Raw genomic sequence first — 60,191 nt, 5'->3', positions numbered from 1 at the left:
TACAGTAATAGTAATGCTGTTTAGCCATATATGAGCTAGTTTAAAATTTAGTAAACTGATAGAGCTAGCAATGGTAAACCAGTCTGCTGTTGTCTTCAGTATGCTGAATTTCTAACTGTGAAATAAAATGATAAAATAACATGATGATAAAATCATCTATAAAATGATGTCAATACAGGAAGAAGAAAAGTTTAGTTTGTAAATCCTTGTCAGCAAGTGGAATAGATGAAATATCAATGTGGGGACTGCTAAGCTTTCTGTTCTTTGGATACTTAGTTTCCATATATTCAATGAGAATGGGTATCTTCAATTTCGCTTACAACTCTGAAAATATTGAATAACTGTTTCTTTATAACATAATGTTTCTTTAGCTTGTATTTGCCTATTTCCTTTAGATTGAAAAGGTTAGTTGTAAGCCTAGTTAATGTATTCAAGTGTTCTGTTTTGCATTTCTTATATACAACACCTAACCTCATCAAGCTGTGATGAATGCCAAGTCTCTCAAGTAAAATAATTTTGAAGAATCAAGTGGGTCTGGATGTTTCTAATCTTCTATTTACTAGGCACATCTTTATATATAATAATAATAGATGAGTTATATTTTATCTGCCACTATCTTGCTTATCCCCACATATACGCACGATTTTCTACCTTGGGTTTCTCCCAGATCACCATGATGTTCTGTAACAGAAATATCATGGTGTCACTGGGAAATGTCATCTACTTGCTGGCTGCTTCCTCTTCAAAATGGTTAACTGGATAGATACATGTTGTTCGCTACTTAAAAATATGTGACAGTTTTGAGGGATCACTCCTAAACTTTATTTCCAGTTGCTTAATTAGTTTACAAATCAAGATATTTGCCCCTTTAAAAAAAAAGTATAGTACACAATTGGTGACAAAGCTGAATAATATATTTGTGTAATTAAAAATACTCCTTTATGAAATATCTAATTACACTATTTTGAAAACTGAAGTTAATTAAGCCCACCTTCATCTATTTCCCCCACCTTTGTTTGCATGTGTGTATTTGAAAAGAGTAACTCTATTGGGTGAGATAAGTGACATTTCTATCCCACCCTCCCTTACAGGAGCCTTTCTGGCTTTAGCCTAACAAGTTATATTTATCTAATTGTTCTGCTATTCTATCTTAAATAACTGATAGAAAAGCTAATTACAGTAATGGGACAAATCTCACCAGGCTGTAAATTCTAGCTTTTTTTTCTTAGCAGCATTATTTAAGGATAGGTATTGCATTATTATTTTACATGCTATTCAACAGTTTGTTTGTAGGGACATTGTGCTCTCTCCTGGTGTTTGGTACTGCAATTTGTTCTCAGTCTTTTTCTGAGCATCACCAAGTACTTAACCCTCCCTTCCTGTAGAACAAAATTCTTTGATCATGTCACTGGCTTTAAACTAGTGATTGGAAGATGAGTATCATTTCTGGACATGCTTAGTCAAGTAGTCTTATTGGCTAGTCTGAAGTTCACATTGAAATGGACAGTTAGCATTGTATTGTAGGCACATTGTGGGTCTATACTCTGGAAAAATAGTTCAAAATAATTGTCGTCAGCAATTTCTCTCCTTTACTGGTCTTTGCACTTTATCGGTAATTGTGCACTTACAGTATGCATTCATTTGGAAAACTAAATGCAATGTGAATACATTCAAATAAAGATGAAATGGTGGGTAATTAGGTGCAAGGCCAAAATATCAATGCTCTGGTACAAAAGGAGCAGGGTAAATGACCTGACTTAACTACTTTAGTCATATATAGCTTCATTTGTGTGTGTAGTAGGAAAAAATATTTTAGATTGCCTCAGAAGAGCTTCTACACTAGTTACTTATATATAAAAAACTATATATGTGAAGTACATATGTAGTGTGTGTGTGTATATAAATATATATGTAAAGCGAGTTTGGCAAATTAACTCTTAAAGAAAACTTCCTGTTTGGGTGGGCAAGAAGTCAAATGGAGTGATTTTGGGGAGTTAGTATTTACTTCATTGTGTTTTCAACTGAAGTAATTCACCTGTCTCTCCCTCAAGCATCTCTTCACCAGCACTTGCATGCAAAAAATTAAGACTAAAACACAATATCTTGCTGGAAATAAGTACACTTTCTAACTTAATGTTTTTGTAGGTTCTTAAACTCCGTCTCAATCATATTTGACTTTTGCATATAAAGACATTAACATGGTCTGAGAGTACCTGAGTACTTCGACAAAGGAAATTAACTGCAACTAAAGAGATAATCTGAGGAATTAGTTCTTATACCTATATATTGATGAGAACTATTGAATTTTAGGATTATTGGTCATCAGAATATCTCTCTTCTGTTCTACAGGTCTGGAGGAAAAAGGGTGTTTTTTGGCTTGTAACCATGACCTGCATCTGAATGTCCATTTGTGGGTCTGGCAGACAGCCCAGGTCAACCCACCACTCAGCAGCTCTTGCACTGCCCCTCCTCAGCATGGCAGGGGGAAGTAAGGTGGAAAAGCTTGTGGGCTGAGATAGAGACAGGGATGGCACTTATCAGTTACTGTTATAGGCAAAATAGACTTGACTTGGAACAAACTAATTTACTGCCAATTAAAAATAGAGTAGAATAGTGGGGGGGGGGGGGGGGGGAGCTAAAACACCCTGCTGACTGTCCCTCTCCCCTCCATCACTGCCATCTGCCCAGAGGCCACAGGGGGGTCTCTGTTCCAGCACCTGGAGCCACTCTTGCCCTCCTCCTCCGCTCCCCCAGGTGTTGACAGGGCTGTTTTTCCCCCTTTCTTTCTGTCAGCTGCCGGGCAGCGCTGTGCCCTCCTTTCTTCCCCAGGCTGTCCCTGAGGCGAGGTGCCGCCATCTTGGCTGCTGGGCCCAGCTGTGCCCTGCGGTGGGCCTGTTGGGGCCAGCATGGGGCAGCCCCAGCATCGCCACACGCAGCAACAATGCAGACGCACCCACACCAGCTACATACACCACTTGATTTTCTTCTTGTCCTGTGCACTCAGTGTGAGATGGGTCACGTGTCTCATTTCCTTCCGAAGTTCGATTATCTCTGTATTATGCTGGAGACGTCATACCTCAGTGAGGGAGAAAGCAGTTGAGCTCTTCACCTGCATTACCACATTTTGACACCAATTCTGCTGGTTGCAAGCAACTAAAGAATGGGATTTGGTTTGCTGTGTTTGACTTCTGCCCCTTCAGAGTTTATTTTGTTTAACTCGGTTTATTTATTTTGGTCAATTCTTTTGACCTGATCAGTTTTAAAAACAACTCACACTACAATTATGCAGCTTTAAATTCAAGGTCTCTTAAATGAAAACAATATTCTTACTCGGTAGGTGATAAAGCTCTTTTCCTTTCTTACAAAACAATTTCAGTGCTAAAGAGCTTATATCAAATTGCAATTACAGAAGTAAAAACCTAGATGTAGCCTAATGAGTAAATGAAGAGTTGGATAATGGTGATCCCTTGTAAGGGGTTTTAATGAGGAAAATGCTCTTTAATCATCTGGTGATTATGGAAGAAGAACAGTAATCTGTGCCACTTTGGTGTCCTGGCAAGGTAATTTACTGTATTTTATCTTCTTGCTCTGGAGCTGAATAGCCTCACTCTGTGCCCACGCAGCAATCTGCAACATCTGGAGTCTGCTGTATGCACTATGTTTTTAAGTGTTCAGCCCAAATTGAGAGTTGAATTGAACGGAGAGTCAGCTTTCTACTGCTGACGCACAGAAACGCGTGAGGAGCTGTGGAATTGGTTAGGGAAAGGATTACTTGCGAGGTAAGTTTTGTAAGCACTTTTCAGATTTTCAGAGAATCTTTATACTCATGTCTGAAAACTGCTTTTTCTAAGGAGCTATATAAAATCTGCAACGGGTTGTCACAAAAAAAAAAAAAGCTGCTTATCTGCTGCAGAAGTGCATGAACATGCCTTGAAATAACTTCACATAGAGGAATGCCGGGGATTGTCAAGTTTGTAAGCTGTCCCTTCCTCATCTAGGTTATGTACCTGTAACTTAGTAACAAAACACTGTTGTCAAAACTTGCATAGTAATTCAAATGCTTTCAGTTGACTTGTAAGTACCTCGAAGTTTTTCCTGGGTTCATTTTTTGGAGCTGTTTTTCTTGCAGGATTCACTTTTGGTGTTGCCTAAGTGCTTGTCTTAAAGGGCTACATTCTTTCAGTGAAAAGGGACAAGTGTCACCCATTGGTAGCACATATTTTTGATGGTCTTTGTTGATATCCAGAGGCATACTGACCTCATGAGGGCAGGCAAAGCACTAGTCTAAATGTGCTTAACACTTTCCTTATGGAGAGAAGGAAAAAGAAATTTCTCCTTTGTTATTACTTACAGATTCTGTTCCACAGGGCTTGGGTAGAAGCAGCTTCCAGGACTGAACCTGAGAGCAGACTGCTGCTGAAGTTAACTTCCCAAACTTGTCTGGGACCACTTCTGTACTCTGGCATTTACATCCCTAAGAATTTACATTTTTGGGATGTAACGGGTATTATGGCAGTGAGTTAGGAACATCAAATCAATAGACTTCATTAATCTATGTAGTAAAATATTTTCATCAACTCTTATTTTTAAATTCTGATAGTATAAAACCTTCTTTTGATTGTTTAGTGACTTGTATCAGAAAAACACTGAACATAAATGAATATGTACAGGTACTACTGCCATAAACAATTTAGTGTCTGTAGTACTAAATGCTCACATGCTAACTGTTATTGTAGAATCCTTGTAATCACAGTAGAAAAATACTTCACCTTTCAGACAGCCTGATATATTCTTAAAACCTGTGAAGGATAGCTTTATTTTGCAGTGATGAGATCAAGTTAAGTAAGACTTGGCCTTTCAGAGCTGGATCACTTTTTCTGTAATGAAAGTGGAAGTAGATGGTGATACATGAGCAGTTACTGTATATGTCAAGTCAAAAGAAGTAATTTGATGCATTAACTGTGGTCAGAGAGAGCATGGAAGATGCAATGGAAAAAAACAGAATTGAATACTTTAAGTTTTACTGTTATGACAACTGCTAGTGCAGGATTTAGATGATGGATTTGTTGCAGCACTCTTTTTTCTATTTTTATATTGTAAAAATGGGCATACACAAAGCTATGGATGCAAATACCTGGGATTCTTTTTCATTTTGCCTCGTGCTTTAAGGAAAAGGAAGACATTGGCCATGCAGAGTTTGGGTTGAAAAAGCAAAAGCTATGTAATGTGATTACTGCAGCATCACGGTGTGATTCCATTGTACTGCTATGTCCATGTCCCACTTTTCCAACAAATCATAATAACCAGCTGACAATGCAAATATCACAGCATGCTGTCTGGGAATTATTTTGATTAGTTTGTTACTTGCAAAGGCTCCCCTTGCTGTCGAGCAATGAGTCCTTCTCCTGTGGCTGTTACTTCTTCCAGACACTGTTGTGAGAGAGGCTGAGATTGCAGTGGCCATAATTCTGGTTCAAAGGTGCTTGTATGAGCTTGCATTTGTTACCTTTCAGGGCTCTGGGCAGTATGCTGTTAATGGAAGAATGTTTTTTCCAATGCTGTCTTGCCAAATACCTATAACAAAATTTAAAACCCCCAACATAAAGCTTTGGTTTTAAATCTTGCACAAAGATGAACCACATTTAAACCAGTTTAGAAGCACAGAGTCTGCATGTGTTGTCAATAACACATCTGGAATGTAATAGTCTTTGTAGAGGCAAAAACATTCTCGAGCTATAATCATTGTATTTTTTTCCCCTCACAGAAATAACAAACCTGTTCTCAAAATCAGGTATTTAACCTGTAGTAATATTTTCTTGTCTCTTAATGTTGGCTGTGTCATAAATCATGGCTTTCTTTACAAGCTATTAATTATTCTAGTATTTGCCAAAAGTCTATTCGTATTCTGTGGTGTGATAAAAGTGGGATACTAACTCCAAAATGAAACTTGACAATATTCTGAACTTGTGGAAAACTCAATTGAGATAAAAGCATGTAAATGTTTGACTTTATTTTCATATTGTCACTAGCTTAAAGTTTAACAAGAATAAGTATATTTGAAGTCCTAAGTCCATCCTAAGGCTGTCTTACTGGGCTACCAAAATTAAGGACCTATTTCTAGCGTCCTTGCCTTTCGTGAAAAATAAGAGTTTTAAGATACAGTAGCTAGCTTTTGTTTATATAGTATTCATATTAAATTTCTGGCCTAATCCTACTTAAATATTTGCTATGACTATTGAAAGCACTGAAACACCAGAGTTTTCAAAACAGTTCGTTCATTTAAGCTTATACTTTTGAGGGTCTTGAGTATTTAGTTTTCAGTACATACTTTAATAGCTGGTGATCCAGCTTAAAAACTTAAACTCAGTGCTGTGCTTTGCCGCAAACTTCCCAAGTGGCCATAGGTAAGTCACCTAGCTTTCCTGTGTTTTGATTTGTAATCTACTTAATAGAGTGAATATTAGTCTTCCAACTGTGAGAATAGTGAGAGAATACTCGCCGTGGTTGTGGAAATAAATTCATAATAGATTCTGAAATGCTCATGAAGTGTGAGAAGAATCTATGTACCTAAAATGGATGTGGAAAGTAGTAGTTATTCCCCAGTGTGGTAAATGGAAACAACCTAACAGCATTGTCCTGGAGTGTTCTGGACATGTACAGACCTATGCTAGTTTACTAATGCTGCAAAGATCTTGCAGTTAATATGAAAGTTAGTTGTAGGGTTCAAGTAAAAAAAAAAAAAAAGCTAATTGGACTTTTCTCCAGTCAACTGTAGTATCACCTGTTATTTGCAAATAGCAATTTTAGCTAAGAGCACGTGCTTTGGAGTAGAGGGCAAACAAAGTTCCTTAAGACTATGGAAATTAAATAATGGGAAGCTGTGTTGAACTCATCACTATATTGCAAGTCATCATGATGTGTTCTGCTGGAAATCTGTTTGGTTTGCTAATGTGGACAAGGGACAGTTATTGAGTGGTTTATTAAAGCAAAAGTAAATGACTGTTTACCAGACAACAGGATTTTTCCTTCTCCTACTTTTCTCAAGGTACATCCTGCCAATATGTAGATAAATTTGTCTGAAAAATCTACAAAGAGCAAATGCTTCTCTATCAAAATATACAAAGAGGCTCAAGCAATTTAAATGAGAGAAAACTAGGGGAAAAAGGACTGGTAAGAAACCCCCATGCTTCAAGCCATGTTTCTGAAGGGCTACATATAGAAAAACCCTATTTTATAGAAAGCATTATGTGCATATCTGAAACCTTTAAGATAAATATTTTATTGGCTGAATTCCATTCCAGTGGTGCACGCTGGCAGCAGAGGTTATGATTGAACTACAGCACATGCCAAGATTCAGTTAACAACATTTCAGAATCACTGGGCTGGACTGTAATTACCTACTGTAAAAATAGGAAATTGTCATGCTTTAGTAACACTGGAAGTAGCATCAGCAGGAATTTGTCCCCTGAATGCAGCAGAGAATCAGGCTTGTGTATAGGCAGCCTTTGCTGCTGCTCCTCTCTGATAACACAGCATGCAGCCTTGTTGAAGGGCAGGCTCTTGTTCTAAAACAGGCCACTAGGAGCAAGGAAATACATTGGTACTTCTGTGTAGATAGTTATCATTGACTATTAGAAGGCTTCCTGGGTGATGGATGTCTTCTGCACATCTGAATCTTGTGTTTAATTTTTTTTGTCTGTTATAGTGCTAGATTTGTTGAGGCTAATATTAGGGTAGACATTTTGTATCTTATTTCATTTCCAGAGCACCTTCATCTGTCAGTCTGTGCATCAGTCCCTTGTTGGGTGCTGGGAATCCTGGTGGAAGGGTGAGGGGTAGGGACAGTACTCACCATCTTTCAGGGTGTTGAATCCTCAGCACCCACCTGTGTCTTAGCTGGTAATCCACTGAGCTGGGCAGGAGCCATAGCTTTTTTTTCAGTGTAGCCTCTCCATCCTGAAGACATGCATCTTTCATCTTAAGAGTCATCCTGAAGAAGTACCTGCTGTTGCTGCAGCTAAGAAATCAGTTCAAGACTACTTGAATTGCCTATTAGTTGCTGTTTAGCTGAACTCGAAGATGTCTTGGAAATTTCCTGACTTCTTAAAGAAAGTTACCTCCGCTGCTGAATTGAGAGAAGGGAGGCCAGGGAGACTGCTAAGTTTTAAGCCTGTTCTCACTGCTCTGGAGAAGAGGAGGCTGAGAGGTGACCCCATGGCTCTCTGCAACCTCCTGAGGAGGGGAAACAGAGAGGGAGGTGCTGGTCTCTGCTCCCTGGTCACCAATGGCAGGACAGGCAGGATCTGCAGAAAGCTGTGCTAAGGGAGGGTCAGACTGGACATAGAAAAATGTCTTTACCATGAGGGTGGTCAAACACTGGAACAGGCTTCCTAGCAAGGTGGTTGATGCCCCGTGCCTGTCAGTGTTCAAGAGAAATTTGGACAGTGCTATCAATAATATGCTTTAACTTTTGGTTAGCCATGAAGAAGTCAGGTAGTCAGACTAGATGTTATTTGAACGTCCCTTCCAACTGAACTATTCTATTTCTGATGACATAAGCCTATATATCAATAATAATAAAGTATTCTTATGTCTGTAGTACATTATTCAATAGCTAATAAAGTATTTGCTCACAACTGTCTACGTGATGATGCATAGCAAACCTTAACACAGTATAGATTTGTCCTTGATTCATGGGTAGAAAGTTGTATTTACTATTAACTTAACTTGAAAGTAGCAGAATAATCCCTGAAAAAATGGAACTCCTTTCAGCTGGGATGAAATAACTTCAGAGCTTGAATTGGAAGATTTAGAAATAAAAATTGGCAGCTGAAAGTTCAGATTTTTTGAGGCTTAATGTCTTTAGAAAGAAGTCCTCAAGCCACACCAGCATCTTGCTTCCATCATGCTGGATGGTGTTGTACATGAACACAGTAAAAGGTAGCTTTTGTGAAGTAGAACTTTTGGTTTTAGTTAGCAAACAAACAAACAAAAAAAAAAATTAAAGATAAAGGCTTGCTCTTCTAAACACTTTTCTGCTGAGCTACCCACTGTGTTATACTTTCTCAAATGAGAGCACATATGCAAAACCCAGGGAATCAAGTTGACATTGTGTATCATCTTACTAAGGGTGTTATGTATTCTTATGAAGCACAGCGTCTAGATGTCCTTAAAGCTAATTGGCTCTTCAAAGTAGAAGTGCATTGCCTTTTCACACTGGGCAAATATTAGAATAAATCTTAAGACTTGGGGATAGTTTCCTTCTTGCTCCTTGTCAGTCACGTTAGGATGGACTTCCTGTTGTAAATATTGCTGTGCTCTAGGATGTTAGATAATATAAAAACTTCCCAAAGTGGCTTGTTCTTTCATATTTTTGAACTGATGAAAACTTATTTGTATTTATATAGGATAATAGAATATCCTGAGTTTGAAAAGATCCGCAAGGATCATTGAGTCCAACTCCTTGGTCTGTACAGGACCACCTGAAAATAACTGAGATTTGTGTTGTTATTTAATACATCTATAGTATATTTATCAGCTTTATTTTACTAACAGCTATTACTTTCAAATGGAACTTCAGGAGATCTTCAGACAGAAAACAGGTGTCAGCGTGCTCTAATGTTGCCAGTATTAGTGTGTGGGTGAGTCCATTTGTGGTTAAGGAATGATGACATCCGTGATCTACAGTAGCCAAAAACAATGAGTGAAACAAAAGTTTCACATGTTACCAGCCAAACCTACACCTTCAGTAAGGCATGTACTGAACAGTGCTGCTCTTTTAGGGAGGAATTGTTCTCCAAGGAACATTATGATTACGATGTGTTCTTCCTGGAGATCATGTCACTTAACCAACCTTGGATATTAACACAAGTGCTCTACAGTGGTGTTAAATAGTATTTTTCTTCCCACTTCTAGATGTGACAGTTTGGCAAAGTACCCCTATCTCTATCGTGAACTTCATGAGGTGCTTAGTAATTCCGAAGGGAGCATCTGAGAGAGAACTGGTAGAGGAAGATGTATCATGCTACATTCAACTGCCTGCACAAAGTAAGGCTGCAGCTGCTGCCCTACAAGGGCAAGGCTGGAGCTGTATTCCCAGCAGGCGTGCACATCTGTGCACTGGTACAGCTGGACATGTGGGACACTCAGAGCACCTGCACAAAGAGGTGGTGCAAAGGGCCTCATCCCACTCCCCTTTCTGGCTGAGCAGGATGAATTTCACTGGTGAGAAGATCTGTAGGTGCATGTTCAAGGTGGATCCCTCCAGCAGCTGGGCTGAGGTACTCAGGCTGCTCAGTAGCTGCCTCTGGATCCCAGTCTCCCTGGATGCTGGACTGTGGACATCCAAGCCCCCAAGGCAGCAGCCCTGTTGCAGCTGTTGGTCAGGCAATGGCTTAGACATGTGCAGCTGGCCAGGAGACCCCTGGTCCCACAGCTGCCCCCTTTGCTCTCACAGTGGGAGCGGCCCCCAGGCCCTCACTCAACCACCAGCTGCTCCTGCTTGGCCTTGGATGGGGATCGTGCCCTCACTTGTGCACCCATGCCCAGGCAGGGGGGTTGTTCCTCGAGAGGTCTGCAATGGGAGTTCCCATGAGTCCCCATGGGTCCTGTGCTCCCCTGGGCTTGTGGAGATGGGATGCTGATGCTCCCTGGGGTGGAGCTGGGAGCAGCCAGGATGGGGATTATTTGGGCTCCCCCTGCTGCCATTGTCTCTCTGAGTTCCTTTGTGGGTGTGTGGATGGGCTTTGTCACGTAACCTGGCAGTAATAAATGCAGTATTCTGTCTCATGTATTCACAGGCTGCATTCACTGATTCTTAGTTGAAACTGAAAATACTAATTCCCAATTATAAGTACAATTATAAGTACAAGTCTTCAGAGAGAAGGTGATCTGACTTGAAATAGTTGGAATAGTTGCTCTTGGATTGCATTGTTGAGAATATTACAGGTATACCATGTTCACCTTTGCTTTGTCCTTAAAATACTCTTCATAACTGATCTTTCTGACTCCTCTTTTCAATAGATCATTCTTCAGAAGGCTCAGACTGCAGCAGGCTCACGTGAAACAGCTGACAGTGTCATAGACAAGCATGGAAGAGAGGAATTAAATTTACTTTGTTAAAGTTCTTTATTCCTCTCTCGCTATCTGTCGTGTTGGTTATTTACAAGGTTGTGCAGCGTTTCCTGAGTTGTTGAGTTATTTTGACATGACGGTATTGTTTTATAGAGAAGTTTTGCCTGGGATAATGTCAGCAGGAAAATGCATTTAGACAGCCCTGTGATTCAGAGCTTGCGAGGGATCAGTCTCCAGTGCGCAAAACTGCCTGTCACTGTCTGAGTAGGATGAAGCTGAACAGGCCGTGAGGGAGGGATGGATAGATGTTCTTTATCAGGGAATTTAGACCTTTCAGGAAGGTGTCAGCCAGATGGGGGAACCTGGCAGGAAGCCATCTGCCCAGGAGGTGGTGGGGCTCTTCTCGCTTTGTTGTGCATGGTCTCTGAGGTCAAGGACAGGCCAACAGTCACTGGAAAAGGAGCTCATTAGCCAAACACCCTTCTGGCGATTGCAATTTTTTTTTTTAATGGTGAGTCCAAATTCAGGAGAGCTCAAATAGCTGTTGTGCTAACACATTGTTTTAACTGTAATTGTTTATCTTTTTATATTCTCTCATCTCTTTGGGATGGGCTTAAGAATTTACCTGGTGGTTGAACATGTTACCCATGAGGCAGCACATGATTTATAAGTGTAAGCCAAACTAAGCCCTTGAGAAGTACTTGCTAGAAACCCTTTATGTGTTGAGGTTGAGTAATGGGATTTAGCTACTGGAGGGAAGCAGAGGCATGAAGTTTTTCCAGTGGGTTCTGGGTCTCTGGGATGTACGTTTCGGTAGCTCTGGTGCCAGTACCGCTGCCTTTGTTTGAGCGGCATCCACACTGCACTGTTGGTGGGAGGAGTCATGGTGAGAATGCTGAGGAAAAACAGCCTGCGTGTGAATGAAATCCCCTTATAATTGTGTTTCCTGGGTTTGGCTGAGGTCTCCTAGGAGGCATTCTGGAGTTTTTACAGAAGGAGGAAGAAAGTTTTTAGACTAGCTCCTGTTTATCCTATTTAAATCCTCCCAGATGATAAAAGTTCATACCGTTGTGATGTTATGAAGTCTCATGGAAACAACAACAAAACTGGAGTCTTGGTGTTAGTTTAAGCTGAGCAGCAAACAGAACATATGAAGTCTCCAGCTTAATAAGGAGCTACTTCTTAGCTGCCCTTTAACAGTTTGTCAACAAGCGGGGCTGAGAGTGCTGAGTGTTGCACAATGGGGATATGGGCAAAGACCGCAATGTTCAACTCAAAGGATTTTTATGGCCATGCTTTTTCTACAACTTTATGGAAACAAAATATATCTCTTTTAGGCTTAACTGACTGCAAATTAGCCATTATTCCAGCACCTTTATAGTTCGTCTTCGTAGTGTTTTAGCTCATAAATAGGCAATCAGTGCCTAACATACAGTATACAGGCCATCATTTTTCCTCAACTTGATGGCTGTTGTCTTCTTAAAAAGTTAGCAAACTGTGTTTAAGGTTGGTTTTAATTAACTGAGTTTAGCTGCACCAAAATGTCTTTCAAAGTTGGGTTGAAAGCTGTTTCTGCATGACTAGAGGAAATAATCCACCCAACAGAACACGCTTCCATATTCAAGTGTTAATGAACTTAAAACTGATCTGACAAATAATTCATTATATAATAGATATATATATCCAGAACCATTTATATAGGTACATCTGTTATATCTATTAGATAAGTTACAGTGTATCTATGGTTATAACTGCTATTAGTGGTTTTGTGTGCTGATGCTGGATTTTTGGGAATATAGCATATATACAGTGCTGCCGTCTTCAAGGCTTAAATGAGTAAGAAACTCTGTCATTCAACAACAGGGTTGAGAAAGGCTTAAAAACTTACATTCAGAATATATTCTAGCCACCAGAGGTTTTATTGAAATCAGGAGTTGTAAGACATGGCACTTAATTTTGCAGAGGATGTTATTATAATGTTTAAAAGATTTGTTAGAGTTTTCTGGAAATTATGGTTAAATCAGAACACATTATGCAATTTAGTACTGTATCCCCTAAAAATACCTTCTTTTTTGCTTCTTGCACTTCATTAATACTTTGAAAATGTTTTCAAAAAAATATTTTAAGAAGATATACATTTAATAATAAAAAGAGAAAGTGAACATTGTCAAAAGATGCCTTGAAGAGATCTCAGAAGGCCATACTTACAATCTCTGCTCAATCATTCAGCTCTGAGGCATATTACACTTAGATTTTCAAACAGCTGCTTGCAGCATATCTGTTTTGCAGTTAAAACCTTGGATTAGCTATGTGATATAGCACTCAAACTCCAATGATAACTGTTAATATTTGAAAGATAAGAGCATAGGCAAGTGTGTAGTACAAATGTAATTACAAGTTTTAGTGACAGGGCAAAAACATGTATGTGCTTTGTTGTTTTCTGCTTTTGATTTTTGTATGAGGGTTCTGATGAATTAAATGGTCTCCAGAGATTCCTGCCTGTCTTTGCTATTGGACCACACCTCATACCCAGTATGGGGTTTTCTGATTCTCCCAATATTTGCTGTCCCTTTGGTATGAGCTTTTCTCCTGTAAAAATGTATGCCTAACATCCTGAGAACAAACAGTTTTGGTTATTAACTGTTTTCCTGTGCATATTATGTGCTGTGCATAGCTTGTCTATCCAGCACTAGCACTTCTTTTCAGAAATAAGCCATGCTCTGGCTGTGAGGGATAGCTGCAGTTATGCCAGTGTTTGCTGCTTACAATGAGTGCTGGGGAAAAAGCATTTTTCCTGCCTTCCCAGAGGTAAACAGGCTGGCAAAGCGCTGTTGTGTTTGGATGCAAACTAGTCATGTGAGGCAGTCCTCTGCACACAGTAAGATTCACATTATCAGCCCATGAAAAGCTGTTGTATTAACTCTAGTTACTATACTGGCAAAAATGAAGTATACTTATCTGCTTCAGTGCTGGGGAATGTACAGAATTGGCCAGGATGATCTCTTAGGACTTGTCCAGCCTTTCATATCTGTAGTTATACGAACTTACCGCGACATCATTAGCAACAGAAACTCGTCTGCTGAGAAGGCTGGTGTCAAAGTCGCACAAAATACAAATATATATACTAAGTTCCTATGACATTGGCTTGAATTTAGAAACAAGGCAAGGGTATTAACGTAACACACAAGTAGTTAAAATGTGGATTTCTTATGCACAGTTTCTTTAGCAGCACTAATCCATTTCAAGGTTGTGGAGGATGCCAGACAAGAACTTATGCTTTCCTTAAAGGATTGGTCTAAAAAATGGAAGATCTTTCCACTGCAGTTCAGGAAACAATTGTTTTCCCAAGAACTCGTCAACAAAAACATAGTTTTTATCTTTTGTGTTCTCAGCCTTACTGAAGACTTGAGCAGCTACCTGTGGTGTACCTAGTTTTCCTCTAATGCTTTATAGAATTTCCAGTGAAAGACTAGCTTTTGGGAAGTGCATTGCTACTGTTGATTGCTTAGGTCATAAGTTACTACTTATTATAAGTTATTACTTTTATCCACAAGTACCAAAAAGAACAAGCGATTCTTGTAATGGGCTGCTAGAAATCTTCCAAAGCAAAGCTCAGGCAGCTTGTAAGTCGGATAAATCAGCTCACAAGGGTAGTTTTCAAAATGTATTGTCAACATGTCAGTATGTTGTAATGGGCTGTTTACTCTGTATTGCACTTAGGATACTTTTGGAAATAGTGGAGTAATCCAGAAAACTGATACCAAACTCTTGCAAACAAATACTTTGTCGACCAATTCTTCCAACAAACCAGTTGATACAGGGGGCAGCAGCAAACCATGATTTTTCAATTGCTTTTCTTTTGGGATTGCCTTTGTTTTGCAAGTTCTTATGACACTTTCATTAGAAATAATTCATGTAAGAATTGCTTTTCTGCTTTGCTGATATTATGTCTGCTTTCTGAAAGCTAGATACTAAACCTAAAAAGAAAAGCTTTTCTGGAGAATGTGGATTTTTTTATTTTTGCCTCTCACTTCCTTTCTGTGTTGCCATGCAACAGTCTATGGTCTGTAAACCTAATGAATGGCAAGCAAAGGAAACTAGTATGTGATAGGCTCTGAAATAACCCTAGCTGGCAAGATGAAATGAACAAACTAAAATATGATACGGGTCCATATTTTTTTTTTACTGTGTTTTCCGTTAGCATGGTCATATCTGTGCAGTAAGAAAACAGCCATAAGTTTCCAAGCTGAGGAAAGATCTGGAATAACAGCTGTATGCAGCTGAGAGAAAACTCTTGTGTAAAGAGATAAATATATGATAATGAAGAGTCTATGCCAAGCATATATGATAAATTATGTAAAGTAAGAATGGGAGCTCCATGGAAATGAGTGAGGACTATAAGTGGACATGTACCCAGAAAAGTACAGAAATAAATTTAAGATGGTACAAAGATGAGTTTATGCTAAATTAGAAAGAACCTCTTTTAAAGAAATTAGCAATTTTCTAGTGCTCACTTTGTACCTGATATAATATTGAGTTTTCTTTAATTTTTTTTACAGATATTATTTAGGACTTTTTTTTTTGCTATAGTGACTAGTGAGGCAAGATAGATGGGTCTGACTTCCTGACAAATCAGTGCTGCTTCTCACAAATCTGTTTTGTTGTTTCGTTGCTGAAATCTATGACATCTCTGTCTAGTTAGTGTCAGAATGAGGTGCTAGCAACAGCTTTAAGGAGATTTACTGTCAGCTGCTTTCTTGACTTATAACTTGCTCACAATACTTTATTCTGACTGTAAACGAGAATAAGGTAGCTCCTCAATTTCAACTCACACAATAGAAAATGGAAGAAATGAGATTTGGGGTTTCTTATATTTCTAGACTTAGATAAACCTGGCAATGATCCCTCATCATACAGCAGAGAAATCTTATGCTGTAAAAGAAAACAATGCAGTGTTGATGTCTTTCATCTGCCAGTAATAGTTTCTGTTATCACTTAAGTAGGCTTGATTGGACTACTTTATTCAGTGTCTTCTGTTGTCCTATAACAGGGACTTCTTTTGAACTGGCTAACTGAACTTCACAGAGCTCTTGTAGCATGTATCTTACCGTTTCACAATCAGGGTGGCAAATGGTCCAGTTTTTCTGCTGAGTGTCCCATCCTTGGTGTTGGTAAGGATGCTTACCAATGAAATAATAACTCAGTGCAAGTTAGTGTTCTTGCTCATAGTAGCATCCTTGTTGCTACTGTCCGCTGATGGCCCATTTCTATGGAGGATGAAATGTTGTATTTACCAGGACTTCAAAGGGAGTTAGATGACCTAAATAAGCTTGTATTTGTACTAAGGTATGCTTCCTATGAACTCCATTCTACATAAATGTCCAGTTTAACTACAGAATTTCCTATAACTTCTCATGAATCCAGAGCTGAAAGAACACCTGAACTAGTATTTATTCTATGGTATGAATATTATGTCTCGTGTACAAAAGTGTGTTTTTGTGAGTCTCGTGTTTGCAGCATAATCTGGAATTTGAGGCTGAAACAGATTGTATCAAAAGTATCCCAGGTCTCAGCTTTAGGGCTGAACGTCATCTCTTTAAAGCAAGCTGATGGGTTAAGCTTATATTAATGACAGTACTGCAAACAGACTGATGAAGTGACAGGTTCATCAATATGTTCATTCCTGTTAGTAAGGGAGAAATAGCACAGCTATGCTGCTCTGTCCCTGTTGTGGGTGATAATAGACTTGAACACATGCAATAGTGTGCATGTGCACGGGTATAAAGGAAACGGCCAAACTGAGAAACCCACAAAATCCACTGTAGTTCAGTAGTACTGCACAAGGAGTTGGTGGAGATTCCTGTCACACATGCTGCTTGCCCTGAAAAAGTTCTTCTGTTCTCTGTACTTCTTGAGTAGAGGGTGTACACGCGCTTCTTTGTCTGTTCAAGTGGATGTTCAGATTAGTTAAGATAACCACCAAAATACAAAAGGCACTATTTCTGTCAAAGTACATGCCTATAATTCTGTTACAATTGTAGAATAATTTAGGTTAGAAGGGCCTCAGGAGGTTGCCTAGTTGAACTTCCTGCTCAAAGCAGGGTCAACAGAGAATTCAGACCAGGTGTTGAAAACCTCCATGAATGGAAACTGTTCAGCTTCTCTGGGAAACCGGTTCCATTGCTTAATTATCCCCATAGTGATATTTTTTTCCTTATATCAAATCCCAATATTTTTTTTTCAGTTCATACTTATTGTCTCTCTGCTTCCAGCTGTGTACAGAAGCAGAGAGCTCCTTCCCACAGGGCAAGAGGTCAGCTTAATCTTCCCCAACTGAGCCTGACCCAGTTGTTGAGCATCGGTCTTATACTGAGGGTCCAAAAATGGACACGGTGTTGTAGAAGTTGTCCCAGTGGGGCTCAGCCTTCTGGCTCTGCTCTCACAAACACAGCCTTTGCTGCTTTTGGTGGTATTTGCTGCCTGGTCATGCTGCTAGCTAGGACCAGAGTTTAATCATGCTTCCTTGGTAGCCTTTTGGGAATATAAACCTTGCCATGCTGGGTAAGAATCCTTTCTTTGGAATTAATCAGCTTGCAGTATTTCAGATAAAAATGGGGAAGAAAAAACAAACAAACAAAAAAAAAACAGTGCTCTAAATTAGAGTACAGTAAGTTCTCTGATCAGCTTGCTGCCTGATGCATGGGTGTTCTGGCTACTCTGTACATTTTTCTTTAAAGAGAAAAGCCCTTTTTGGTTATGTTATCTTTATCGTTGACCTTCACAGCTACTTTATGAAGGACAAAATGATTCTGGTTTGCATAAACTGAATCTTTAATTTTTTTCATCACAACAACAACAAAAAATTGCACTTTTTACCTCAAATGTTAAATACAATAAGAATATGTCCTGAATTCTTTTTTCCTTTTAAAAAAAAAAAAAAAAAACTAGGACAAGTATCTATCTTTTTAGGTTGAATTATACCTTTAGGGAAATGACACATCTCCTTTTGAAGTTACATTCATACTTAAAAATATTTATTTGAAATCGCTTCATGGAAAAGTCCTTGAAGATTTAATCAGAGGTAAATTTGAAGTTCTTCGCTTTAGGAATATAACAGAAAATGAGATTATTCCTGTAGATTTTTTAATGACTTTGGTAAAGAATAGAGAACCATACTGTGCAGTAACAATCTGTAAAACATGCTAAAAACAAAATGTTATTTAAAGACTTTTTTTCCATAGACTGTGCTCAGAACAGAAAAGAATCCACGAGAATGATTTCTTTGCTGATGTTGAGGCTGCTTGGCCTCTTTCAGGTTTCTACTTTAAATATGTCTCATCTGTTACCATAAAAAAAAAAAAAAAAAAGTAATAAAATAATTGTTTCATCTGTTACCATACCTATTCAGGAAGAGTACTTATAAATAGGGTTTTACGGTGTCTTGTCAGCTCAGCCAACAAATGCTATGCCAACAGAATTTTTGTCAGAAACTTCTTGAGCCCAAAACAACCAGTGCAATTATAATGATGTGGAAATTAGAAGGAATTAGTTAGAGAAATTTAAAAGTTTATTACTCTAACTATTCACTAAAGTATAAAATTGTATATGTAAACCAGCTGTTCAATCTGGCTAGCATTTTCTAGTGGTTGTTGAGCCAGGTATGATGTTTTAATCAGTGATAAAAATCATCATTCCCTAAATCTATTTGTAAAAAACTGTTTTTACTTTGCTTTTAATTTCTCTTCATAAATCCATACATCCACATCTACTTTTCTTTCGACAGTTGCATTAATGCTAGTGTACCTCATTCTCCCTGTTCATTTATTTCATACTCAGCTTCTGATGGTTCTTCTTCCTATTAATAATAATCAAGTAGAGGAAAACCTACTTGCAAAACCGCTGTTCTTTATCAGGGAGCCAACTGGTTTTATATAACCATGGTTAAATGGCAGCTTGTAAACCTTGGACTTCTGAAAGGAATTAAAAACGTTCACAACTGATTCTAGTAATTTATTTTCCTTGAATCTGTAACTTCTGGGTTTCCTTCATTTTGTGCTAAATGGGAGGATGCTCTTTATAATTAGAGAGAGAAGTAAATAAAAGTCCCAAAGGATCTCCTGTAATACTTTGCCTTTCGTAGATACTAATTTTGAGATCCTGCTGTAATTGTACTGTAGTTTGTCTAAAACTTTGAATGTAGGTGACCTAAAATTAGGTTTCAAAGGGAAGGAAGAGAAGTAGCAATATTGTTTATACATACATTTTACTGTATCTATGCAGCATTTTATTTTGAGTATTTTTAGCCTTGTGATCTGCTTGCATTTCTTTCTGACTCATTCCGTCGATACTTATGCTGGAGGAAAGCAAGCCTGACCTGACTACCTTCCCGTTTTGAAGAGGCAAATAGATCACATTAATAACTTCTTCATTAAACATTAAAATAAATAGTAGAATTTCTGTGTGTATCATAGAATGTAATCATGCTCCTATGTAAAAGGAACTTAGTTTGTTGTATCATGTTCTCTTTCCTTACACCTTTGCTTGTTGTTGACATAGAACAGTATTGAAATACTCTTCAATTTGAAAAAAACAAACAAACAAAAAAACTAGTTTAGGAATATTGAAATTGAAATGCGTGATACAGCAATTTAGACCACTTTCTAGGTTTTATGTTTACAGTAACTATGTCAGGATTTTTTTCTTTTTGTCCCCTAATGGGAGATTTGGAAAACTGTGAGCTTATTTTTTTTATTTCTTATTTTTTGGGATCTTCTTGCCATTGGCACTAGTACTGGATCAATTTTCTTTGCAAAAAGCTAAGTTATATGTAACTCTTAAGGTTAGCGCCTGAGCTTAACTGTTCAAGCGCAATTTGTATTCTTTGCAGTGCCTAAAAATATAAACTTGATAAAAAAAAATAAAAAATAACTAAAACAATAACTTGACTGAGAGAATGTGTTGGCAAAGCACATGTGTTGCAATGTGATTCCAAAAGACAGCCCATGGTGGCTTGAATAGAGACAGATTCTGATTCAGAAAGTTCCCTTATCTCCAGGTATTAGTGTTCCTGGGTGGCATCACATCCAAAAGTATTGGGCCAGTGCTAAACTGGGTGCTCCTAGTCTTAGAGTTTTAATGCTTATCTTTAGTATAACTAATGTCTTCTCACTTTTTCTGCAGCGGTGTAGTGGTATATGTTTTCTTCTCATAATCCTAGGCTGTAGAGGGTTTTGTTCTGTTTCTTTGTCACAAGCTGCTTTGTGTTCCTCCTGGTGGTGGTCAAATGTCACTGACAGCTGACTGATGTGACTGAGAAGACTAAATGCCACTTTGCTACTCATCTCAGTGGGAGGCAGTGATTTACTCTGTGAAGTAAAAAAGAAAAGTTTGGTTGACAAACCAGATGAGTAAATATTTTTTTTGGTTAAAAATTGCTCATTCATTCTCATAGTCTACGCACTAATTAATACAGTTGATGTCTGATTAAGGAAGCTTTATGCTATGGGTTTAAGTATCAGCATACTCAGTTGCATGTGTAGATTCAGTATTACATATTGAAGTGTGTTCAAAATAGTTCATAATAGTTCAATAGTTCATAATAGTTCAAAATACAGAATTCTGTTCTCTACAAAAAAAAGCCAGAGGAAAAGTGGTTAAACTGACTTCTTTACTTTTCATTGGACTTACATAATTATTGTCAAACTGCTACTAATTGTACAGAGCCAAAAGCATTGCCTCACGAAGTGTAACTGCGAGAATAAGTAATACTTTGTCGTCATAATAATTGATATAAATGTGTTGAATTTCCTGTTTACTATGAAGTAATTTACTATGAAGTAATTGACTCACAGTAAACACGGGGTACACTGATAGCTGCTGGAATGAACACAAATAACTGGAAAACTAATATTTCTGTAGGCAGAATTTAAATATTCTTGTTCCTGCCTAATAATAGGATTTAATCTTATTGTAGAAAGGAGATTCTGTTAATTTACATGGTCATCACCGTGCCTGGCTTATCCACCTACAGGTGCTGCTAATATGCATAAGAGCATAAACATTCCTAAAAACATGTCCGTATACTCGTATCATAAAATGCACATGTATCAAAGAATACATATACGTGTTTCAAGATGTGCAGTAGGTAAAAAATTAAATGCCATATGTTTCATTTCAGAAGGGAAAATCACATCCTGTGATATTTTCAGGGTGTGCCTACGTGCTTCATGACAACCTTGTGAAATACACAGCCCAAGAACAAAATTTTATCGACAGCTCTCTACCACGGGTATAAATAAGAAGAAAACAAACTGCCCTGTTTTATCACTTTAAAAGATTGCTTTAGAGTGGGTGGAATTTTTCAGACCTATTAGCAAAGAAAAATTTCTTCAGATTTTAAGTTGTGTAAACGTGTTTGCAGATTTGGCAGAAATCAAGGTAGAAATAACTGCTGATCTTCAAGATCATGTGATCAGTGTTCAGCCAATACACGTAGGTGTTGTTTTTTTTAAATGCTATGGAGAGCAGACCCTTAAGATACATTTAGTGAAAATATCAGCTTTCTCCTGTGAATGGCTTCCTATGAACATATGTGCATTTATCCTCAAAACTGTCACTGAACACCAACTTAAAAGTATCACTTCAGATTCCTTTATTTCCCTTAAACTTACAGTAGAAATTAGCTTTGGTAAATCATTCTCTACTGTGCAGAAACCAGAAAGGAAACAAATTTTTTGGATAATCTTGGAATATTTCTCAAGAAAGACCTAGTGGATGGTTATGGAGTGCTGGAAGATGCTGTGGCTGAGTAGCCATATGCACCTCATAAGAGAAATAGCTCCTTGATGCTTGCTTCTGTATCCTGAACCTGGCCTACAGTTCATAGGCAGACTTGTAATATTAAAAAAAAAAAAAAAAAAGTGATTACATCACTTTCACTCACTTGAAATTTATCAAGGCCAATCCAAAGCCTGCTTTTGACATACCTTAATATTAACGCATACACCAAATATACCTAAGATATCTTAATATTAGTAGGGTATATATTAAGGTGTATGCCTATCATGTTTGTGTGCATGTTGCTCAGGATGACAGCCTTCATCACTTGATTATGCTTACATTTCCAATAAGTACTTCTGCATGTTGTCTTGTGCTTTTCAGTGGGGGAAAATAATACTTGAAAGATCACTTTTCTTGAAAAATCTCCCCTACAAGGCATGTGATTTTCTATAGGATCCAGCCCACTGCTTCCCTGATTTATCAAAGACTGGTTTTAGCATGAGAATATTATTAAATATATGAAACGTGCATAATACACAGCTGGTAGTTGTTCAGAGGGGGGTGGTTATACTGTGCCTATAGTACAGAACCATGCCATTTGAACAAGCTATCGTGTAGCGTGGGTGATTGTAACCTGCTCTGTTGTTCTTGTGTTTGGTGGTGGTAAAAAGATAAGAAAGGTGTGTTTACCCTGAGGATAACACAGAACTATGCTTACCGCAATACCCATGTAGCTTCATTTATAATAGTATCATTGGCATTTTTATGCTGAATAACTGCTGCAAAAAGGATTTGTTGCCTGTCAGGATTCCCAACCAGAATTACACCTGTGTATATACACTTATTTGCGCACACATTTTTATTTGAGAATATGTATCATTCATATATATATATTAAAAACCCTTCTCATATGTTGTAAATAAAACACCAGGCATTATTGTGCTAGTTGGTGTTGCAGACACCTAATTTCTGGAAGAGAATAACTTCATTTTTTGCTGAATTTGCAAGCTGATGAGGAAGGCAATGTCATATCCCTAGACAATGCATCTGTGCTGGTGCCCATAGGATTGTATATTTGGCCAGTTGTGAGGGAAGATTTGTTGAAGGCTGTGGAAGAGCTCTGAGCAAAAGGAAAAAAATCCTCTGCAGGAAAGTACATGGCAAAGTGGAAGGACTGAGTACTGAATCAATGATTGCTCGCTCTTGCTTGGCTTTCCTTCATAAGTACCCTCATCACTTTCTCAAGTAGTTCAGTGTGATTGTGTTCCCCCTCCCTCTTGGCCAGAGTGTATACACTGGTTCAGTAGGCTCTGATAATGTCTTCAGTGTCACATAAATCTAATCTTTCTGAAGCTGAGCTCGTGTGGCTGAGCAATGTGATGGTGCTGATCTCTGAATCTAATGGCACGATATTATAGCTGCTGGTTCTCCATGTCCTCACAAAAGCGTGGCAGAGACTGCATCCTTATTTGGCTGTGGCATGTCAGGTTGTTGTCTTGTGCTATGCCCAAGCCATAAAGCAGGTGTCTGACTTGGAAGGACATGCTAGCAATTGTCATACACACATGCATACACTCTCCCTGTATCTCATGTTATGATGACTTGCGTCCTTTTGTTGTTCAGGTAAAACACAGGTTAAAACTCTTCCAGTTTTAGGTGTGATATCTCAAAGAGAAGAATCAATGATTTGACTTTACTTTATACTTTTACTCCTTATTATATTATTAAAAATAGGAGACAATGCATTACATAGTTTGGAGTATCATTAGGATTAATGAAGTTTAAAAAATGTAATTCAGGCTGTGCCCCCTGACTTTTGCATCTGTGGCCTTTCAGGACATGAAATCTCTGTGTACTAGATAGTATTATTGTCTCTCTGATCTGAGTGACAGCTTTAGAAAGTTGTTCAGAAATCTGCCGTGGATTTAGTGTGCTGTGTTAAAGTTCCCAGGGATAAGGATGAATGGCCTATACCCACAAAAAGTATCCAGAGTTGAAGGCTCTTTAAGGTTAGAAAAGACCTCCAAGGTCAGCTGGTCCAACCATCCTCCTACCACCAATATCACCCACTAAACCATGTCCTTAAATCACAAAATCACAGAATTGTAGGAGTTGGAATGGACCTCAAGAGATGATCGGGTCCAACCCCCCTGCCAAAGCAGGTTCCCTAGAGCAGGTTGCCCAGGTAGGTGTCCAGATGGGCCTTGAATATCTCCAGAGAAGGAGACTCCGCAACCTCCCTGGGCAGCCTGTTCCAGTGCTCTGTCACCCTCACCATGAGGAAGTTCTTTTGCATGTTGGTGCAGAACTTCCTGTGATCTGTTTTGTGGCCATTGCCCCTTGTCCTGTCCCCACAAACCACTGAAAAGGGGTTAGCCAAATCCCTCTGTCTGCCACACTTAAGGTATTTGTAAACTTTGATAAAATCCCCTCTCAGTCTTCTCATCTCAAGGCAGAACAGACCCAGGTCTCTCAGCCTTTCCTCACAGGGAAGATGCTCCAGGCCCTGTATCATCTTTGTGGCCTTCCACTGGACTCTTTCCAGGAGATCCCTGTCTTTGTTTGTACCGGGGAGCCCAGAACTGGACACAGTACTCCAGGTGAGGCCTGACCAGGGCAGGGTAGAGGGGGAGGATCACCTCCCTTGACCTGCTGGCCACGTTCCTTTTAATGCACGCCAGGATCCCATTGGCCCTCTTGGCCACCAGGGCACACTGCTGGCTCATGGCCAACCTGTCGTCCACCAGGACCCCCAGGTCCTTCTCTGCACAGCTCCTCTCCAGCAGGTCATCTCCCAGCCTGTACTGATACATGCAGTTCTTCCTTCCCAGGTGCAGGACTCTACACTTGCTTTTGTTAAACATCATCTGGTTTCTTCCTGCGCAGCTCTCCAGCCTGTCCAGGTCTCGCTGAATGGCAGCACAGCCTTCTGGCATGCCGGCCACTCCTCCCAGCTTTGTATCATTGGCGTACTTGCTGAGGGCAGACACTCTTCCTTCATCAAGGTCGTCGATGAAGATGTTGAGCAAGATCGGACCCAGCACCGACCCCTGGGGAACACCACTAGTCACAGTTCTCCAGCCGGACTCTGTGCCACTTATCACCACCCTCTGAGCTTGGCCAGTCAGCCAGTTCTCAACCCACCTTACTGTCCACTTGTCTATCCCACACTTTCTCAGCTTGGTTAGCAGGATGTCGTGAGAGACAGTATCAAAATACCACATCCAGCTAAGTACCACTTCCTTCCCTTCACCTTGCTCCTGTTTACTCAGCTTGAGATATAGCTGGCTGGCTGCTGGCCACATAGGGAGAAGTTGATGAGAAAACCCTAGACTTCCTAATGGAAGAAGACTTGTCTTGCTCTCTTTATTGTTATACACTATTTCCCTCTCACTTGACGCTGATAGCCTAAAGGTTCATGTGTAATATAAGTTCTATATCTAAGCTTTCTCTTAAGTTGAATGTGCTGCGATAAGGGCTGTCAGAAGCCCATCTGCCTTACAGTAGGAAGACTTGCCCTTTTGGAGATGTTTCTCTTCCTCCAGGTGTAAATGACCACCCTGGGGTCTGCTAGGTGCACAACCCAGCTCTCGCTGCCCTGCTGACTTCAGCTTGTTGTGCAGGTAGGGCCCAGATGCAACCTGGCTGGGGGTTTGTGTCAGATACCAGAGTTAACTGCTGCAAGGAGAAACTTGTGAGTTAACCCCCTGTAACTCTCCCACCAAACCAGGGAGAGCACCCTGCTGGACTCTTGCTTCCTTTACTTGTAGCACCTTCTGCCGATGCAATAGAACAAAATTCTGCCAGCAGACACTGCATAGGCATAAAGTGCAAGTAGCACTTTTAAAGCTGTAGCTTCTTAACCTTTTTCTTTTAAAATTGTAATTACCTGCTTTATCACCTGCAGTCAGGCCTAAAGGTACAAGCTACTGCTTTAGGATATCCAGATTGCACACTTCATGAGGGTGTGAACTTACCCAGGGTGCTGTGATCGGTTTGCATGGAACTTTGCGTGGAACAGCTGGTGAGACTGGGGTCCAAGGGGAGAAGGCTGAAAGTAAAAATCCTCAAGTGGGGCTATTGCTCTTGCACTCCACAAATTGCTTCCATTAGCACCAGAGGTTTCTTCTGAGGCTGTTATTTGTCTGTGCCTCATGGTGTTAGAGACAGAACTAGCAAAGAATTAATGATCAGTGTCATGATCTTTCCTGACTTCTGTTTCTTTTAACTTGTGCTGTCTCAGCCCAAACCAAAGTGGAGACTGTGTCCGTTGTGTTTCTTTGATTTCTCCTGCTGCAATTGGTTATTGACCCCGCTTAGCTGTAAGCCAGGAGTTTCTAATGAGTGATAAGATTTCAGAGAATCGTAGAATTATTTAGGTTGGAAACAACCTGTAAGAACATCTGGTCCAACCTTTGACCTGGCACTGCCAAGTCCACTATTAAACCACATCCCTAAGCACCACATGTACAATTCTTTTGAATACATCCAGGGATGGTGACTCAACTGTTTCTCTGGCCAGTCTGTTTTAATACTTCACAACACTTTCAGTCAAGAATTTTTTCCTAATATTCAACCTAATTTCATGAAATTAATACAGTTGACAAAAGAAATTCATAAAAAATTGAAATGACTAAATGGTTTTAATTTTCTGAGGTATTGCTGCCGAAATTTCCTGTATATGCAGCCTTTCAACATAGAAAATCAATAGTAATCCAAGTAATGACAAATTAGCTATATAAGACTAATTAAAACAGCTGAACCTGTAATAACCCAATCACAAAATGGAAATGTTGTATGTTTTATAATGCAATGCAGTACATACAGTTTCTCTGAGCCAGTAAATGGTAGTTGCTATCTTACTGAAAACTTACAGTAATATCAGCATTGGTGATTTCACTGGACACCTTTCCAAAATAAGCTTATTGTCATTAGATGAAAATTAGCCTATGATTAGATTCATGTAATTGGCTCTAGAGGCAGAATTAAGACAATGTAGAGAAATGTTTGTGTTTGAAAAACAGTTGGGAAACAATTGTGTTTTGAGAAATTATGAAGTTTGGAGGTTGCTTCTGATTATGTAGTAAGCTTTTACGCCACAGAGTCTTGTAAGTAGAACAGATGCAAGTTGGGGAGATCAATGTTAAAATATGAAGTCTCCTTAATTTGCATGAATCATCTCTATGTCAACTGTAGTGCTATAAAAAGAAGTCGGAGAAATACTCCGTGTACTTCTAAGCAGGAAAAAAGAAAAATGTTAGCGTAGTAGAGCATCAAATAGGAACCATCTCATTTGTAATTAGTTCATTCTAGTCTTTCTGAAGGTTTGTTCTCCATTTTGTCTGTCTACGTTTTAATACCATGCTTAAAATATTTCTCAAATTAATATTACATTAACTAAGGCTGCTAGATTTATTTTTAAATTGTACTTATGTGAGTGTTGTGAGATTATTGCTTTTGGCAACTGGCTTGTTCTGTGTCTTCTGCTAGTAAATCTATGTCTACTCATTGAGAAGAAATTAAAATTCTGAAGAGAATGGCAAAAGACAAAATAAAGCTAGCACTTGTGTTTTTTTGTCACAATTACATCAGCACATCTTAATGTGTATTTTGAAGATGCATTGCCAACCAGTGAAATGACCCGTCACTGCGTTGTGACCTGAACAGCAGCTGGAACACGGTAGATGGACTTGAACAGTATGACAATAATGAACATATATTTTTTGTGGTTGCTTAGGCAAAACCTGAAGCCAAAGTGAGACAACTATTTCTGACATAACTGACTTTATTAAAATACTTTTAAGAAATCTCAGAGTGCACTCACTGCACTGAGGTTGAGAGAAAAGCAGCTGAGGCAGTCTTGGCTCAGGTGTTACCTTCCTGGTATACGTTAATTCCCTGAATCAGTCTCTGGCTTTCATGATAACATTTTGACTCTGGAATTAATTTAGTAATTGATCCACATAACCTTAATTACAGTATGAGCTAATGGAACTTGATAGTACGTAAACTAGGCTATAATCAGTGATGCATGTGCCCTGGGCAAAAAATCCTGTCTGAGGTGAATGACCTTTGTGGGCTGTGAATATTTAAAGTTGACAAAAACACAGGAATGAACAATCTTGCCACTTCTGTGAGTAACAGAAATCCCATTTAAGTGAATTTGGTTGTATGTGTACGTAAGGAAATTCTGTTTTGGTGTAATTTTATATGATGTACTGGCTTCCTGCTACAGTCTGCTGTCAGTCTGATAGTTGCCTGCAACAGTTTTTTCATGTGCTGGCCAATTTCTCCCAAATTTGCCAGGCAGCGGAAGCCAGAAGGCAATGGAGATGTTTCTGCACCCCCATGAAGCTCCCTCCATAGCAGGCCAGGGGTGTGCAGCATTGCTGGGGGCAGGCAGGTGAGTGCAGCTACCTGGGAATTCACAGGATGGATTGCATACTGAGATTTGCCTGCTTGCAAGCCCTCATGCCTGGTCTGGAGCTGTGTGCATCAGACGTCCCCCCTGTCTGGGGCAAACTCATGCAGGAGAATGTATTTCCAGGGTTCATTTGTGACAATTCGAATTGGTTGCCTGAGGGAGAGACATTTACAGAAGATGGATAACTGCTGAGAGTGGGGTACACACAAATGTTGTTTTTACCTGTGGTAGCTGTAGGAGATAAATGGGTATGGCGTTTAGACCTGGCCTGCTTCCGACCTCTTCGCCAACTTGTTTGAATATCCTACAGGGTAAAAAGTATCTGTCTCTGTCTGTCCTGTCTCTCAGCAGCTCTAGGAAGTATATGTGAAATGTGAACTGTGCAGGTGCTGGAGGCAATCTGAAAAAGTATCCGTGTATATTGAAGCACTGGCACCACTGGAGAGAATGAAAGTAGTGTTAACAATATGTTAATCTCAGTCCTGTAACAAATTCAGTTTTATTAAATACTGCTTAATGGAACTCATTAAAGATTTTAAACCTGTTTACTTCCCATAAAATTAATGCCCAAAGGAAAAAAAAAAAAAATTACATAGAAAAATAACTGTTTCCAGGAAGGTTATTTCTGCTGCCTGATTGCATAGCACGTATGAAATCTCTATGTGACTTGTGTATTCAAGGAAAAGATAATATGCTACTTTTTCTGAAAGATGGCACCAGTCACCTTGGCAGTAGAGGTTACAATGCCAGTTACTGTGTTATTAGCAACATCTGTGTTAAACACCTTTAATTCAGCTCCAGCTTTGAAGCTTATTGCTCTCAACAGTGCTTGCTGACATTTGGAGAAAACAGGCTGGATCTTCACTGCAGTTAGAAGGCAGCTAGTCATGGCCCTGCACCTGCTGCAAGGCCTGGCTTCGGGTGGGTCCATCCTCAAACACGCAAATGCATTCATGAATTACCTCCAATGTAATGACCTTCCATTAATGAACTGCTTTGAAAATGGAAGCCTGGTGAGCTTGTGCTGGTCTCTTTCTTCCTCCTGTGCTTACAAAGTTATATGCTTCTCATACTGTCCTCTTACCACAGAGTTCAGTCTAATTCATTGTTTGAGGCTGTCCTGGCTTCCAGAGGCTGAGAGCGAAAAAGGTTTTGGAAATCCTTAATGTTAGCAAATGGAAGTCCCATTTTAGCTGACATCTGCTATACTATTCACTTATACAGGTCGGTCAAAATACTTCATTACTACTAGAACCAAGATGTTAGATTAGGCTGTTTTATGGTGCCCTATTTCCAGGGAGAACCTGTTGATAAACTCAGGTAAAATGCTTTGGGGTCTTGTTTTTTTTTTTTTTTTTTTTTTTTGTGGACTTGAAAGTCTGTTTTTTTTTGTTTGTTTGTATGTGAGGTTTGAAGCTTGTGGGATTTACTCAGGTTTCAAAGAGAGCCTGTTTAGGCATGTGTGACTGTATTTATGTATTTTTTTCCAAGTTGGGAATTGCCTTTGTGCCTTTCATTGTCCTAAATTATCTGTTCACAAACTGTGTACAGATTTAAGCTTTTGCCTGATTTGTGTGCAGGTATCAGCAGTGCTGAATGAATGTTCAGTGAAATGCAAAATGGAAACTTTGGACGTTTCCTGTTCCATTCTCTGCACTAATATTTGTGCTGGGGCTGGGGAGGGAGTGGAGATAGCACTCTTGCCATAGGTCAACTGTAACATCTTCCAGTTTAAGGTGTATTTAGCCGAAGCCTGGAAATTACATTGTTTTACTGCAGTCCCTGAGGCTTGTGAATCAGATGCAAAGGCAAAACACCTGTTATAAGAGTCACAAACTAATGAAGTAAAAAATCCTGCAGCTTACACCCTGTGCATAGTCTGCATGTCATTTGTAAGCCTGTGTAATTCTCCTTTCTCATGGAAACCCAGGTGCTGGGGGCCTGGGCTTAGCAGTCTGACAGAGGTAGTAAGGCTGGTGCAGCTCCTGGCTCCCAGTCCAACCAGCAATGAGTACGGGCGTGCAGACACATGTGCATGCAGACCGTGTGCGTGCACATAAACGTCTGGCCATGTAGGTCGTCATGCACAAGCACGCTCACACTGGTTCAAAGAGTGTGTTGGTGGGTACAAGGGGACCACACGTGCCGCTGGTACTGAGGCTGAGCGGGATGGGGGGAGGTCCGTGATTGTAGTACATGTGCTGACATACAGCATGAACCCCTGCAGCAGCTGCCCCTGGGTCCCTGCCTCCCAAGTTGCTGTCACCAGCATGGACAAGCCCCTGAGGCTGCAGCCCTGGTACCAGTGGCATGTGTGGTCCCCTTGTACCCGCCAACACACACCCTTGTACGGGGGCATAGTACACATGTCCAGTAGCTGGTCCTGGTTCCTGGCTCCTTCCCAGCTGCCTCTCCTGAAAGGAGAGGAGAGGTGCACAAATGTATGTGCGCACCAAAAATAGTCTTCTTGCTGGCTCCATGAGTGCCTGGGTCTCTGACCCCAGGTGTCACCCCAGTGACTGCTTTCAGCCCCTCATGCATGCACGTGTAAGCAAGTTGGGTCCCCCAGCCAGGAGAAGAGTTAGAAATACAGTCTAAGAAGATTTAATTTAATTAAAATCAAAGGATTCTGAGTATCAGTTACCTTTGTGCTGGATGTCTTTAAGATATCTCAAGCTAGATATTAAAACTATCTTGACCACTTTGGAAAATTTTTGGTCATATGCTGTAGTCTTCCTTCCCCCTCCCAGTAGCATTCATGGGATCAAAATGACGAATTAAAAACTTTGGATTCTCTAGAAGGGATTTCTCTTAGGATTAGAAGTAATTATCATGTAAAATACTCATCTACTTTATCAAAATATATTTTAAAATAAACTGTCTTATGATTTTCTCATAAGGAAAGAAAAATGTAATGAAACACTTGTAAACAAGAGCACCATCTGTTGTGATTTCCACTATTAAACACTGATCAGTACTTCCTATATCTTGACTTTTACAGATGGGATTTATCAACTGAATCATTCTGTGATATTAACTTCTTAAAACAATATAATGTGTGAATATTATTAAATAATAAGTAACTCATGCTTATAATGCTTTAGGAAGATTGCTTCAGCAATAGATTTTGTCCTGGTGAATTTCCATCTGCAGCAGGTAGCTTTTGCTTTTCAGCAGTGAGTCTGCTTTTCACTTTCTACGTGGCAGATACATGCTGGATGTTTTAACTTTTTAATTATTTTTTTTTAGGTGCATGAGATAAGAATAAAATTAATATGATTCCCTTATAAAAGAAATGCAAAATAAATACTGGAAATTATAACTTTGGACTGGAGAAGTAAATTGATGTAGTGTGCGTAAGAGGCTTTCAATTTACTACTAAATTTGTGTAATGGAGATGTAGAGCACCCTGTCACTTTTCTACACAGCATAGTGCAGTTCACCAAAGGTAAAATGGGGAGGTTGCAGAACATTACTCCAGCTGTTATGTGGTTATTGGTAGTGAGGCTTGCAGTATAAGAATGAGGCTAACTCAGACCACCATGTGAGAAGTTCACAGCCATCTCTACAGTTTTATTTGCTCTTTTCTGATATGAGTTGAGTAAATGTGGTATGGAAAATATTGAGGAAGTATACTATAAGATCATATAGTTTGTAAATGTCAAAAGCTATTCTTAGGTATGCTTGCTAACTTTTTTTTACCTCAATATTGTTGCAGTTATCTGTTTGTTTTTGTTTCTACAACACTTGATCATTAAGTCAGATTTAAATCTTTTTTTTTTTCCACCCAATATGTAGCTGGTTAAGTCTCCCCTGTGACTACTCCAAAACCAAATGCATGTAGAGACAGAAATGGATCATGCTACAGTATTGTTCAGTAATAAAATGTTTTTAATGCCCGTCTCCATTATGCTCTAACAAATGCATTTTCCACACATGAAATGCAAGACCAATTCTTTTACTTTGTTCACTTGGATGTCTTGTAAAAATAATGGTTGTTAAAAAGCAGTCCAACTTTTTTTAAATTAAAACAATTACGTGGTATATATTTCTGTTCTTAGGGAAAAATAAAAGAACTTAATTTGCCTATTCATGTTTTTATTGCTGGATTACTGAAGGAAATGAGCAGAGATATAAAAGCCTGTGTGTAATTCTTGAAGGCAGAACCATGATGATCAAAAAAATATGTGTGAAATCCTAAATAAGCTTCAAGTTCTCAGGAAAAAAAAAAAAAAGAACTCTATCACTTGAGGTAGGGGGGAGCAATATTTCTAAACATGGAATGAGCCATTTCATTACTGGAGTCCTGAAACATTAGATTTCCTTTAGTAGATATTGTGGACGTGGTCATTTGGAGAAGATCCATTTGAAACAGAATAGATGTACTTTGTTCTGAAGCTGCCAAGATTAGAGTAGGTACTAGCTCAAGTCATTAGTTTAATGGCTGAAACTCCAACTTCCAGGCGGTAAAACTTGTCATACACATGCCCAGTTGGTGCTGCAGCAGGATAAAACAGGCTTCTTTCAGATACCTGATGTTGGAGTGTTTGTGCAGGTGCTCTTGGGAGCGCTGTTTGTCGGCCAGGTCAGTAACTTGGTCTTTGAACATACCACGTTTCTGAGCAGCTGTAACTGCCAAGTGCTGTGCAGTCCCAAGGCACTCCTCATCCATTTGTTTACCTACAGGCAAGAGGCTGCAGGGCTTGCTGAGAGGTGTGTGTGATCAGCAGCTCTGTTACTGTGATGTATGGGAATGGGTTATCAATGAAATGGAAGTAAACCAGGTCAATAATCTATAAAAGGCAAATTTATTGTAATGACTTTAAGAGCTGGATAATCAGCTTAAAGAACAAGAAAACTTCTTGTTTTTATTAAGAGTCTTGATAACTGCTCTCTTTGGTGTGTTTACTGTCCATTTGATGAATACTAAATATTGACCAGGGTAAGTTATACATCCATGAAACATCCAAATGCGAAATGTCTTTAAGTGAAGCTAAATACTGTAGATTACAAAGTGCACATAAATTTCCAGCAGAAGATAGACACCACCGAGAGCTCAGAACTGCATTTCACTGCCTGTGCATGCCAAGGGCTGACCAGAGGACTTTGGCACTCCTGGGAGTTCTCCTTCCTCCTCAGCTGGAGCCAGGGGACCTCCCCTCCCACCAGAGGTGAGACCCTGTTCCCAGAAAGGTTTCCAGTGCTTGCCCTTCAGCTATTTGTGAAGCATGGTTGTTTCTCCCATAACTCTACTTTACGCTGTGAAATCCAGACCTTCTTCCTGGCAATGTTTGTAACTGTGTTTAAGTCCGTGCTTTAGTGTCATGTCCAGCAGTTTCTCACGTGATAGGAAGGACTTTCTCTTGCTCTGCTCAGGTAGCTTGAACGCATGCCAGGCTCCAGTTACCTGCCTGCATGCCTCAGTGTTGTATTACTTCTCTTCAATTCCAGAAAGGTTGAGCTGTAGCCTCCTTGGGCTCAGTTTCATGTTTTAATTGAAAGCACTTAAATGAGCTGGGCTAACCTGTCCTTAGGCTCAGGGAGACAATCAGTCTCTTATTCAACAGCGCCATTTTTATTTCCTCAAAGCTTTTATATTAAGTGGTCATAATAGCAAGTGTCTTCATATGAAGTGAGACCTCGCTGTTCTGCTCAGCTGCTGAATGTGAGTGCAGATGAGGTGGTGGTGAGGTGAGGTGGGGTAGGACATCTGCCTGTCCAGGAAGGAAACAGCCACAGGTAGTGGTTTCTGTGAGTGCTTGGGAGACAGATTGCTTCTTGTTCACAGGCGTGAATGTGATGAACTTCCTCTGTAAGTCATTATCCTTGTCAGCTCTCATGAATTCCTCAGAAATAACAGGAAATCTATTAATGTTAGAGGAGACCAGCAATACCACTAAATGTTCCAGATATTTCTGGAATTCTAATTTTGCATGGAAAAAGAATATATCGGTTGACTTTGCTTGCCTGCTTCTTAATTTTGATAAATTCAAATAAAATGTTTAAGAAATAGCTACACATTTAGCCATTCAGCAGCTTTATAGTACATTGTCAATAAGCAGAGGAAAAACTGAGTATCTAGAAAGTTGTAACAGATTATCCCTATTATTTTCTTGAACCATCACCCAGAACTGCAGAATTTCTGAAGAAATATTCAAGACCAGCCTCTGTGACTTTTACATCATTCAGATCCTGCTAGATAATGTGACATTCTTAGGAAAGACTTGAACTCCTTCACTGTATCACAAAACAGTGTCACCAGTATAATCCAGATGGAAGAGCTCTTTCTATATCAAGGCAGTACCCGGCCTTTCTGGTATATGATAAATAGCACTGTCATACAGGCAGAAATGACTGAAAACTAAAACGAGAGTGACGAACTCTTTCACACAACACCCAGCTAATCCTCTCGGGTAACGATTGTCAGTTGCCACTTGCCTAGGCTGTGCTTGATTTGATGCTTTTAGGTAACATCTTTTCCCCTTGTTCCTCATGACTTCTACTCTCCCACGTGTTCTCATTCAGCTCTGCAGCCATTCTTCCTCAGAAGGTGCAGCCTTGGTTCATTTTTAAATTAATCTAACTATTGAAAGAAGGGCACAGTTTTTTCCCTAGATGATTCTCGTGGGGTCTCAGATGTTTTCTTGATGTTTTATTCTAATTTGCACTGTTACATATTTTACTGTTGTTTCTTGTGCCTGTGTTTTATTCAGTCTGTGATATAATTTACCAATAAATAAAAACAGGAGTTATATGGTAGCTGAAGAATTTGAGTGACAATACAATATACTACTAATTTAGAGTATTTTGTGCACTTGTAGTTGGTAGAAAATCAGTGAGATAGAGTTCACAAAGCAGCGCAACCATGACATGCAAAACTTCTTACAAAGTTCATTCTTAGAACTACCATCCCATGAGAGATAACAGTATTTAGCAGTGTGATTTCCATTAGAACTGAAGCTAATAATTTGCCTAGTTCAGCATTAACCTCAGCAATGATCCACCAGCCAGGAAACCCCCAAGAGGAGTGACAATTGCCCTCTTCCACCCCCTTCCACACATGTAGTGTTTATCGCCTTTATTTTTATTTTTTTGAAAACTTTTTTTTGAAAACTTTTGCAAAAACTTAAAAATTTGGTAATACTGGTGACGGGTGATAGTGGGAAGGAAATAGGAATGTTAAAATCAGTCAATATGGAGATTGAGCTCAACTAGTGTTAGTGCCTGATGTTAGGAGCTACAGACTATATTAGCAAATAAAACATTGAAGCAAGTTGGCTATTGACAGTCTGTGTAGGCAGAAGAGTAGGAAGATTAGGCATCAAAACATGAGAGGTAAAAGGTATTTCACAGTTCTACTTTGGTCCTTGGAAGTGCAGTAATGGAGTTGGTGTTTTTGACTTGCTTAAAAGCTCACAGAACAACCAAAACATTGAGTGCCTCATTTACGTTCAAATAATTTTATGCACAAAAGAAATACACCATAGATACACATATAGACACATAAAGCTATGAATTTAGTATTAGTCTACTTATCTTAATCTAAATACAAAACCCACTTATTAGTCTATTTGCAATAATAATACTTGTAATCCAAAGTAAGACAGAAAAGTACCATTAATACTACCTCTGGAAAGGTTACTTGAGAACTTACTGGGACCTGCCCCGTTCTTGGTGTCATGCTTGCCCTTCCTGTGCTGCCATGCCTTGACACGATGGCTGCCTGCAGCAGTGTGGTGGAACAGCATGTCCTCAGCACCCGGCAGGCTTTTGGTGCTGGTAGTTAGGGTCACCTGCTCCTCCATCTTGGAGCCCTTGAGGGGCTGATCTGGTAACGGAGGAACGGCATTTGCATCTCCTGGACAGGGAGCTGAAAGATGCCTTTCGATGTTTCTGGGTGTCCACATCCCCACATCCATGTTAAAGGAGATCTGGATGGACAGTGAGATTTAAAAGCTCAGGTTCTTATTAAGCACTTGTTTCTGATTTACTTGCTGACAGGGAATATGGTAGTGAAACAGATTATCTGGGGTTATCTTCACAGCTCAAACCTTTGTATTTAGGACCATTGTTGTCTCTTCTTTATGAAATGAACTTCATATGTTTTACCACTGGTAGCAAAGTGAAAATGTACTCAAATCATTGTTAGAATCTTAATTAGGAATTTGAAGAGAGTCTTCATAGTTGCAGTCTTCAGGACTTTTTGCTTGAACCAGCTCCTTCTGTGTCTCGTCTGTGCAGTTTTAGCTAGTCTTAACACTTGAGTTATAAGTACTCTGAAAGGGGATTCAAAGAATTAAGTGACTGTCACTTCTTTTTCTCATGATTATTCTTCAAATTAAAACTTTTTTAAAAATTTTCTTTTGCACTGTTGGTGGTAGCCTGTTGAATCCAGACTTCATTTTAGTAAAGAGGACCTATTTACCTAACAATGGAAATCAACATTTTTTTTTGTGACTTACACTTCATCAAAATTGTCACGCTGTTGAAAATTTTAAAGTGTGGCACAAAGAAGGTTTTTTCACACTTTTATTCTTAAAAGCAGCTTCTTTGGGACTTTGGTATTGCAAAGGTCATCACATCTGATGATTTTAATTGTAAGTTTTGCTATATACTGTAAACTTTTTCTGAAACCCTGGCTCCTGAAATAAAAGAGCAAAAAGATCTTAGGTTTCATTAAAAAAGAGCATTCTTCTGATGTTTCTGGTTGAGGACAAAAGTTTTTAAACATGCTCTATACTGAAGAACTGTAAAGACCATGTGAGAAGAGTCTTCACTCTTCCACTCTTTTGAAAATATTGTCTCTGAACACACAGGCCCTACAACATTCCTGTTTTGGAAATTCCTTACTGTGATATCTGTACCTTAATGTGGTATTTGTGTTCGACTGTTGCTATCCTTTTCATATAATTATTGGTTGAAATGTGTTTTGTACTTGAAAGTGATTAGCTTTCTACTTCGTGTATTTTCTTTTTTTCTTAGGACTGTGATTGTATTAAAACATTGAAAACTATCCTCCTTTTCAAAATACCTGTCTTTTGAAATACACATGTATAATACTGCTTTATATATTCCTGTTTATAAGCAATTCTATGGCACCTTTAAAAGTCAGTTTTAATATTGGTAAAGATCCTTGGTAAAAGCCCTTGCAAGGCCTGCATTCATAGCAGTATCCATGGAGTTGGCTTGTGCGATGCTGGTTGTGGGAGACGAATGAAAAGTTCACTTTTCCATGCCCATGACTTTTATCAAATGTTAATTGCTATTCTACATATATATTGGTGACAAGGCTCAAGTCAGTCAGAATCTAGGAGTATGTCTGCCTGCACCTTTTAGTTAAAATAAATGCACTGGGAATAACAAAGGGCTTCTAACTGAGGCTTAATAAAATACCAACTAGAGCAAGATGTAGCTTTTCAAACAAATTAAAATTCCACTTGTGACAGCTGGAAATGAAAGAACTGGCCTCAGTTCCTTTCCTGCTCATTCTGCCCTTGTAGAGCAGTTTTTTTTCCCCATGGCCTTGCTCACCCAGTGATTTCAAGTGACATCCTCAGATGCAGCAAACTTCACACATCCAGCTCTAGATCCTTAGGAGAATCACTTTGTCTGCCACCTCTGAAAACTTGGCTGTACATCTGCTCCCTGCATCTTCTCAGGAGTCTCCCAGCCTGCACCACTTCTTCAAGTTCCTTCTGTGCTGTGTTGCTGTTTCTGCCTACCTTGCCTTGCACTCCAGAAAGCTCCCCAGCTGAGCAGCTTCACCTGCTCTCAGAGCAATCTCTGCCCAGCCTGAGGGTCCCTCCTGACACACTGCAAAAATATGGTAGTACTTGAAGAGCATGCACGCCCTTTCAAAACAAAATTTGACTGTGCGTTAGATTATGAACAACCAGAAAAGGATACTATTCTTCACAACATCTAAAACGGACAACAGACAACTACGTCTAAAGATTTATTGTTCACAATCACTTCCCAAGTTTTCTCAAGTGTGTGTTTATTTGTTTTTTTCTAAACCTTTACATCATTTGGCATAGCTTACCCTTTCTGGCAAAGTCTCTTATGTGGAAATGTGGAGTTGCATCCTGCATTTTAATATCTGTTTGGACAAAAGGAAATGCTGAGAGGAGAAACATTTCATAATACTATCTGTTACAGGAAAAAGTGTTTAAATTAGGTTTTTCATAAATGTTTACTGAGCTTACCACCTTTCTTAGAACTTTTTTTTTTTTTTTAACACTTGTGAAGGTAAGTGCTTTGGCCTCATATGACTGTATGCAATTTGTTCTACAAAACTAATTTTATTGTTGTAAGTATACTCTCCATTTTAAATATATATATTGAGTTTACTTGGAAATGTAGTCTAACTATGCCTGCTGGCAAGCATTGGCAAATACCTGGCAAATGTGTGAAAATGTGTGCATATTCTTGTGTTGTGCTTGATTTTAAAGGTAGGTACAGACTGTCTTCTGATGTTTTATGGCCTAACGGTATCCTTTGACCACAGATGGTGTCCTTGTCATAATTCACTAAAGCTGTGCTACACAGAAGGTAGATATTCAAGGCAGAATATTTCAACACTGCAAGTCCTGTGAAAATAAGGTTGTGATCTTAAGCTATGATTAGAATTCAGTCCTTTCCTTCAGAAAAGAACATGATAACAGGCAAGATTTTCTAGTCTGTCTGCACTGAAGTTTCTTATTTGTTTCTCTGTTTCCATATGTCATTGTCCCTCAGTCAGGATACTCACAGTATCCCTCTGGACAAGTTGTCCAATTGTGAGATGAACATGTACACATTACACTGGGTGATGACCTGTCTGTGAGTGGTAGGGCTCAAAGAGTGGTAGTGAATGTGGTTCATCTGGCTGGTGACCAGTTTATTTGTGGCATTCCCAAGGGCTCAGTGTTGGGGCCAGTTCCGTTCAATGCTTTTATCAATGATCTGGATGCAAAGGTTGAATGCATGCTCAGTAAATATGCTAATTATATGAAAGTGGGAGGTGCTCTGGACCCTGACAAGAGGCGTTGCAGAGGTATTTAGATAGTCTGGAACATTGGGCAATCAGCAACAGCATGACATTTAACAAGAACAAATGATGGATTCTGCACCTGGGACAGAGTAATGCCAGACACAGGTACAGCCTGGTAGAGGAGTGACTGGGAAGCCACTATGTAAAAAAGGATGTTAAGGACCTTGAAAGTGTCTAGAGGAGGGCAACAAAGCTGGTAAAAGGGCTGGAATGTCCTGTGAGGAGAGGCTGAGGACACTTGGGTTGACTCCTCTGGAGAAGAGGAGGCTGAGAGGTGACCCCATGGCTCTCTGCAACTCCCTGAGGAGGGGAAGCACAGAGGGAGGTGCCAGTCTCTGCTCCTGGTCACCAACGGTAGGATGGGAACGGCACAAAGCTGTGCCAGGGGAGGGTCAGGCTAGACATAGGAAAAATGTCTTTCCATGAGGGTCGTCAAACACTGGAACAGGCTTCCTGGTGAGGCAGTTGATGCCCCGTGTGTATCAGTGTTCAGGGAGCATTGGGATAGCATTCTTAATACGCTTTAACTTCGGGTCAGCCCCTAAGTAGTCTGCCAGTTGGACTCAACCTTTGTAGGACCCTCCTCACTGCAACTATTCTACATTTCCTGCCTGCATGTTGGAAGGGGACAATATCTTTAGAAGTTGTTAGGCCTTCAGCCTCAGGTGCATTAGCTGCTGTGTATCTGCTATGTATTTGAGTCAAACGCGGACCCTGTGACAGCTTATGTCATTGCATTAGTGTGGTTTAGGCTTTTCCTAGCTAGTTTGGATGGTAGTCAGGTTGGAAAGGCAGTGAGAACCAAGTTGTGCAAGGTACCACCAGCTGCCCTAGTTGCAACACTGCTATTGAGCATTGGTACAGCCAAGCAATAGGAGATTCAACCTACTTCTCATCTAGGGGCCTTGCTATGAGCAAAGCTAGTTAATGTGGTCAAATAACATAAGTACTGCTGTGAACTACATGAACACTCTGATTTTGCTACTGCCAGTTACAACATCAGCAAAGCAAAAATGAGATGTTTATACAAGCAGGCTGACTCAGACAATGAGACAAAGTCCCAGGTACCATGTGCAAACTGATGGCTCTCCTGTGACAGCCACTAAAGCCAAACTTTATTTCTAATAGGTTTCCTATCCCTATGCTCACCATCCTAACTGCTGATTAAATGCAGAGGTCTGATGTGGTCAGAGGTCCAAAGTAAGAACAGGTATACTTTGCTCTTGTTATAATGGAAGAGTTTCTACCTGAAAGCAAAAAAAAGAGAAAAAAATATTTAATATTTACAGGGATGCTAAAAATAATAATTCTGTTTTATGTTCTTAAGTTAATGAGACTTTCAGATGTAGTTTCTTAATGCTTAGTTCAGCTCCATATCCAGTGGAATGAATAAAACTTTAGTGAAATGTGATTGTATTAAATAAAATTTAAAATTCTGTTGCTGCTGCATATTGTTTGTTACTTTTAGAGATATTTGCAAATATGCATGCAGAGAAGATAAGAACTTGAAATCCAATCAGGCATGTGATTGCATGAGGAAAAAAAATAAGCAAATAATTATAGATTTAATTTGCAAATTTGCATTATGCATTAATATTTTGTTTCTACATTCTAAATGGTTATTTAGAGTTATACTGAAGTACTCCATGCTCACATGTCCTGACTCTGCAATTATTGTATGGAGATCATGTAAGTAAATTAGTTCTGTAGATGTTTAACTCTCAAGCTATAGAGAGATTATTAAGACCTTAGGCCATGATAGAATGGGAGTTCCTTGAGCTTCAGAGACTTTAAACTAAATTTCTTTGCTAGGTAAAGTACTTCTCTTGCAAGTAATTATTTTTCCTTTATGAATATATAATGGTAACTGGAAAGTGAACTGTCTCACTAACATGGAAATCCCACCCTGAAGGATGCTCCTAAACAATTTACATAAAGAATTGCTGATAAGTACTCAACAGCAGAACTGAATAAGCACAGGAGAATGGCATTAAAGTAGTACCAGCACTTGGGTGAACATGTGAGCAGTAAGATCTTACAGAATAAAAAGATAAAAGCTTGGTGTTCTTAACAAATTTTGAGATGTTATCATTTTCCGCTCTGTCCGATTTTTCAATCTTAATTTGAAGTGTCAAGTACAGTTTAGGAAAGCAGAAATATTCCAAGACAATATTACTCTCTAATATTGTACACTACCAGGAAAGTGTACTAAGGCATGAAATATAAGCTGCACTCTGCAAGCCTCTGGCTGGTATATGTTATACAGCTGTCCACCCTTGAAGAATCCAGCCATGGATCATTCCTTATTTTAGGGTTCAGTGATAGAAAAACAATGAATTTTTATGTTAAATGATTCTTTTCTCATCATCATAACTTTGGGTTACTAAATGTAATTGATGCAGTATTTATTTTAAATGAACACTAAAAATACTTAAGATTATGTCTTTATTTAAAGCACTGTACAGCTCATATACAGCCCCATGTTTTGGTAACAGATGTACTTCAGTTTAACAAGGAGCTAATTTTATAAAAATGTCATTCAAATGCACAAAAGAACCTCAAAAACATTTCCTTTGCTTCCTGAAAACATTATAGTACCCTGCTATTTTCCAGACTTTAAAAAAAAAAAGTCAGATTTTTTTTTCCACATTTTGTTTTGGGATAAATTAATTTCTAAGGAGAAAGAATTCCTGTAATGGTAGTATAAACATACATTGAGCTACCTTATTATCGTAATCTCTCTAGTACTTCCACTTCTGTGACATTAGAACAGTATCTTAAAGACTACGGCAAAAGAGCACGGAGTTTTACATTTAAGTGTACTGGAATGCTTCTCTGTATTTGCTGGACCTGAAATTCTGTGTCATTTGGATTACATACATGTTTGTCATTGTTACTGGCAATAATACATATGGAGTCCTCAGCATTCCTGCCTCTTCTACTTCCATGGTTTTGCATAGAAGAATTTGTTTCTGATTTCTGTCTCACATAGTGTTAGTGTTGCTCTCTCTTGGACCTGCCCCCCCCCCCCCCCCCCCTCCCCCCCGAGAGACCCACTCCTAAAAGTCTCTCCTCTTGATGGTTATGAACTGTAAAATGTTTTTGGCTGTAACTGGATGAAGTATTTTATTGCTGAGCATAGCATCGTATGGTATGGTATATCCTTTCAGAAAAATTAGGTCAGCTGAGCCTCAGTCTGTTATGCTGGTGGCTCAAGACAGAAGTGGTGTGTTGTATTATTGAGTTATTGGGTGCCAAAACCAGCTCAGACTGGGTCACTATGGCACTTGCCCTGTTTCCAGTGAGACATCCTCCCTTGTTTGCAAGGTCCTGTAACGTACAACTCAAATCACAGGTTCTTTTTCCCCCAAGGTTAAATCTCCTTGAGGCGCACACTGGATTCCCTCATCCTTCTGCACTACTCATGACTTCACCCATGTGCTTTCCTTGAGTGAAGGAAATCCCATGAATGTGTCTGCATTTTCCCGAGGCAAGGGGCAACCCATGCTGACTGTCCCAGTCAGATCCATATGCACGCTATCAGGACCTTATCTTCTTCCACAAGAAGCCTGTTTGGCCAGGGCCAGGTCAGGTAGATCTTCCAGTGTTAACCAGAGAAGTGGATCCTACTAAATTTGCTAAACTTACTTAAAGATCTCAATGGCAGGCAAATACAGTTAGCTTGGATTTAATTCTGCTGTGTTCTTTTGAATCTGGAGACAGATCAGGTGATCATTTACAGTGCTTATCTTTGTCCATTTAACTACATATGCTTTGTGATTCCTTCTGGGTATTGCAATTATTTGCTTAATCTTGTGAAAGGAAGAATTCTGTGAAGAAAGATTTTTTTATTATTATTATTAAAAAAGCAGTTAATAGAGTTCTGTGTAGGCTGCTGGTGCAGATTTCAGGGCTGAATAAAGTGACTGAGAATGCGCACAGCCACGTGTCCTCTGCCTCGGTATGTGACACAGCACACTTGTTTGTCTGCACTCTTCTAGATCCCTCTGATAAACCCCAAAATTAGTTTAATAATTTTAAAATCTTTTTTTTTCAAATTAAAGTTTTTTTTTTTTTTTGACAATGGGCTTTGATCACAGTAAGCTTTTTGTAACATTTCAAAAAACAAACAAAGAAAAAAAAACCACATCCAGGCACTCCTTTAACTGTAGGGCATTTCTCTAGATGGGGGACTTGATGATGAACTTCCTTTCATGTATTTTTCACCGCAGAAAGAGACACTTGGCCTCTTAAATGAAATCTCACTACTGCTGGCATTCTTACTGTTTACCCAGTACAAGCTTGATTCTTCAGTTCACCAGTTTCAGTAAAACTCTTCTCAAGAAGTGTGACCTGAGTGGAATAGAGAAGTTGTTCAAGAGACCTTCTTGCAAGTCTTGAAGCAGAGGAGCAGCTATCAGCAGCTGCCATTTTGGATTTTGCAGTTTTTGGGGACTTTCTGGGGACACCCAACCATATTATTACATCTCAGTTTTGAATTTATCAGGAATTATGAAAAAAAGAAAAAAAAAAAAGATTGCCACTGGAATTCTGCCAGCAAACTGAATGCGCATATTTCTGGCTTTCAGCAATAGCCAGTAGGTGGCACAAGTGTAGAAGAAATTTGTAGAATTCTTTTCTTATCGGAGTTCTTTTATGTTTGATTAATCTCAAGGATAGTAATTCAAATTTAGTCCAGATTGTTAAAGTGTTCTCACTCCTTTATATGTGTCTGTCTCTAAACTGTATCTGTATTAGGTATGTGTGTGTTAGTTTTCTTTTTATGCTCCTCCAGTATTCCTTGTATACCAGTAGGATTCTGTGACAGACTGTCGAGAGAGAAACAAAATGTTTTCTCTGTCTGCGTTCATAAGAGATTTCTCAGTGCATCCCTGAGGAACAGTGGCAGGTAATTGTCTCACACGTTGCCTTATACTAGGATCATAAAGTAAACAAATGTTTTCTGTCTAAAGAGATAATTTTCTTTCATGAGAAAACAAATTTTATTTTAACTCTCTACTCTGTGTCTTTTTTGTAGATCATTTGGTTGTTTATATTAAAATGATTTACGTTCTCACTTTCTTCACTTTGCTATGAAACATACCACTATAATTTTCAGGTCACAGTTTCTATTTTGTATGACAGCAGGAAGTTATTCCTGTTTAATGCACAGCAAAGAGTTGTCCTTAGTCACAGGAGAACCCTAGAAGTTTCATACAGATTTAAAGCACAGGTGAGACTGATCTGAGACTTAAGAATGGTGAGAGGCTTCCTCTTCCACTTTTACTGTCATCTGATCTTTAGAAGTGGAATGTCCATGTATCGAATACATACTTTTTTCACTGTATTCCTTGTTAGCTTTCCTGAGAAAACTAAAATACTGGGAGTATAAAAAGAAGCATTTGGATCATAATTTACTTTCTATGGAGCTGATCACAGAGACAACATTTCTTAATTATGAGTAACAGAGAAATATCTGTCAGGACTTATTGCCAATATACACTAATGACACGTTAACTGTGTACTGATTTCATAGTTATGCTATTTGCATAATTGTTTATATCTTTTCTGATTACCAAAATATAAAAAAAAAAGTTATTCTCTTACTGGAATTCAGCTGATAATGTTTGAAAGTCTATAACAAAACGGACTGGAATTAAACTGAAAACAAAAAAACAAAAACCCCAAAAATGTACTTTTAAATTAGAGTGTCTCTAATGTACCTGCATTTTAGTTGCATTGTATTTACACTATTCCTATCCAGGTCTACTTGCTTAAGAAGTTATTTATTTCACTGTATTAGCATTCTTCATGTCAAGACACATGGCATGTGAAATATGAAATATGGTAGCCATATTTCCTTGTTTTACATAAGGAAAGACAGTTAATATAATTTTAAGGAAGCCAGCCATTAGGAGAGAATAAATGGGAGGTCACTGAGGAGCTATCATGAAACTAACCTTTAAACCTCTCTGTAAAAACTTATGCTATGGCTAAACTTCACAGGCAATTGTAAACCTTCAGAAACTAAGCCACGGATGTGATTTGCACTGCCTCCTTGGGTAGTATCAGGCTTGTAAAAACATGTTGCCAAAACAGACCCAATCTCAAGTATCATGTTGCTTGGCTTGTAAAAATGTGCAGACAGCTATCATACTGTTTTTAATTTACTCCCTTGGCCTGTAACTATGATAGTTGCTGTAGTATCATGTCAGAAATGCTTTCCTTCAGAATACCAATGCGAGATACCACGATGTCTGCTGCTGCATTTTTCCTTTCTTTTCTTTAACTTACGTCTTAATGTCAAGTGATGGTTCCTTGGACAAGTGCATCTAAAATCCTACTTATGGTTTAATTTACGTTATTATATAATGCTCTTCCATTAATAATTAGGTAACATATTTTCTTTGTGAAAATGAGGCATTGTAGAAATGAATGCAAATGAAGACAGTGCTATCTTTTTTTAATCTTTTTTTTGGAAGCAATATAGCTCCTTCAGTAAGTAGAAAGTTTATCCAGGTGATCAAGGAATCACGTTAACAGATTTTTACCTTCAACTTTGGTTCCTTGCTACTTTTTCTTTTAAATAAGGAAAGTCACACAATTGATTATAATAGGTTTTCTGTATAATTTGATTGATTACAATAGGTTTTCTGTATAATTTGTGTTTTCCTTAAACTTGTAACAAAACCACAAGTAAAATAAAAACAAAAAGAGGCAGGTGATCTGTGCCTTAGGAATAACAAACACCAAAGTTTCAGCAAAGTAATACAACAGCATATAATCACTTTAATTTCTTTCATAATACTTGCAAGGCTAATGAAGTTAGGTCATAGCTTGTCTACTCAATATCAAAAATGAAGCACCTTTATAACAAGAAAAAAGGTTCTTTGTGTAGTTTTTGGTCTAAAACACTTGAAGACAAAAATCTGAACATTAGCTACAGAACAACACAATGTTTCAATTTAATATTAGGATATTAAGTGTTCTTTGATATATCTTCTGTATGAAAAGCTTGTAATATGGGAAGATTTCTTACTACTATGAAGAACTTTAGTCCAAAGCTGTGTTTAAAATGGCAATTTTGTACTTTCAATGTTTCCTATACTCAAAGATAAAAACACAACTAGAATAGAAGTTCAGTGAATTCAGCCTTGTTATATCGATCACTTTCATATCAAGTATGTGTAAAATTGCAAGGTTATTACTTAAATATGTTTCAAACCCCTTTTTTTCATGCACTTGTTGCAGCTGCTCCCAAAATTACATGATGTTTGCCAAGAGTATGTGAAAGAAAAACACGTCCATTATCCATCTTCGTCAGTCCTCCAGGAATTAGGTAGCTGCTGTTTTTTTTTTTTTTTACAGATTCTAAGAAAGGGTTTTCAGCAGTCACTAACAAAGCTTCCAGCTAAAGCTTTTCCTGGCACAAGGATTAATTACTGCTAACTTACCTACTAACCCTTCCAAAATTACACTTCGTGTGGTGCAAAAACAATGGTGTTAGGCATTAGGCTGACAGTTTTCTCTGTCATGCAACATAATGTCCCACCTGGCAGTGCACCTGGTACAAAGATTTGGCAGTTTTCCAAGAAATTGTATTTGCAGCCCCTTTACACACCTTTTTTTCCTCCCTTTTCCTGTTATTTTTTATGTATTTATCTATGCTGTGGATAAAAGCATTTCAAAAGTTCCTTGTTCAGCCATTCTTCTCCTGTGTGCATTCATGTTTTTATTCCTGTAACACATTGCTTTTGTGGATAGTGTCTGTCTGAAAGTATCAAGGCAGTCCTAGGGAAATTGTTCTTTTTAGGGTCTGTTGCATGTCATCTTAGATATATGGGCCAAAGCCAATTCCGATGGTAAGATGTAAATACTAAGACGTGACAATTAAACCTCTTACAGATAGTAGACCTTAATCTAATGTGTAGCTGAGCTGTATGTTGTGCATGAACAGAGGATTCTGAAGTTGAAATGTCAATAGGGCGTTCTGAATTACTAGCTTCATTTGTATTAGAGGAAATGTCTGTCAAATAGGTTATTTTGTAATAAGTATGCTTTTAACTGAGTTTTCTCTACTGCCATCTTAATGCAATATGAATAAAATGAGTGCTCTCCAGAAATGCCCTACCAGTGTGCTGAAGAAGACAATGTTAATGTTTCAGTTTTCATTAATTTACAGTGCCCTTGTCACCATCCAAACTAGCTGAGGTGAGTGTTAGCCCAGGAGAGCTGGGTGCAGGTAGTCTTTGCTCTTTCCTTTTGCTTGTGTCCAGCCATAGGAATTGCACCAGGAACTGCTAGGCTGGTTACCGAGAGCCCTCCTGTAGTGCCTGAATGCTTCTGGCCAGGTGTGTCCCAGGTGTGGTGGCAGCACCATCCTCTTGCATCAGCTGTGGCTCTCACCATCTATTCTGGTGTATCGCTTCCCTTCAGGTCAGTGGCAGAGGCTTCAAGCAGAGTCAGGTTTTAATTGGCGTTCTGGTGCTGAACTAAAATAAGAGAAGAAATTTTTTTAAAAATACAAAAGTTAAATGGAATATATTTATGGTTGTGGCCAAATTAAATCCTTGCTAATGTAAATTCATCTTCTAGCAGATGAAACAGTGGAAACAGTGAAACATTCTTCTTGAATGTGAACTTTATAAAATTCCAAGAAAAAATCTGTGTTTGATATAGAAATGCTGTAATGCACTTCTAAGATCCTGTCTACAAGTGACACAATACAAAAAGATCCAGGTGATTTCACAGAATTACAGAATGGTTTGGGTTGGAAGACACCTTAAAGACCATCTCATTCCAACTCCCCTGCCATGGGCAGGGACACATCCCACCAGGCCAGGTTGCTCAAAGCTCCATCCAGCCTGGCCTTGAACACTTCCAGTTTTGTGAGTTTTGAGTAGACTTTTGTTCAAGTGCTAATAAAGTAAAGATAGTTTTTTATTCCCAAAGCTCACTTAATATGACATGTATCATAGATAACAACGCCTGTCTTCACTCATCTCTCCTAATAGGATCACTCTTAATAGGAAATGATGATACAATAACAATATGGAGACAAAATTACTGTGTTCAGTTTGAAATCCAACGCACTAACCTTTCTTGTTGTGGAGTGGATGAAATTTCCATTTAACAGATTTGTAAAACTTCTACTTGGTTTAACAGGATGCTTTGTAAAATAAGCTGCCTTGATGGGCAACTGCTACAGGATGACATGACTATGTCAGCATGGTTACACAGGACCAAACCTCGGTCATACCAATGATTTTATCCTGTCTTTGAATCTCTGATGCTAAGGTTTGTAGTGAATCACATGTTAATAAAATGAGTAGGTTTTCCCTTTTTGTGTTCGCATGTTAAAGTTGTGTGTGTGTGTTCTCTGGTTAGATTACAACAAAATTTGCCTATAGGAACAAGATTACTAGACTGGTAAGTAGCTAACCAAAGAAAAACAGAGCTTGTACTCACTCTGCAACAAAAGCTGTTAGTAAGCAATACAAGCTGATGTCTTTGAAATCACCTGGATGCATCAAGGGGCAGAGGGAAGGTGCCTTAGGATTCCCAGTCACCAAAGATGAGCAGCTGCTAGTGCCCTGCTGGCCAGTCATGTGGTTACCTATAACTCGTGTAAGCATCGTGCATGCCTCCTATACATCCTTCTAACGTGAAAGTGAAGGTCACATTTAGCTCCAAACTGGGAGTAGCAGCTAGAAACCTTAATTGTGTTCCCAGATAATTAACAATTGCCTGCCCAGACTTGGCCAAAATGCACCAGTTCCTGGATCATGGTGTGTTCTCCATCATCAGGGAACAATGGAGTTGGTTACCAGTCTGAGTGGCAGAGGGGCAGCGCTGTTGCTCTCAGTCTGGGTGGGGGGTTTGGTTTGGCAGAAAAAAATATAGCGTTGTGGAGCTGGGAGAAGACAGGGCAATCAGAGATACACTTGTTCTCCAGTTCTTTGTTCTGTCTCAGATCCATTCTGCAGAAGATAAAACATTAAAGGCCCATCACCCCCTCCCCCTATCAAGGATGCTGTGAACATTACTAATGGGTGCATTGCTCAGAGCTGAGAGGAAACTTGGGTTGGTAGCTACATTTTTAATAGAACTGCAAGACTTGCCTAGTGTCTCATTAAACACTTCAGTTTGACTTCCTAGCCTCAGACTGTGCTATTACAGGCAGTGATGCTTGCTTCAGTGAACTAGGAAAATACAGAGATGAGCGTGATTTGCTTTGTTTGTTTGTTCGTTCTTCTATTCCAGCTGGATTAAGCTAAATTATTCTCATCTCAGTGACTTGCTACAGACATAAAAGAACTGTGGTTCTTACTCCAATGAGAAACAAGAACATTACCTCTGCTCCAGGCTCTCTCTTTTTTTCCCCTATGCATAGTGTGTTCCTCCAATGTTTGGTAGTTAAGCGAATCATAAAGTTTTCATGCTCTGCAGTGGGTATATTCATATGTAAAACTACTACTATGCTTGTCATGAAATTGTAATAGGACACAGCATTTACTGCAGCTGTGGACTTTTTCCCAGCCATCTGAATCTCCAGGTGCGCCCTTGAGTTGACAATAACAAAGTGATGTGCTATTATGTCTTTTTACTGTATTTTATAATCTCACTGTCTGGGAAAATTGTTTTATAGGTAGGAATTAATATAGATAATTGTTCCTACCTTTTGTAAAATTTACGTGGTTTTACATGTTAGGAGTTTGATGTGAAAAGGTATAAAGTATAGGAATACAGATGATAGATAAAGCTCTATTAACTTTATGGATTAAAATGGTAAATTTACAGGCAAGTAATAAGATCTTTTATAGTTCAGGTTAATAATAATATTCAATAAAATTCTAAACAGAGCTTTTGTATCATTGAACTGAGTTTCTGGCTGCTTAGTTATGTCTATGTCAGTATAAATAATAATAGCCTGTAATTAGAACACTTAAATTCCACTTCATTTTCAAGAAGGAGAAGAGTGAAAAATGTCATAACTTTTGTGCCTTATGGAAAACTTGGATATGTTTTTTAACTGGAAAAAAAAAAAAAAAACCACAACCCTTGAAATTCCATTATCTTAGTTAATATTTTTCAGTGCAAAATAGTCATCAACAATGAATTTCACCTTACACAGAAGATGAGTAGAAAGCCCTTTATTGCCACTCTGTTTTAAATATAGTTGGAGGAGGAAGGCAGGTAAAAGGAATCTTGTGTTGTGTTTAGGACTGTAGCTATTCCCTCTTTGCTACATCTGTGGAGTTGTGGCTTTTGGCATCACAGTTGTATGGACTTCTGCTGCCACTTTTTGAGGTCCTCCAGAGTATATCTGGGCTATTCTATTTCATTCCATTGCTCAGTGGCTTCCAAATCCAGTCATCTTGTAGGAATAGCTGCATAGGATTTTTATCTTCACAGGTGGTTATTTAAGGGATGTTATATTTAATAAACTCTAGAATAGAAGAAAAGAAATTAATTTGAAAAAAAGTTAACGTATTTTGGAGTGTATTTTTTTTTGCCTGATTCCTGTTGGTCTGTTTAGGTGCTGGATGTTTTTGGAGGGTTTGATAGTTTTTCTTCATATTGTCAACTCATATTGCAAACAATACAGTGAACCTGTTTTTTAATTGTACAGATGGCAATTTTTTTTTTTTTTTCTGTCTCCACAGTATAGTTGTACAAATCCTGTGGGATCTTTGTTGTTTTTTTTTGTTTTCAGTTTTTAAATAAAATTAATCCTAAGAGATTTATTGGTTTTCAATACAGATATCTTGAGGTGAATAAGCACTTTCTAGTGATGTTACCATTTTCTAATAAGAAAAAAAATTGGTTTTCTCTTCTTTTTTTTTTTTTCCTTCATGTGTACATATTCATCTACAGTCTGTTGAGAGTTGAGTGTGGAAATGTGTTGTTAATTAGTAAACTAATGTCCTTCCTGTAGTTGCCATTCCTGTCCTTTATGTTAAAAGCCTTCATTTGTGAGACCACGTTTAGCTACTGAGTCTGCATAATTTTGGTTCCTTCCTTATGTCCACTAGCTTCTTCAAACATCTAGGCTTCACCACAAGACTTCTGTGCACAGCCTTTTCAAAAAAAGTCTTCTCATACTTGTAAATGTTACTGTATACTAGTGATTTTTAATATTAAAATGTGTATTGCATGGATATCTTGGACTTAGCTTTTATTTGGAGATCATAACATTTTTACTTAAATTACTACAAAACTTATCTGTTAGAGCAACCAGTACCACAACCATATAAGAGCTGAATCTCATTGACGTTGTGAATCACCGATGCTCAATAAAGTGAATTTGTTTGTGAATGTGGGATTTCAAACTCTGAAAGTCAGTGACACTTTTTTTTTTTGCTTTTAAATGATGTAATTTTAAGACTATTGAACTGCCAATATTTCTTGTTAATTTGAGATACCCTTTTTTATATTTATGATTTCATAATTCCTTAGCAGCAAAGTTGTTCTTTTAAAACTCAAAAATCACAATCGCTAGCTACTTATTATGTCTGCAGTTGGCTTCCTGCTCTGCTTGGTGAGCACAGTGGTTTCTTCATATTTAACTTTTATGATGTTAAAAAAACTGTTGTTTCTGAGCTACTCCAACCAAGCAGTAAGCTGACTTCTTTGAGAATCTATAGCTCGTTTATTGCAAAATTTGAGCTTTAACTAGAGCATCGTTTTGAAAAATCACATGTAGTCCAGAAATTGTTACAATCATGTACTAATCATCTTTCAACCAGAAGCAACAGGACAGTATTATTACTAACAGCCACCGCAATCAATATCCAGATAATAACACCAGAAAGTCACCCACTGGTTTCTACTCTGCTACTGTGTATGAAATTCTACTTGCCCACAGCAACCACATAAAAAATTTAAGCTGGACTGCCTATTGGGAAAAGGCATACAAAACAAAAATGAGGCCTAGCACCCCCAGGATCAGTTGTAGCCAAAGAAACTGTGCGTATAATTGCAGAGTAAAGCACTATTAACACTGTCACTAGCTTTACATAGAAGTGCTAGAACAGTTCTCACCCCAGAGGTGACAGAAATTTTAACCTAGTTGCAAGATATTTCTGATAACTGAATATTTTTTTTTAATTATAAAATTAACTTTTTAGTGGGTTTGTGTCCCAATAATACCAAATTATTTTATGTATGTGTGTGTTATTGAGAAAGGAAGTTGTGAAGTTTGAAAAGTAAATTAATACATAATGTTATAAACAAATGAAAGCATCTGTTGTTATCTACAGTTGCACAAAGTCATTACATAGGAATCATAATGCTGTTAGATTTTTTTTATTTATTTGAACTTTTTTTTTTTAGCACAGGTCGAAAATGTTAGGAAATCAATGAGCGATGGTTTTTCACTGATAAGCACTGTGTGAACATTGTATGGTACACTCCACCTCATTCCATCACTGGACGTATCGAGTGTTTATAGCCGTACTCAACAGTTGATATCTGATTCAGGGCAAGGGATTGTACTTGCATTATTTAACTTACTAGCCACGTATCTCATCTCAAGTGTCTGTTAGCACCATAGCAAGATTGACTTACTGTAGCTATGATAAACACCCAAAGGTTTTGTGAAAAAGATGTTCTTCACAGTTCTGGGTTGTTCTTTGGTACCCCTCCTACTCATGGCTCCAGCTCTGCAGCGTATTCCACAGCTGGGTTAGTTATCAGCGGTGTGGGCAACTCAGAGCCCTGTAAGTGGTCAGGCTGTTCATCTGCCTTGGACCTCCTGGAAGGATTCAGGTGCTTTGCTGGGGGAAACCCCTGGGCTACTGATGTCAGAGAAATCCCATTGCTAGCAAGATATGAAAGTGAAATGTAATGCACTGTAAAAACCCTACTCATGTTTCCCAAATGTTCTCAGAAGTAAGATAGCAATTTTGGTTCTTTCAGACTTCACTGTGATGATAAAAATTATCTCAGATCCCAGGGAGTTCATAAAATACAACACAGAGTTGCCATTGAATAGGTGGTATTTAACTTCTGTTGTGAGAGCTTGTTCCTCTGCATGACCAGAAGTGGTATCGCAGCTTCGACCACCCAGCTGAAGCCGGCCCTGGCTGTTTGCTTAGTTGTTCCAATTTCTGCCGAATAGTTCTGAGGAAGATACAGAATTGCATTGTCATCTTGTTTTCAAAATGGCATTTGCTACTCTTAGTGAAAAAATAATTTTTGGGGTGGAAAGTATTTGTGTTAGATAATGGCTATCTTACGAATTCAGCTGGAATGCGTTATATTACAAATATAGGACTGTCAAAAGTGCAGTAATGTCTAATACTGAATGAGAACAGATGGCTCCAGTATATTACATTTATTTAATGCTATTCAATCTTTATTTAGCCCATGTGCTCAGTGGAAATACTGTTAGAGGGAAAGCAGAGACAACTTTCCTTTTTTTTGTTTCAGGCATTATATATATATATGTATATATATAAATCAAATATATCAATTATAATTACTAAAAGTCAAGAAAAGAAAATAACAATGATAAGTGTGCTAAATTAGAAAGAAACATTTAATAAAAATCTGTTCTTTTGTAGAAAAAAATAAATGTGTATGTGCACTTATGAGTGCGTATGAGTAGGTGTATACAGAGGGAATAGTGAGAGACTAGGGAAATACCCATTTGTTTTTCCACTTAGACAAATTATGTTCTTACAGCCATTAACCACGTAGACATATGGCATCATTTCACAGAGGAATTTATGTATAGTAAATTCTTCATCAGTTCCCTGTTGTTCCTGAAAAATGCATTCAGTACAAGTGTTCTGTGAGCTATTCCAAAACTAAAATACTGAACAATATTTTGAGACCATGATGATTTATTTTGAGAAATAAGCTAGATATATTTAGAAGTCATCTTGAAATTCTTTTTTCTCTTTTTTTTTTTTTTCACTTGAGTAGAATGCTTAAATTAACTCATTTGTCATTAGGCATGCATGTGATATGAAGGGGGGTGAGGAACAGCAAAAACCATCCAAGTAAACCATGATATTCTGGATCTGGAGATAGCAAGAAACTGCTGGCTAGCATTGCAACTGGTCCAGAACCAGCTAGATAAGTCCGATCATCCTTACCCTTCTATTAGGTGTCATCTTTACGGGGAGAGAGATGAAGGGCAGACAGCCTGGAATCCAGACTATGATACACAGAAGGCCAGCTATGGATCCTGTACACATATGCCAGTGATTTTTTGGAAGTATTGAATGTCTGCACGTTAGGACAACACTCGTTATGTGCCATTTGGGGCTCTGGATCTTTGAAACCACATGCATTCCTTTCTGAAAATTCAGATGTAAGTGGTTCAGATGTTTAAGAGACCACTGACTGTACTCAACATAGTGACAAAGTTCTTTGTTTTAATTCCTAAATAAATCTTTACAGTCAATATTTAATTGTAAGCGATATTTATAGCAGTTATTTTATTATGGTTTTCTTGCCTCATCTCTGTGAAGAAGCATCTGTAGGATGGAAGTAAATGTCAGATCTAGAGGCTTATTTGATTAAACTATGGCAACAACATTAATCTTGCAAAGGAAATCAAGATAATAGAGGGGGCTGGATGGACCAGGAGATTGATAATTGGTTAGAAAGCTTTTGACCTTTGGGCCGGTAGTTCAGATTCAAGCCAAGTCAGTAGTGACTGAAAATCATTACTCTCTGATAGCAGTGCAATTGCCATGTGCAATGGGTGATTGGTTTCATTCCAGTTTCTACTGAACTGGGAGGTTCCTTGCAAAAATTACTACCCATCGGTCGGGTTTTAAGGCAGAGTATAAGGAAGGAGAGGAGAAGGGAACAACTTTACTTTGTCACCCTCAGAAGCATTTTGGGAGGTGAGGGAGAAGAGATGCTGCAGTTCTTTGGCTGCCAGTGCATGGGGAGCATCACAGCTACCATCAGGCTCCTGTTAAGACACTAAGACTTCTATTGATACTAATAAAAGTGGAAGTTTTATGTGCAATGCCACTCTAAATATCTTCATAATGACCTTTCTCATTTATAATAAATTGGATTGTTTTCACCCTTTTCAGCTGGAAAAAATATAAGACAATAGTGATTTCTTTATTTTTAATCAATTTGCAATTCATTGAAAGCTGTTCAGCATAGTGCTTTGTATGAATCTGTTTGACCTTGGAATTGTGTGTTGTCAATGGATGATTCATACCTGGGATGAGTAACTGAAGATTTACAACTGCCTGTCTGTGTGACATTGTGTTTTTCCCTCCTTAATTGGATGACCTGAGCTTAATAATTAATGCGGCCTGAAACCAATATAATTTAATCCTGTAAGAAAAAAATGGCCTGCTAGCAATCTCAGAACCACAAAGACTCTTATTAAAATGATTGAGCATTACATTTGTCCTCTTACTCTTTTGAATACAACTTGGTTACCATCTCCTTCACCATCAGTTTCCTTTCATTCTTTTCACTTACACCCATGAAGAATACAGCAACATTACTCACACAGACACATATCCTGAATTTTTTTTTTTGAAGTTTTCCTGTTTCTTCAATCTGTTACCTAAGATTTCTGCAAACCAGGGGAAGGTTCAGCACACTCATTGTCATGTCTTTTATATGGTGTGTGGTTAAGTAAATGGTGCTTACTCTACTTTTGCCTATTTTACTATCTTCCTTTTCTTTAATCATTTTAAATTATTATTTTGATCGTCTTCCATGTGTCGTCACTGTAACAGATTAGGTTCCTTGTCTTTAGATAAATATAAAAAGTATTTAAAGTATAATCTCTGTGTCATTGAACTATGTAGCTAGTCCAGCTGTTTGCTAGTAGAGTTGCTTAAGTGTACTTTTTGGTTGTACACCAGACAAAACAGGAGAGAATAAAAGCAACATTGGACTGTTTAAAACTCAGGCAATGTTCATACTATTAAAAGTTTTCACGCTCTAAATAGACACAGATTTAGAGGTTGCTGCATTGTTTTTTCCATGAGGAGAAAGCTGCTTTAGACACCTACTGGATTTGTATTGGGTCTTTCTTGATACACATGTATCTTTTCAGTTATGTCTGTGCTCGTCAAGTGATAAAATGGTGAACAAATATGGGTATTTTATGATACGCGCTGTTTTAGTGTAACTGGTGCATCTCCCTTAGACTTCTGGCATTGACAGGAAACAGCCTCCATCTACTGCAGAGAGAAGAAATGGGAAAATGCAGGGATGGAGCCTGCCAGCAGTGCACGCAGAGACTTAACCCACATCCCTGCAGTCCGTGGAAGCGTTATTGCTGAATTCAATCAGAGGAATCTCGGGCTGCAGCAAAGGAGTTAGTACTGCTTGTTTCAATATTGATTTGTGAATGAGTAAACATGACAGCATTATTAGCTGTGGCTTGTTGCATATTTGTGTTCAAGAGCATATTTATCAAATAAGCCCTGATGGAAATGTTCTTTGCAAAATTGGCTATTACAATTTTGAAGAAAGGTTAAAAATTACAAGGCGTTCTTGTTTTTCCAGTGCATGTTTGACTGCCAAATGTCTGTGAACACTCTGTTGTAGTAAAATGTCAGAATGATAAGAGAGGAAAGTAAGAGAAGAAGCAAGGGATAAAAAAGACCTTCAATCTATGCTCAAGCTCTTTCTAAATGACCTTGCACGTGACAGGCACAAATTTGTATTTCGCGTGAAAACCTTTCATTTATGAAGAAGAGATGCTGGTGGGAAGGGAATGTGAAAAGAAAGGCAGGCCTGCATGCCAGATTTTCAAATGGCACACTAGGACTGAGTGCATCTACAAGGAAAGAGAAGTGAATTTCTCAATAAATAGCTACCCCAAACGGAATGCCAAATATTTATATGTATCTATAATAACAATGTGAGGTCCTTCTAAGCTGTTTGGTTTATATTTTGAGCAAATAATACTTTTATGCATTCCATTTGATTTTTTTTTTTCCTACAGTGATCCTATTTATTTTCTACTTCCATGGTAGATTGCGAGATCGTGCTTCCTAGTTGTACTTTTTGGCTTTCCCTTTCAGCTTAGCAAGGTTGTAAATAGTTGGTTGTTGTTGTTCCTTATTTAAGGAGAGAAACACAAGGAGGTTGAGATCATGTTCCCAAATGAAAGTGGCTGTGAGTAAGCTGTATGCAAGAGTTTGTAAATCTTGCAAGAAATTACTTTGCCCAATGGGGTGTGCAGGGAGGGCGCCTGCCCCTGGCTTGCTGCCTGCCAGCAGCAGTGGGCTTTGAGCTGGTGAGGCACACTCGGTGCCCACAGGGCTGGTAGTAACGGCAGAGTGGGAAATGCTTGGGGGCAACTCGGTGCCTTGTCCTTCTGCAAATGCACCCTTTGCCTCGTTGGTACACCACCGACAGCTGCTGTGAAATATGGGAGAAAGGCTGCAAGCACATGCAAGGGGGCACCGACAGAAAAGGGCGGTGACACTCACTCCAGATACAAACAGTCCAGATACAAAACCAGGAAGGAACAAGGAACCATAATTTCATGCAGTACAGGTTACATGACTGCTAGTTAATTGTACCACTTTGAAAAATATCTGTGTGTCAAACTGAATGATATTTTATCAAATAGTCAGGTTCGTTATCATTTGTTGCTTCCTGCAGCTGCATGGCTGAGAGCAAATCTGACAGCTTCAACTTTGGTTTGCGAATGTGTTGAAAAACTTTTGTGAACACTAGTACTTTCCAGTGTACCCAAATGGCCTGATAGTTCCCAGTAGTCTCCCCAGGCTACATGATTAATCCTAACCATATATTACAGCTCTTGTGCTGTAGTTTTCCTCCAGCTAAATAAGATGGGTATTTACAGAAAAGATTTTTCAAATGTAATCAATGCAACAAAGAAAAAATCGATCAGGTTTACAGAACTACTCCGGTCCTTATTTGCAATAAGAGTCATTGTAATCTCTTTCTTGTTGCCGATGCTTTCTGTAAGAGTTCCAACCAGAAAGCAGCTCGAGCTGTACGCTGCAGGTTAACATGATTTTCAAGGAAATGGGAATTCAAAGTATTAACACCAAAGCAGCTTGATTTTTTTCCTCAGCTTTCCTCATTTCTTCATTTTAAATTTCACTTAAAATGTCTTTTTTTTTTTCTCTCTTTTTTTTTTTTTTTTACATCAGTGAACTCCAGACTCCTGCAATGTGTTTAGTTCTAGATGCATGCTTCAGTTACTGTTCCTAACAGATATCAAGTGCTACTGAAGTTAATATTTTGCTAACAAATCCAGTTCAATAACATGAAGAATCAATATTGAAGAACAGTTTTTTGTTTGCTATTAGAAAGCTGTTTCTGAGACTCAGAAAGCTTGTGCAGTGTTGCAATGTGCAGTGTTCTCTCCTTAGCTCTTTCTTCTTTTTTTCTTTTTTTTTCCCCTCCTGTAGGTACATTCATATTTTAATGTAAAAGCCACAAGGAAAATCTTGAAAAGAAAATCAAAGGCAGTTGCTTTGGTAAACTTGGAGTGATGTGGGTGATTCAAATCCATCTCGCCTTACCAAAAAGTCAAAAAGATTGTCCTTTTTCATGGGTAGGTTTAGTTCTGGTGCTGCCTTCCTCTAGAATATGAGAAATTTAAAAGGTGAGAGTGCCACGTCCATCTGGTCTATTCGAATATTACCAGCTTTGGCACTGCAGTCAATTGTTCCTGCAGTAAACTCATTCTCAGTGAAGGAAATGGCTTAGGATAACAAATTTATGGTTGAATGATAGTAATAATCTCAGAATTAAATACAAATATTTTTTAAGAAATACTGCTTCCACTGAAGTTAAAGGAAATTTAATGATTTTTTTAATGAGATGTAGCTTTCTAAGTTGCTGAAAGTGGCTGTGTGTTAACCCAGTGTGTGGGTATGGGGGGAGCAGAGGTACTGCAAAACAAAAGTTACGTGGCTATAAACGTACTGTTCACATTGCACGATGCTTTTAGCTTTTATGCCAGTGCCTACCTGAAGCATGGAAGCTTGGGTTATTAATATCTGTATAAATGGCTTACTCCTCTTTGCACACAATTCACCTGTAATTTCTGTGGTTTTAAATTTCTAAAAGCATGCATTTAATATAATCTGATGTTTTGGTGCAGATTGGGTATTATATGTCAAAATAAATAAATAAATGCAAACAGTTACTTTCCAGTTCTGCTGTTTGTCTTCCCTTGGATTTTTCTGCTTATTTAGTTTTTACTATATCTGGATGCCATCTCTACTTCAGTATTCTTTCAGCCTCGGGTTTGGACTCACTTGTTTTTTAATTTCCTTTTTCTCCTTTGTCCTATTCATTTCTCTTGATGTTCATCTGTATTCAGAAATTCCAATATACAAACTGCTGATTAAAAAGTAAAACAAAGAACCCCCCTAGTTTTAGTTCTATTGAAGTAATAGAAAACATTTATGTCCTTTTTGGGCCTTTTTTTTAATTTATTTTTTTCCTGTAAGTGCAAAGCTAACATTAGATCAAGGTTCAAACAAAAATGTATCACAGAGTTGGAATAGGAGCCATTTCAGGATGGAGTTGTTGTGGAAGTTGCTCCTGTGAGTTAAAGACCTGGCTCTTAAAAGAAAAGTAACCATCCCACCATATATGATACTGATTTACAAAATTGGCTGCAAAACCACTGTGAAAAGAACAAAACATTATATGCAATGTCACTAGCTCATGTTATCACTCCTCCATTCTTTTCAAAGAAATCTTTGTGTGTTTATTTTCCCACTGTGATGAATGATAGCTGACACAAAGGGAACCCAGTCATGGCAATGCATACAAATCACACCCATAATAGGATGTTCTGCAGTAATGCCTACCATCAGTAAAAATCTCACAAGTTTTAGGCAGCTATAAGGAATGTGAGCAGTTTCGTTCTGCTGAATGTTTGCTTGG

The 60,191-nt window shown here is 38.6% G+C and overlaps 1 long non-coding RNA gene across 1 annotated transcript; it reads left to right on the top strand.

Annotated features, from left to right (window-relative positions):
• The first annotated feature begins 34,520 nt into the window (after positions 1–34,520).
• On the top strand, positions 34,521–60,156 carry LOC310891614. The gene is made up of 3 exons (XR_014577652.1): positions 34,521–40,997; positions 44,104–44,217; positions 46,560–60,156. It is a non-coding gene; the product is annotated as an uncharacterized lncRNA (long non-coding RNA).
• The last annotated feature ends 35 nt before the right edge of the window (positions 60,157–60,191 follow it).

This window comes from Anser anser (genome assembly GCF_964211835.1).
Source record: "Anser anser genome assembly, contig: HAP1_SCAFFOLD_430, whole genome shotgun sequence".
NCBI lineage: Eukaryota > Metazoa > Chordata > Aves > Anseriformes > Anatidae > Anser > Anser anser.
Note: the sequence above shows the minus strand (reverse complement) of the source record. Positions and strands in the feature narration are given on the sequence as shown.